Genomic DNA, 53,388 nt, shown 5'->3' on the forward strand with positions numbered 1-53,388 from the left:
AAAAGAGGGGTTGGGGCGGGGGCACAAAATGCAAATAATCCAGGTAGCCATTTGATTACCTGTTCAGGAGTCTTATGGCTTGGGGGTAAAAACTGTTGAGAAGCCTTTTTGTCATAGACTTGGCACTCCGGTACCACTTGCCATGCGGTAGTAGAGAGAACAGTCTATGGCTGGGTTCTTTGACAATTTTTAGGGCCTTCCTCTGACACCGCCTGGTGTAGAGGTCCTGGATGGTAGGCAGCTTAGCCCCAGTGATGTTCTGGGCCATACGCACTACCCTTTGTAGTGCCTTGCGGTCGGAGGCCGAGCAGTTGCCGTACCAGGCAGTGATGCAACCAGTCAGGATGCTCTCGATGTTGCAGCTGTAGAACGTTTTGAGGATCTGAGGACCCATGCCAAATATTTTTAGTTTCCTGAGGGGGTATAGGCTTTGTCGTGCCCTCTTCACGACTGTCTTGGTGTGTTTGGGCCATTCTAGTTTGTTGGTGATGTGGACACCAAGGAACTTGAAGCTCTCGACCCGCTCCACTACAGCCTTTCCACAAGACTTTCCACTAGATTTTAGAACATTGCTGCACTTATGCTTTATATACCTGTCAGCAACGGGTGTGGCTGAAGTAGCCGAATCCACTTATTTGAACTCGTGTCCACATACTTTTGTGTGTGTGTGTCACACACACACACACACACACACACACACACACACACACACACACACAACAAATCAGATTATTTCGGAGTAGAAAGGAGTGGGAGCAATCAAAAAAAAAGCAGGATTTGATTTCATTTAGCTCTCTCTAATCCATTGTACAGGATGTGAACAGGTGACTGACGTTTTGAGGTCAAGCTGACGTCTTCCTCAGAGTGACCTGACCATTGCGCTTAGCTCCTATTTATAGCCTAGTGGCCCATTGAGACACAAGACTTCAACTTGACCTCAATGTCAGTCACCTGTTTGCGTCCTGTACAATGGATTAAAGAGAGCTAAAATAAATAAATCTTGTGCTCCAACTAATTTCTACCTAGAATTTTGGAAGTTTTTCTTGGTAAGAACGTCTCATGATTTTCATCATTGTTGAGCACCCCTCCTTTCCTTTGATTGCTGAAGCGTGAAGGCCCACCTGAACTCATTTTTGCCTGAATTCCCCCCTTTTGTTTCTCTTTTTGGTGGGGGTCAAGGTAAATCAATTGCGGGCCAGGTTTTGATGACTTCTGCTGTAGATTATTTAGGAGATTATGCCATTTTGCTAATCAGCAGTGAATTTCACTGGGGTGTTAAACTACTAAGAGTTCTGAGCTGACAAGGTAAAGATCTGTCGTTCTGCCCCTGAGCGACGCAGTTAACCCTGGGGTTGGGTTAAATGCCGGAGACACATTTCAGTTGAATGCATTCAGTTGTACAACTGTCTAGGTATCCCCCTTCCCTTTCTATAGCTGTACAGTGGCCAGTGTGCATGTCTGACTCTCACTGTGTGTTTCAGGAGGCAGCCTCTCTGATCTCCCAGCGCTCTATGAACCCCAGAGAGATGTTCAAGCAGAGAGAGAAGGGCATGGACACCCCTGCTGCTGCTGCCCACGCCCCTGCCAGCCCCCAGCCAGGTAGGCTACTAATTCAATACAACTGTTTGCTATTAATATGACAAGTGTAGTTCCTAATGAGGACTTTAGATTATTCTGTAAAATGTTTCTGCCATGGGTGTTTCCTAAATGGACTTGCTAGCTGTGTGTCAGGTGTGGATAAGATCAGGGGATTGTCTGGCCCATGTTGAAACATGCAGGAGGAGATTCTTATTGCATTACTCTGCCTTCATCAGCTTTAACTCATTGTCAGACACAGACTGTCTCGTATCACATCTTGTCTCTAGACCACATCTGCTTTGTGTTGTCTGCTCTGCTGGGTAACCTCTCCGGCCAATGTGTATGTCCGTCTGTCTGCTCTGGTGTGTGTTTCTCAGGGCGTTTGAAAAGCCCTTTTCTCTCTAAGCAACCATGTGAGCCTGAGCCGTCCCGCTCGCCCCTGCGCCAAGCCTCCCCACTCTCTGCAGGCTCTGCCTCTCCTGTCCCTGCTGCAGGTCTGAGCTCACTCATACCACTGACACAAACTGACCCTTTCCTATCTGACACACACACAGAGAGAAATACTTCACATGTGGGTGACTGTGTGACATACAAGAGATGTTTATGTGTGACATACAAGAGATGTTTATGTTTCGGTCCAATCTCTACCAGATGCTGCTCCCTTTCAATCAATCAGTCCAAATTATTGACCTAATGCTACTCCATTTGCTCTCTTGTTACTGCAATTTAACGTCACCCTGAGGCTCATGCCCATGATTAGACCACTGTACATCATCATGCCCACATTAAATCACTGTAACCAAGGCCTTCCGAGTGGCGCAGTGGTCTAAGGCACTGCATCGCATTGCTAGCTGTGCCACTAGAGATTCTGGGTTTGAGTCCAGGCTCTGTCGCAGCCAGCCGCGACCGGGAGCCCCATGGGGTGGCGCACAATTGGCCCAGCGTCATCCGGGTTAGGGAAGGGTTTGGCTGGCAGGGAAGTCCTTGTCCCATCGCACTAGCGACTCCTGTGGCGGCCCGGGCGCAGTGCACGCTGACACGGTCGCCAGGTGTGCCAGACTCATATTAAACATCTCCAATCCAAAATAAAATCTAGAATAGGCTTCCTATTTCGCAACAAAGCCTCCTTCGCTCACGCAGCCAAACATACCCTCGTAAAACTGGCTATCCTACCGATCTTCGACTTCGGCGATGTCATTTGCAAAATAGCCTCCAACAGTCTACTCAGCAAACTGGATGCAGTCTATCACAGTGCCATCCGTTTTGTCACCAAAGCCCCTTATACCACCCACCACTGCGACCTGTATGCTCTAGTCGGCTGGCCCTCGCTACATATTCGTCGCCAGACCCACTGGCTCCAGGTCATCTATAAGTCCATGCTAGGTAAAGCTCCGCCTTATCTCAGCTCACTGGTCATGATAACAACACCCACCCGTACTTTTCTGATCTTTTGCACACCAGTATTTCTACTTCCACATCATCATCTGCACAGCTATCACTCCAGTGTTCATTTGCTAAATTGTAATTACTTCGCTACTATGGCCTATTTATTGCCTTACCACCTCACGCCATTTGCACACACTGTATATTGACTTTCTATTTTTCTATGGTGTTATTGACTGTGCGCTTCTTCACTCCATGTGTAACTCTGTGTTATTGTTTGTGTCGCACTGCTTTGCTTTATCTTGGCCAGGTCGCAGTTGTAAATGAGAACTTGTTCTCAACTAGCCTACCTGGTTAAATAAAGGTGAAATAAAATGAACACCGAATGTTTATGGTAAGGGTTAAGGTTTAGAATAGGCTTAAAACAAAAATCTTAAACAACTTTGTCGCTGGATTCGAACATGCAGCCATTGAAATCAGAGGCAGATGCTTTGGCAGATGCACCCTAGCAAAACCCAAACCTACTTGAAGGTATCAGTGCTCACTGTTGCCCCTAGTGGCCGGTTTCCACGTCATCTCCTGACGTCCTCAGCCATGGATGAACGTTGACTACTGACTTATATCACGGGTGACCTGGCTGATATATTCAGTTTCTGAATATTTCTGAGTGCATGCCTTAGTATGTGTGTACATTTGTGGCCATCTGTGTGTATCTGTGCTCCTATATCATGTGTACGTGTGTGTATGTCGTAATAAGAGCCCGTTGTGGATGAGTCATCCCAGTCTGAGTGCTTGGATGAGCAGGATGCAACCCCTGTTCAGGATGCAGTCCCTGAGGAACAGTGGCAAGATGAAGGTGGGCCCTACTCCACATGCACCTCAGTCTGAACACAGAACAGTCATTCATCTCATCTGTGAATCATCATGACCATTTCCCTGGACACATTTCTAAGTTACTTTGTATTCTGGATCCCTGCTGCAGCTACCACCTGTTGGTGGAGGGAGATAGTCTTTAAAAAAAAATACAATTGACCTTTTCCCCTTTCAGTGAAGGCACCAGCTCCTCCCACTCAGCACAACCATCCCACAGAGCCAGCCCAAAATGATCTCTATGAGGAGCCCCCACAGGTGAATATTTGTCATGGCACATGTGAGAATCATTCCGCAAGGGTGAAGATTTAATTATAAATGGCGATAACATACGTTTTGTAATCTGAAAATACCTTCTCATTATTCAAATGCCATTCATGTAAAAAGATGATGTAACGGGTAATATTTGCAGTTGAACTTAACACTTGAAGGGCATTCTAAGGTACAGCACCCCTTGTTGTTCCCTCAGGTGGAAGAGAACACATTTGAGGTGCCTGCAGGGGAGAAGACGGACCAAGGTGTCTGTGCCAGGGCTCTATACGACTACCAGGCTGGTAAGCATCATCACAGCCTACTGACAATTTACAGCTGACACTCGGTCCACTGAACTGGTTCTCTGTGAAAAATGTGTAACTGTGACGTTTTGCCCCAATACGGAGAATCAATATGAGTGGAACTGCTAGTAGGAAACTGGCAGTCTGTGAGGGAGTAGACACAGTCAAATAATACCATAAAGGATATCTGAATGGGCATGGTGATCTGAGGTATTGCTCCTCTTTTCATTCCACAGCTGATGACACAGAGATATCCTTCGATCCTGATGACATCATCACTGGCATCGAGATGATTGACGAGGGCTGGTGGCGGGGCTACAGCCCAGACGGGCATTTTGGAATGTTCCCAGCCAATTACGTTGAGGTTATTTAGGTCCATACCTCGCCCACTCACTAGATCAGCATATTGGAGGCAGAGTAGAAAAGACCCCCCCAGAAGAATTTGGCAGTAGGAAAACTGCTAGGTCCAGAACACAGCAGGTCAGAAGTAACTCAACAGTGAACCCTTTAGAATAGTTTGCTGAACTGTATCTGCCACATTATGGACCAATATATGAACAATAACCATGGGACCAGGGGTCACGCAAATCTATCCCTGTTGAAGGAAGCAATTCAATTATGTTGTTGATGTTGTGAGCCGTTAGATGGCATAGTTTAGGTTTTGATGAAAACCCATATACTGGCCAACCCCAAACTGAATCTCTCACCTTTTAATGTGATGCAGTAAATTGTCAGGCTTTTTAGATTTTTCAATTCAAGTTTCCATTGTGAACATTAATAGCACTTGTAGATCACATTCCTTAAAAAGTGAATCCAGTTTTGTTCCAGATATACTATTTTTGTTATTTGTAGCATTCACTCCTGTTGGGTTCAGGATAATATTTCATAGCTCACATAATGGTACCAACTATGATCTTTGGCCTTTTTTGCCTTTTCCTCAGACTAATATTTTATGTGAGTATTTCTTTGTCAGAAATGAGTTTGCTTGAAAGGAATCCTGTGTGAATTTCCAACAGTAGTTTGGTATTGCAGTGGAATTGAATATTAGAAAACCAAAAGGTTCTATATTTGCTATGCTCTCTGGGTGGCTGAACTCGAGGGAAAATAGGGGTGTAAATAATGACACAATCATATTCTTGTGAAATACTTTTTTTATATATTTTTTAAATACAGCTGAAGTCCGGAAGTTTACATACACTTAGGTTGGAGTCATTAAAACTTGTTTTTCAACATCTCCACAAATTTCTTGTTAACAAAATATAGTTTTGGCAAGTCGGTTAGGATATCTACTTTGTGCATGAGACAAGTCATTTTTCCAACAATTGTTTACAGACAGATTATTTCACTTATTTCACTTATAATTCACTGTATCACAATTCCAGTGGGTCAGAAGTTTACATACACTAAGTTGACTGCCTTTAAACATCTTGGAAAATTCAGAAAATTATGTCATGGCTTTAGAAGCTTCTGATAGGCTAATTGACATAATTTGAGTCAATTGGAGGTGTGCCTGTGGATGTATTTCAAGGCCTACCTTCAAACTCAGTGCCTCTTTGCTTGACATCATGGGAAAATCAAAAGAAATCAGCCAAGACCTCAGAAAAAAGATTGTAGACCTCCACAAGTCTGGTTCATCCTTGGGAGCAATTTCCAAATGCCTGGAGGTACCACGTTCATCTGTACAAACAATAGTACGCAAGTATAAACACCATGGGACCACGCAGCCGTCATACCGCTCAGGAAGGAGACGTGTTCTGTCTCATAGAGATGAACGTACTTTGGTGCAAAAAGTGCAAATCAATCCCAGAACAACAGCAAAGGACCTTGTGAAGATGCTGGAGGAAACGGGTACAAAAGTATCTATATCCACAGTAAAATGAGTCCTATATCGACATAACCTGAAAGGCCGCTCAGCAACGAAGAAGCCACTCCTCCAAAACCGCCATAAAAAAGCCAGACTACGGTTTGCAACTACACATGGGGACAAAGATCATACTTTTTTGAGAAATGTCCTGTGGTCTGATGAAACAAAAATGGAACTGTTTGGCCATAATGACCATCATTATGTTTGGAGGAATAAGGGGGATGCTTGCAAGCCGAAGAACACCATCCCAACCGTGAAGCACGGGGGTGGCAGCATCATGTTGTGGGGGTGCTTTGCTGCAGGAGGGACTGGTGCACTTCACAAAATAGATGGCATCATGAGAATTATGTGGATATATTAAAGCAACATCTCAAGACATCAGTCAAGAAGTTAAAGCTTGGTTGCAAATGGGTCTTCCAAATGGACAATGACCCCAAGCGTACTTCCAAAGTTGTGGCAAAATGGCTTAAGGACAACAAAGTCAAGGTATTGGAGTGGCCATCAGAAAGCCCTGACCTCAATCCTATAGAACATTTGTGGGCAGAACTGAAAAAGTGTGTGCGAGCAAGGAGGCCTACAAACCTGACTCCGTTACACCAACTCTGTCAGGAGGAATGGGCCAAAATTCACCCAACTTATTGTGGGAAGCTTGTGAAAGGCTACCCAAAACGTTTGACCCAAGTTAAACACTTTAATGGCAATGCTACCAAATACTAATTGAGTGTATGTAAACTTCTGACCCACAGGGAATGTGATGAAAGAAATACAAGCTGAAATAAATCATTCTCTACTATTATTCTGACATTTCACAATCTTAAAATAAAGTGGTGATCCTAACTGACCTAAGACAGGGAATTCTAACCAGGATTATATGTCAGGAATTGTAAAACTGAGTTTAAATGTATTTGGGTAAGGTGTATGTAAACTTCCGACTTCAACTGTATATAATGGTTATGCTAAAGAGCTCATCACCCTAACCTCCCTGTTCTCTTCAGCCCCTGTTGAATTTTAATGATGGACTATTTCAGGGACCAGTTACACAAAACAAAGCATAAGTCATATTTCCTCTCTCGTGCTGTTGCCGTTTTCATATGTATCCTGGGTAGGGTTGCAAAATTCTGTGAACTTCCAATAAATTCCCTGGTTTTCATGAAATCCCGTTTGGAGGAATCCTGAAATCAGGAAGGGCATAAACAGGAAATATGGAATCTGGGAATTTATTGAAAGTTCCCAGAATTTTGCAACCCTAGTCCTGGGTACAACTAGTCTCTGCTTAACCAGTCTTTCACAGCCAGGTCCAGCTTCCATCAAAATACAGGTCTGTGATTGGCTTAACCTAGCAGAAGAGCCTTGATCAGATGCTGTTATCATGTGACAGTGCCAAAGGAGGGTAACAGGATGATGTCGTCCTCTGGAAAGTGTTTTCTCTCATTTTAATCTGTGTTGAAACTCCATAACCATTAGGCTATGCAACGTCACTGCTTTTTAATTTATAATGAAATCATTGTGAAGAAAAAGTTTGTGAGACATTGTCACTTTAATTAATGATAAAGGAATTTAAGAATGATTTAAAACGGGTCATGGTCATTTCAAGGTGTGATGTATCCATGTTTTTGTTTTTCAAGAGTATATTGTAATGCAAATACGTTCGTCATAATTAAAAGAGTTAAAGTAAAATGTGTTCCTGTCTTATAACATCTTTTGTAAATGTTGGTTGTTGAGGCAGCAGTAAGTTGATTTAAACATACGAGGGCGGTATGAGCTAGCTGATAGAATAGGAACAGAATTGTGTAAGGTGGCATATTGATTATTCTGAAATCTGTTTTGAATGAAAGCTTTGGAGACTTTCAAAGAGCAGTAACTGTTTGATATTGATGGCACAGTTAGGAGTATCACTTTGTCTCGTACAGTGCATTTGGAGAGTATTCAGCCCCCTTCACTTTTTCCACATTGTTACATTAGACTTATTCTAAAATAGATCAAATTGTCCCCCCCTCAATCTACACACAATACCACATAATGACAAATCAAATAACTTTTTAGACATTTTTTGAGGAAAAAACAGATTTACGTACGTTTTCAGACCCTTTACTCAGTACTTTGTTGAAGCACCTTTGGCAGCAAATACAGCCTTGAATCTTCTTGGGTATGATGCTACAAGCTTGGCACACCTGTATTTGGGGAGTTTCTCCCATTCTTCTCTGCAGATCCTCTCAAGCTCTCTCAGGTTGGATGGGGAGTGTCGCTGCACAGCTATTGTCAGGTCTCTTCTGAGATGTTTGATCGGGTTCAAGTCCGGGCTCTGGCTGGGCCACTCAAGAAAATTGAGACTTGTCCCGAAGCCACTCCTTCGTTGTCTTGGCTGTGTGCTTAGGGTTGTTTTACTATTGGAAGTTGAACATTCGCCTCAGTCTGAGGTTCTGAGCGCTCTGGAGCAGGTTTTCATCAGGAATCTCTCTCTACTTTTCTCTGTTCATCTTTCCCTCAATCCTGACTAGTCTCCCAGTCCCTGCTGCTGAAAAACATCCCCACAGCATGATGTTGCCACCACCATGCTTCACTGTAGAAATGCTGCCAGGTTTCCTCCAGATGTGATGCTTGGCATTCAGGTCAAAGAGTTGAATCTTGGTTTCATCAGATCAGAGAATCTTGTTGTGCATGGTCAGAGTCTTTTAAGTGCCTTTTGGCAAACTCTAAGCGGGATGCCATGTCTTACTAAGGAGTTGCTTCCGTCTGACCACTCTACCGTAAAGACCTAATTGGTGGAGTGCTGCAGAGATGGTTGTCCTTCTGGGAGGTTCTCTCATCTCCACAAAGGAACTTTGGAGCTCAGTCAGAGTGACCATCGAGTTCCCTGACCAAAGCCCTTCACCCCCGATTGCTCAGTTTGGCTGGGTGACCAGCTCTAGGAAGAGTCTTGGTGGTTCCAAACTTCTTCCATTTAAGAATGATCGAGGCCACTGTGTTGTTAGGGTCCTTCAATGCTGCAGACATTTTTTGGTACCCTTCTCCAGATGTGTACCTCGACGCAATCCTGTTTTGGAGATCTACGGACAATTTCTTCGACCTCATGGATTTTGCTCTGCCATGGGACCTTGTATAGACAGGTGTGTGTCTTTCCAAATCATCTCCAATCAATTGAATTTACCACAGGTGGACTGCAATCAAGTTGTAGAAACATCTAGGATGATCAAACAGGATGCACCTGAGCTCAATTTCGAGTCTCATAGCAAAGGGTCTGAATACTTATGTAAATAAGGTATTTCTGTTTTTTATTTGTTTTTAATACATTTACAAATTGGTCTAAACCTGTTTGCTTTTTAAAAATCAATTTTAGAATAAGGCTAATGTAACAAAATGTGGAAAAAGTGAAGGGGTCTGAATACTTTCCGAATGCACTGTTCATGAACCTCAGCTGTGATGTGTTCTATAAGCAGTTTCCTGGAATGAGAGCATAAAGGTAACGGCTGGGGATTTTTATTGTTATTACCTCTGTTTCAGTTTCACAAGAACAGCAAGATTTAACATTTCCCCCATCCTGTAAGATAAGATCTCACTTAATTTTCCCTCAACTAAAAAAACATGCCTAAAAGCCTTCCATAGTCCCCTTCTTAAAAAGTAATTTAATCGTATTACTGAAAATGGTTGAAACTTACAAGAAACCCAAAGTCACAAAAAATGACAAAGAAATAGAAAAGATGTAGGCCTATAGTGGTTTTCTAATGGTAGTATGCAAAGTGTGACTAGAAGGCCATTAGATGATACGTTCCCAGGATTGTGAGTCAAACCTGTTCTGATTGGAATGAGAACATTTCTTCTGAACTGGTTCAGTTTACAGTCTGCTGACCTCATCACAACCCCCTCTGTCACTGGAAGACTGAGATGAATAGCAGGGGGTTTTCTTTACACCGCATTTCTCATCTATTCTCAATGCTCAGTTTATCTTGGTATTAATTTATAGGTGCCATGAATTATAGATCTTTGATATTTACATATACCTATTTGAATTAACTCCATAAGTTTCCAATTTCAGGGATAGATTGACAAATACAATAATGTTGCGTTTATATTTTTGTTCAGTATACATTGGACCTCGCAGGAGGGTTCTTTTCACACTTAGTCATAGTGAATCTTTACAGAATGCAAAATGATTCTACAAACCACCAGATTAACTGTTTTTTTTACAAAACATATACATACATGTAAAGTGTTGGTCCTGTCTTTCATGAGCTGAAATTAAAGTTCCCAAAGTTGATTTTTTTCAAATTTTGTGCACAAATTTGTTTACATCCCTGTTAGTGAACATTTCTCTTTTGCAAAGGTAATCCATCCACCTGACAGGTGTGGCATATCAAGAAGCTGATTAAACAGCATGATCATAACACAGGTGCACATTGTGCTGGGGACAATAAAAGGCCACTCTAAAATGTGCAGTTCTGTCACACAACACAATGCCACAGATGTCTCACGTTTTGAGGGAGCATGCACTTGGCACGTGGACTGCAGGAATGTCCACCAGAGATGTTGCCAGATAATTTTATGTTCATTTCTTTACAATATGCCTCCAACGACGTTTTAGACAATTTGTCAGTACGTCCAATCGGCCTCACAACCGCAGACCAAGTGTATGGCGTGGTTTGGGCTAGGGGTTTGCTGATGTCAACGTTGAGAACAGAGTGCCCCATGGTGGTGGTGGGGTTATGGTATCGACAATGAACACAATTGCATTTTATCGATGGCAATTTGAATGTACAGAGATACCGTGACTAGATCCTGAGACCCATTGTGTCATTCATCCGCCGCCATCACCTCATGTTTCAGCAAATGTTTCATGTCGCAAAGATCTATACACAATTCCTGGAAACTGAAAATGTCCCAGTAATTTCATGACTTGCATACTCACCAGACATGTCACCCATTGAGCATGTTTGGGATGCTCTGGATTGACATTTATGACAGCGTGTTCCAGTTCCTGCCAATATCAACCAACTTCGTACAGCCATTGAAGAGAAGTGGGACAACATTTCACAGGCCACAATCAACAGCCTGATCAACTCTATGCGAAGGAGATGTGTCGCGCCGCATGATGCAAATGTTGGTCACACCAGATACTGACTGCTTTTCTGATCCACGCCCCTACCTTTTTTTAAGGTATCTGTGACCAACAGATGCATATATCTATTCCCAGTAATGTGATATCCATAGACTAGGGCCTAATGAATGTATTTAGACTGATTTCCTTATATGAACTGTCATTCAGTAAAATTGTTGCGTTTATATTTTTGTTCAGTATATATTCTTGATCTAACAAATACTTTTACATTGAGCTAAAAGGGCATGTTTTCATCAGCTTAATACAAGTAAATTGTGAATTCAAGTTGTGATCACAATCTGAGTCAAATGAAATATTTTATCAACTCATATCAATATCACAATTGCACAGACCAAGAAGAACAGTAATATAGTTATGACATGTTTTTAACCAATGCATGTGACAAACTGTAAGTTCTGTGAAATTGCTCAACACCTGCCCAAGTCATTAGTATATAAAATGTAATTCTATTTCACCAATCCTTATTTCAAACAGCAGTGAAACGGGTGTTTTGTCTTTAAAAAAAATCCCTGTGAGATCCGGCCAGCCAACTGATAGTTTTGTTATTTTGACATTTAAAGGTTAAACATATAGCTAAATGTCATACTCTATCTGCAAAAAGTGGAAGAATTTCACAGACTTTTGAAACTTCTAAAGCAAAGCTGGATAAAATAGTTTGCTGCACCAATATTGACAGTTGCATTTGATTTGATAGGTTTTTGTTAAATACCTCCTTATTTTCCAAATTCAAAGTGTATGTATAGATTATGATTGGCCAAATTATTCCCATGGATGAAATGCAAATATATGGTTTTGTTGAAAAGATCAGAATGACAGATAATCATATTGTTATGACTATCCAGACAAGATGTTTCTATTGCTATTAGTTCAACATCTGCACTTATATAACGATAAAATATATAATTCGTTTTTGTTTTTACATCTTTGTAGCCTAGTCTAGTGAACTCATTACAAATTGCCTCAGGTCATCAATTTGAGAAAGGCTACATGAGAGTAATCAATTATTAAAACTGATTCAATGTGCCTTGAGACTACTATTGTGTGTTCAGAGAGATGCAACTCCCAGAGTCAAAAACTTCAACTCCCAGACTCACTTGCTGTAGTGGAGACATGACCAACCAATAATAATCCATTGACAACGTTTTATTTCGAGGTGTGCTAAATTAGAGAAGCTTCTTCAGTAAAGTGGTGCTGAAACAAAGTAAACGTTCTTCAAGTCGCGAGTCAAAGGATTATTTTGCAAATGGGTAAGTTGTTTTTCTTAACAGTTTGGAAGTGTATTAATCCTGTTAAGCACCATCAGCTTTTATTATTTTAGCTGGAGAGGAATCAACATGTCTTGTCAAAAGCACACACTTAGTTATAATGATGACGTAGGCTGCAAATTGTGGCACTGTTTAATCATTTATTTCAACGTTTGCAGTTAGACAACAGCCTATTGTTTTTTGTAACGTCGATCACACATTTACTTTTTTCATTATACGAAATAAAATGTGATGGGAAGTTGTGAAATAGCACTTACATTGGGTGGGCTATTGTAATTCATGCATGATGCAAGTTAACCGACAGAACGTTTTTAATAGAGGCAATAAAACATAAATGTACATATAAACATGACATCGTTTTCTATGCAAAGGGTACGATTCTTAATGTTTTGTATTTTAAATAAATGTTATAAAACTTAAAATATTTACAGTACCAGTTAAAAGTTTGGACACACCTATTCATTCAAGGGTTTTTCTTTATTTGTACTATTTTCTACGTTGTAGAATAATAGTGAAGACCTCTTTGGTAGGCCGTCATTGTCCCCGAGTGGCGCAGCGGTCTAAGGCACAGCATCTCAGCGCTTGAGGCGTCACTACAGACACTCTGGTTCGAATCCAGGCTGTATCACAATCGGCTGTGATTGGGAGTCCCATACGGCAGCGCACGATTGGCCCAGCGTTGTCTGGGTTTGGTCGGTGTAGGTCGCCATTTCTAAATAAGAATTTGTTCTTAACTAACTTGCCTAGTTAAATAAAGGTTCAATATTTTTTTTAAATAAAAATCTAAACTATGAAATAACACATGGAATCATGTAGTAACCAAAAAAGTGTTAAACAAATCAAAATATATTTGAGATTCTTCAAAGTAGCCACCCTTTGCACACTCTTGGAATACCCTCAGCCAGCTTCATGAGGTAGTCACCTGGAATGCATTTCAATTAACAGGTCTGCCTTGTTCATTTGTGGAATTTCTTTCCTCCTTAATGCGTTTGAGCCAATCAGTTGTGTAGTGACAAGGTAGGGGTGGTATACAGAAGATAGCCCTATTTGGTAAAGACCAAGTCCATTATGGCAAGAACAGCTCAAATAAGCAAAGAGAAATGATAGTCCATCATTACTTTAAGACATGAATGTCAGTCAATCCAGAACATTTCAAGAACTTTGAATGTTTCTTCAAGTGCAATCGCAAAACCATTAAGCGCTATGATGAAATTGGCTCTCATGAGGACCACCACAGCAAGGAAGACCCAGAGTTAACTGCACCTCAGATTTCAGCCCAAATCAATGCTTCACAGAGTTCAAGTAACAGACACATCTCAACATCAACTGTTCAGAGGAGACTGCATGAATCAGGCCTTCAGGGTCGAATTGCTGCAAAGAAACCACTACTAAAGGACACCAATAAGAAGAAGAGACTTGCTTGGGCCAAGAAACACGAGAAATTGACATTAGACTGGTGGAAATCTGTCCTTTAGTCTGATGAGTCCACATTTGAGATTTTTGGTTCCAACCGTCGTGTCTTTGTGAGATGCAGAGTAGGTGGGCGGATGATCTCTGCATGTGTGGTTCCCACCGTGAAGCATGGAGGAGGAGGTGTGATGGTGTGGGGGTGCTTTTCTGGTGACACTGTCAGTGATTTATTCAGAATTCAAGGCACACTTAACCAGCATGGCTACCACAGCATTCTGCAACGATACGCCATCCCATCTGGTTTGCGCTTAGTGGGGCTATCATTTTTTTTCTCACCAGGACAATATCCCAACACACCTCCAGGCTGTGTAAGGGCTATTTGACCAAGAAGGAGAGTGATGGGGTGCTGCATCAGATGACCTGGCCTCCACAATCACCCGACCTCAACCCAATTGAGATAATTTGGGATGGGTTGGACCGCAGAGTGAAGGAAAAGCAGCCAACAAGTGCTCCGCATATGTGGGAACTCCTTCAAGACTGTTGGAAAAGCATTCCAGGTGAAGCTAGTTGAGAGAATGCCAAGAGTGTGCAAAGCTGTCATCAAGGCATAGGGTGGCTACTTTGAAGAATCTGAAATATAAAATATATTTTGATTTGTTTAACACTTTTTTTCCATATGTGTTATTTCATAGTTTTGATGTCTTCACTATTATTCTACAATGTAGAAAATAGTAAAAATAAAGAAAACCCCTTGAATGATTTGGTGTGTCCAAACTTTTGACTTGTACTGTAATTCGTCACTAAGCAGAAACACTTGACATACATATTTCAAGCCAATATAGAAATATAAGGAGCATTCCTAATTAATGGCTTGGAGAAAGTAAGTAATGAAATAACTGATGGGCTGATAAAACTGGAACACTGGTCAATTGCAATGTATCCTGACTTAAAGCTGGAATCCTTAGTTGCTACATCCATTTTTGGACATATACATTAATGATATATACCCATTGATTCTTGAAGAGTACAAACTTCTAAATTGCTCATGATCTTAGTTCATCTTTTGTACCACATCAGAATCAGAACCCAAAATTCAAGTTATACCCCAATGTTTGTAAACAATGTAAATATAAACTCACACTGTATAGCCTCAAAACATGATTAAAACTAAGGTTAATATCATGGATGGTCAGTCCTTGTATCCGTAGCTCTGCCTATGAATTTGAGTGGCTACATTTCTCCAAGGCTATCCCCCAGCTTTTTACCAAAACGTAGATGGAGTGACCACTGTTATTGTTTCAATTAAGGATTCAAGCTTTAAGCAGGTCGGTATAAACTGTAGATTAATTTGCATGAGGTATACTAAGTACTTCAATTTACTGTGTACACAATCACAATTTACTCTGCCACAATAACATTCCTTTTCCTTCCAAAAATGTCCTTTATACATTGACTAATGTACATATTTCAACAAATGAAATGGGGAAGTCGAGAGCTTGGGAATATACATTTCTATCTGCAAAAAGATTATTCTGAGATAATTGGCTTTAAAGTTCTGAACCCTCATTGGTTTGAATGGTGTCAGCAATTTTTGTCTTGTATTATTTTGAAAATAACAACATGAATTTAGGTATTTAGAGTACTATATAGGTGGAGAACATTGAAAAGAACAAGGCTATGTCAACTAAATTATGACAAATTCAGATATAACCTTATAGTCCAAGGTCTCAAAGTTCTATGGAAAGCATGATTCATGCTGATTTAAAAAGAAAATTATATATTGGGTTTGCAGACAAGTGATATCAATTATGTTTGGTTGGCTATTGAAGAGACTGCTACTCTCCTTGAGGAAGAGGTTAGAATGTGGGTGTTCAATGACAAATACATTTGACTTTCAGTTGTCATGGCTGAACATGGATCCATTTGCTTTCAACTTCAGCCTTTAAGTCTTTTAAATTTGTATCAGTACTAAGGCTATTCTCAGGCACTTAACATGTTATGCCTGAAAATGATGTGTGTGTGTGTTTGGGGGGGGGGAGCATAATTTGTATTGCCTTGAGACTGGTGTATGATCATTTGATTATCAAAGTATGCTAATTAAATACTGGAAATAAAACTGCCTTTTACATTACATTTTGCATTTTCATTCACATGTTGTAATGCTTTCATATCAGGCAGGGTACCACATAACTGCGGTTTGACTCATAAGCAGGAAGTGGTGTTGTAACCATGTGGCTTTATATTAAAACTGCATTTTCTTTCGTTGTTACTGGAGTGTGTGTTAGCTTAACAGAATATTCAGTGATAGAGCACACGTATACTTGTTCTTGCTGCTGGCACAGGACTGGAAATACAATCATAGGTGAACCAAGATATCAGCGTTTCACATAGGTAGGGTTTTATTTCATCTTGTTCTGGATCACCTGGCCTGACTGAGGATGCATGGGACATACACCATTCTTTGCTTATGGTAAACAAATTGCCCATATGGAGTGGAGGGTGTGTGCTCTGGCCTAGTTGTGACTGTCTTTTCTCTGTGCCTTGTGGCAGTATTTGATCCTGAAGGGGACCGAGACACCAGTCAGAGACCAGTCATGGAGGAGGGCAGAGGTGTGGAGGGGACACTGAACCAGGTAAGACAGGACAGGTCATGTATGACTCATATTGACTCCAGGCAGCTTGAGACACTTGGCGGTCTTTTTCTGCATGAATTTAGAATTTACATCCACATTGGAAAGAGAGAGTTCAATTTTGATGTGCGTCTGCAAGAACACATTCACTTCCAGTATGTTTACATCCTTCATTTCTTGTGTTGTGTGTTTCATTTCCCCTTGCTTTCAGTTCTCTATTTCTTCAAACGTCAAATTAGCATGTAAAGTATTAGGCTCCTATAAAGGGATTAATTTTCTCAGAAGAATTGTGTGTTTCTTCTTCATTACATACAGTAAGTTGGAAAAGAACAAAACATGTAACCTCAAGTGACATTCTCTACTTTTCTCTGATATGTCTGACTTCATGGGTGGGCATACAATATGATAACAGAAATATATGGAAAAGGGAACGAGGTACATTATACAAATAACACATTTAATTGAAGTTGTTGTTATTGAAGAGTGTATTTCTATGTTTACCTTTTGCAGATGTCCATTGTTGCATACACTCCTCAAAAAACCCTTATCATATGAAATAATATTGCTAACCCACTGGGCACACACTGGTTGAATAAACATTGTTTCCACATCATTTCAATGAAATTACATCGAACCAATGTGGAATAGATGTTGAATTGACGTTTGTGCCCATTGGGAAGTGACGCCATGCAATATCACATCTGATCGTTTTATCTTATTTCTCAGATCAGTAATCAGTAAAGTAATTATTTAATGTTATAGTAAGTAGGCGGTGTCTCAGAGCGTGAAAGAATATTCATTTCCCTCTATTTGCACTATCTACACAAACAGAAACTGGAGTTCCACTAGACACAGTTCTGGTAATTGAAGATGAGAAAATAAAAGTTAGTGCAGAGATGCATCAAATTTCCAAGACATTGCTGTGAGATGAAAGCCCAGTGGTTTCTGTGGTGACAAGTGGCCTGTCGATAGCATCAACCCGGCACGCCACCAACAATCATAGTGAGAGTCTTATCAACACATTGACGACAACATTTCCTACACCCTTTTCCAAAATGTGAATGTGGTGGAAATGTAGATGCTGTTTACTGACAGTCTTTCACAACGATATTCATGCCTTATTTTCGTGTGTGGTTAACTATGATGAATATTGTATGGTGGGCTTTATGACTCGGACTGCAGTCGTTTCCTGTATGAAACCTATGTCGCGTAGAGCTGACTGACATCTCTCTGTCTATATTGAATACATTTATTCAATATAGTATACAAATAAAACAATAGGCTTATCTTCTAATATGTACTGCTTACTGTAAAAATTGTTTCATCACATAGTTCAGTAGTCATGCAACACATGGATTAAGTTTTCAGAAAAATACTATTTCTGCTTTTCTGGAAATGTGTTGCCCTCTATGACTAATCCATATTCCAGTCATACATGCTTTTGCTTTGTTCATAAGAACGTTGCATTGTATCTTTCCTCTCATTGATTAGATTAAATGTGAAGATGGCTGTGTATGGAACGATTATTCTACAAATTTGTAAAGCACTTAACCTACTACCCAACGTAAGTCATGAAAATGTATCCATAGCAAGAGAGAGAGAGCTGGCGAGAGAGTAGCAGCTGGCCAGTCAAGGCAGGAAGAAGACGAAAGCGAGAGAACATTGCATGGTACTGGAGGAGGCTCATTGATAAAAGATAGGGTGTTATAGCTGGGAACCGTGTCTATGGGACAGCTGTATAGAGCTGTGAGTCAGTCAGGGCTATCCCAAATAGGGGCCTACATCTTCACTATTACTCACCACTGAGTCCTGCTTCTCGGAACCAGTAACCACAGAGAGGAACCTGATTCAATATGAAACTCTGCTTGACAGTTGACTACAGCTCAGCATACGCCACAGAAACAAAATAGTCTCTGTATTCAGTCATTTGGATTGGGATATTGTATTGACATACAGTTTCATTTTCTGCTCTTGTAATATAATTGTAATAAAAAATATCTAACTTCTACACTATCAGTCCATAGCTCTGTGCAAATTCAACCTGTATGCTTGTGCACAAAACTGATATAATCAGACATTGTCCCTTTGAGAATTTTGACTGTTGCCAAAAATAGTTTTACTTTTCTAATATTTATAGTACAAATTATGATGACACGGTGTCTGCAGTTTTGTGAATATCAGCTTCCTATACTTTGATCATTTTAGTGTCAGTTTGACCAGTTTGAAGAGTCATAGACACTTCTCATCCCAATGAATGCATTGATTGTAAGGACATTAATCTGTTCAGGGCTTAATTTCTGCATGCCTCTACTGTTTCATTTCTCATTTGGTATTCACCGCATTTTGTGACTTTTCCCTTTTCTACTCGTTTGTGTTTGGTTTGTGTTTGCTTGCGCATCGTTTTTACAGAGTAAGCTCCAAGTTCAACATAATAATCAAATCCTGAAATATGCCTCTGAAAACTACTGTGTATGCTGGACCAAGACCTCTACTGATCATTTAAAACAGAAATTTCATTTTAACCTCACTCTTTTTGCATTCTCATGGAACATATTCTAATCGTGTGAACTACTTGCTAGGCTACTCAGTCTTTTGTCATTTCTAAATTAACATTCATGACGTTCACTTTCATGTCAGTGGAAAATAAATGTATAACAAATGGCTTGTGAGTAAAGGCTTTGGTGGGAAAGAGACCTTTTCATACTGTATAAACAGCTCTTCATATCTTCATATTTGTTATTCAACTAGACATCCTTGTCACCAGGCTGATAATCAGGTCTAGACCGAAAACCCCATATGTGTGTTGGTTTCCCTTTATACAGGATGTATGGTTACTTATTGAAAGTGGTGAAGCCAACTCTGTCATGTTCTGAATGCTTCACTTGAAATTCTAGTTGCCCAAGAAAAGACATTGAGACTTTGTTGAGATCATTAAAAAAATAAGGTTTCCTAATGTATGATTGGTTTATTTTCTTCTTGCAGTTCTGTTTTGAAGACTTATATGTTCAGTAATAGTATGCATCCATAGAATTTGGATTTACATCTATCTGATGGTCTCTACCGTAGAATTCTGCAGCAATGGAGATTTCTGACTCAGCCAGTGAATGTGAGGAGCCTCCCAGGTCTAGCCCAATGGAGACAGAGGAGAGGTCCTTCATAGCCAGTTTGCACTGTTTCATGAAAGACAGAGGCACACCCATAGAGAGGATACCACACCTGGGCTTTAAGCAGAGTGAGTCCATGTTCAAAGGATATAGCCATAGCTTTATTACTCAATCTCTCTCTATATAGATACGTTTTCCCTGCTCCCCAGATCACCTCAATCTTTGGGGTAGTTTGTAAATGCATGTGTTAATACAATTCATAGGTAATGATACAACATAATATTAATTATAGAACTGTGCAATGTCCCCAATGTTCAAATGCATATGGTTTCTACTCACAGTTAACCTGTGGAAAATCTACAAAGCTGTTGAGAAGCTTGGCAGTTACGACTCTGTGAGTACACCCATATAGTACAGTTGTATATTTTTTTTTTTACACTTGACCTGGTTGTTGATCACACAGAGATGGCAGTGGCAGCTACTCACATTTTTTTTATGTTGCGAAAGAGACTGTGCAGCTTAGCTTCTTGTGTGGAACATTATCTTTAGTTGACAGGATGTAAACATGACCATACCCACCACATTAAGAGCAGAGTCCACACTGACTGCTAAATGAAGTTTCCACCCTGTGGCATGTGTACGCACTCAATGCGCTGAGAGAGGAAGGGTTTCTATGAAATTCAGTTCACAGGAGCTTAGCCTATTGTAAGACCTTGTTCTCTATTTTAGTAATGGGCCAATCATCTCCCTCCATATAATCTATTCTTTATTTTTTTTGGTGGTACTTTTTACCCCTTTTTCTCTCCAATTATGTGATATCCAATTGGTAGTTCTTGTCCCATCGCTGCAACTCCCATACGGACTCCGGAGAGGCGAAGGTCAAGAGCCATACGTCCTCAGAAACATGACCCTGCCAAGCCGCACTGCTTCTTGATACACTGCTCGCTTAACCCGGAAGCCAGCCACACCTATGTGTCGGAGGAAACACCGTACAACTGACAACCGAAGTCAGCATGCATGCGCCCAGCCTGCCACAAGGAGTCGCTAGAGCACGATGGGACAAGTACATCCCTGCCGACCCGGGTTGTAGTGACGCCTCTAGCGATGCAGTGCCTTAGACCGCTGCGTCACTCGGGAGGCCCCCTCCATATATTCTTAATATAAAAAGACAAATTAGACACTCTTATACAATATACTTTACCTCAAATGAATGCATAATGGTTCTGAATGAGGGACTTAGAGGGGTGTGTTTGCTCACTATGGTGTGTTTTCCAACAGGTGACAGCACGACGGCTGTGGAAGAATGTGTATGATGAGCTGGGGGGCAGCCCAGGCAGCACCAGCGCCGCTACCTGTACCCGCAGACATTATGAGAGGTGAACACTGCTCCAGATAACCTGTCTTCAACTCACTCCATCTCTGCCTGTTTTCATTGTGTCATTTCTTTGTGTTCAATACAGGCTTGTTTTACCCTTTGAGAGACAGTTGAGGGGAGAAGAGGACAAACCTCTACCTCCAAGCAAACCACGCAAGCAGTACAAGAGGAGCCCTGAGGGCAGCAAGTCTGAGGGCAAGAGGAAGAGGCCCCATCTGGAAAAGGAGACAGACTCTGAGGTACTTCACTTTTCACCTGTTCGTGACTATTGTCATAACAAAGTCACTGGCTGTTTTCTATTACTCCAGCCTATGATTGTCATACAGTTACTGTACCCCAAACTGTACAACTGGAAGTGACCTCTCCATGTTGTATTATTTCAGGGCAAGCTACACTCTACTCCATCGTCTCCATGGACCACTCCAGCTGAAAGGCTTCTCCCAGACCGTCCTCCACCAAACAATGAGACTACCGTCAGTGACGACCTCTCTTCCTCAGCGTACTCCCTATCCCAGCCAGCTCAGGTTCAGTCTGCTGCTTCAGACATCATCTCCCCTCTGGAGATGAAGAAGCGCATGGCCCAGGCCAGCCTGAGTCAGTCCCAGGACTGTCAGAGCCCCAGACAGGAGGACCGTAAGGGCAGGCCCTCTGTGATCCACTGCTCCCAGTCCCCAGGGCTGGTCCGTTCTAGCCGGACACGCACTACCTCTGAGGGCTCTCCTCTCCCTCCATCCTCCTCCTCTTCCCGTAGCCCATCCCCCTACTCCATCTCCTCTGAGGACTGTCCTGCACTAACTGAAGAGAGGCCCCCAGTTCCAAAACCAGAAGTACCTCTTCATTTTTCCAGCAACCCTATATCTGCCTGCAGTGGGGTCCACAAGCCTCAGAGCTGCAGCCCTGATGTCAAGAAATACATTGGCTTCCCTGGAGGACAAAGAGATTTCCCTCAGGTCAGCCCTCTACCGGGTGACACAGTTTCTATCAAAGGTCAGAGTAAAAACTCTGTATGGAGCCCTGTCTGCAATGTGAGTAACAGACGTCCAGCTCACCAAATATCCCCACCAACGTCCTGCACGTATACTGTTAGATCTTGCTTGGTTCCATCCACCTCCAGTTTCACTAAAGTTTATCCCAAATCTATGGAGCCTTTGCGGCCTATACCCTTTCGACCAGGTTACACATTCCATCAGAACCCAAATAGGCCCATGTTGCATGATAATGATCTGATCTATACTAAGAAACTACATATGGTCCCTCGACATTATCAGACAGAGAAAAAGGAGAAGTCCACGACAATGTTGCCCAAGCCACTTCCAACGCAACAACCTGTATTCCACTCTAATGTCAGCATACCAGTGTCCTACCTCGTCCCAGCCTATGACAGGACAAGGGGAGACTCTGGACAGAAGCCACCTGTACACCCATTCTTTCTATCCACCAACAGACTGCCTCAGTCCCAGATCAACCCTATGTACCGTCATGCCCCAACGGGACACACCCATGCTTCCCCTTATGAGCCTGCTCTCTATTCCTATCCCTATTCCATTCCTATGTTGAATCCCCATACTGGATACAGCATCACTGGCGTGCATTATCCTCAAACTAGGCTGTGATAGCACAGCCTAACTCTCGAAGAAGCTTATAGACAATGTGACAAGTCAAATGGAGATAATGACAGTACCTGCTTCGTTCTAGACATTTTCTAAACTTGACTCGAACACTGCTGCATTCTATGTGAGTGATCAACAGAGAAACGTTGTGTTGTGATTATTATGCCGAGATGGGCTCCCCTCTGTGGCAACTGACAGAATTGCACTAATACAAAGGACAAGTCTTTCTGTATTTGTAACAATAGCCTTCGGGTTTACTGCTATGTACCTTTTTTTATGGTATGATAAAATAATTTTACATGGAAATAATATATGAAACAACACAGATGTAATTGTTTATTATTTCTGAATAAAATCTAAAATAATTCCTGTCTGATCCTAGTCTGCATTCTTTGGTAAATAAATAACCATGGTCATTTGTAATTTTCTACATTTATTTTAATTAATTGAGGGGACATGCAGCACTTAATCCATGGACAGTAGACCACTGTATTTCAATAATGCCAATAAACACATACCCTTTTTGCAAATAATAATAATAAAACATTATTTTGTAAACCAAACACTAGGCCAGAGATTATGGAGGAATTTATTGACGTCTCTGGCTGCGCATTTCTTGCGCATGTTTGAACCTCTACAGACGTCATCACGCACTGCTTTCGTTTGGCGCGAACTTTAACCGGAAGTGTGTGATTCTTGTTTCGGAGGAGGTTAATGAGCTGTCGACGTCATTTACAGTGTTGTCTGGATATAATGTAAAAAAGTAACATTCTGCGTAGTTAGTTTAATAGAGTACCACATTTTGTGTAGGCTAAGCAAGTATAGGATGTCGGATACGTTATCTGATGATGCCAGCGGAGGAGATGACGGCCAAGAAGATGTGATGACTCCAGCGGAGCTGATTGGGAAACTGGAAGAGGTAACGTTAGCTAGCTAGCTAACTAACCATGTTCACTAAAATACTGTAGCCAGACCGATACGTTTTGCAATGCACGGATCCTGTCAAAACAAAAAAACGTATCCTCTATGTAAAGTTGACTTTGTGTATTCCTCTGTCCCCCAGGCCTGGCTGAATGAGAAGTTCTCTCCTGAACTTCTGGAGAACAAGTCAGAGATGGGAGAGTGTGTGATGGAGCAGCTGACTCACATGGTAAATGGTGGTGGGATTCCTCAAATAACTAAGGGGTGCAGCAGCTGTCTCAGTAAGCAGTGAGGTACCAGTAATAACAGGATTTCTATGTTGTGTTGTCTCCATTGACAGGAGGCCAACCTGCAGCGGGTTAGGAGGGGTGATGTGAAGGCAAGTGTCCACCGCATGGAGATTGACAGGATCCGATTTGTCCTCAGCAGCTACCTCCGCTCTCGCCTCCAAAAGGTAATGCCAACAACAACCCAGCATGATATGATCATCTTCTAGTGAGAGGGACTATAAATCAGTGCTCAGACTGACACACCTTTCTCTCTGGTCCTCTGTTGCCTGTGTAGATTGAGAAGTTTTTCCCACATGTGTTGGAGAAAGAGAAGTCTCGAGTGGAGGGAGATCCTTCGTTCCTGTCTCCAGAGGAGTTTGCTTTCGCCAAAGAGTGAGTGTTATGGTGACATGTTGTGGCTTGCAGTTACAATGACCATCCCTGGAGGAAGGTCATTGAGTTGTTTGGATGTCATATTTACTTCTATTATTATAATAATAATATGTTTGCAACATTGGTGATGTGTTCCCTCTCTTCCATTTAGATATCTGGCCAACACAGAGACCTATCTGAAGGCTGTAGCTCTTAAACACATGCCCCCCAATCTACAGACAGTGGATATGCTGAAAGCAGGTGAGTCCTGGCAAGATTTTTAGATGAGCTATTCCAATATTCAAATGACTGCTTGTAAAAACTATCAGTGGTATAATGTTCATGGATGGAAGCATTGTATTCTCTTGTCACGTGATTAACTTCCATGTCAAATGAAATGTTCCCAGTACCAGAGCCCTGTCTGGACTCCTTTGTGTTCCTACGTGTGAGGGAGAGACAGGAAAACATCTTGGTGGAACCTGAGACAGATGACCAGAGGTACACTATCACATATGATCATTGGACTGATTGATTGGTGCTACAGCTTGGAATAGGCTTACTACCTATCTCACTTTGATGATAATGTGTCAAGAATATAAGTTTTCTTGATTCCTGTTGTGAAGAGGAGCGCATTGGAAGTTATTTTGCAGTATTCTGTAGATCCAGAAGGTGGCAGCATGTGTCTGTATATAACATGTTTTTTATTGACTGTTAATATCCTCAAGAATATTATACAAGCTTACTCCACGGACAGTGTATTCTTATTGATTGAAATGCCCGGTCGTTTGCTAAGAACTCCATTGAATTTTCTGGTCCAATATTTTCTTTCAGAGAGTATGTTGTGGATCTTGATGTGGATTCTCAGCATCTGATGCGGTATCGCGCTATAGCACCCCTGGTTTCAAGTGGAGCAGTACAGCTAATTTAACTGTCAAGGTACTCAATTTCTAGGCCACACTGATTTCCCTCATATCTTTATCTATGACACACACACACACTAATCCATACTATGTTTTTGAATATGTTGAAGTGTGCATGATTCAAATCCAAATCTTTCATAATAGACTGCTTTGTACTGTCATCAATTAAATTTTTTGCCATCAGTTTTTGCCCTAAACATGGTCTCTTGAACTAACTAAGCTGGAAATTCTCTCTCTTAGAACGTTTGCTTGAACAGCATATTACCTGTTCAACAATGAGGCAGTTTGCCAGTGAACTGCAAGAAAATCGGCACTTAGGCTGTATATTATGTTAACACGTTTGCACAGATCGATCTCTGTAATAACATATACCTACTCTATTTGGGCAATGTTTTTAGGAGCCTCCTGTCCTTGGTTCAGATGGGGTTATTAGTCTCCAACTGTGATGGTGGATGACCGGAGGAACACTGACTCCCTTCATTGAACATTAACTACACTGATTGCAGTACATTGAGGAAGGAGATATGGACATTATTTGTGGACTACCAACTCGTCAAGAGCGGGGCATTAACTAGAATGTCTGCAAATATTTTACTGACTTGTTGAAATGTTGTGTACCTGAGGACACATCTCTCTCACATGAAGCCTGCTTATAATTGTAATGATGATCATTGGATCACTTAGGCTATAAGTGAGAGATACGTTTGGTGTGAGGATGACACAGGAATACATGAATGGCACTTCATGGTGTCTACATGTACATAATAAGGTTGAGGGGTACATGCATGCCATTGCCAAGCATACATTTGTATTTTGCATGCTGTTGCTGCCTTGGCCATATATGATTTCAATTCTGGGTTTGTAAACCACATCAATTGTTGATACCAATAGAAATAAATGTAGATTTTTGTTTAAAGATTGGTATTAATATTTTTGACACCATGGTATTTAAGTCTAAGAAATACCTTGTCCCATATTGCCCCTAGTTAAGTTATGGTTAGTTAAGATATAAACTGTGCACCAATGGTCCACAAAGACACCAGCTGTTGAGGAACACGCCTGCATCATTACATGCATTACTTTTACACACATCCAATGACCCCTAGTATACCTCTTTCTTTTCAAGCACATCGGTAAAAACATAGTGACCATTCATGTTAAGACATACATTTTTATATTTTAACCAATTCTGATGGAAGAATGTTGAATCATAAGTTGTCATTGTTTCCGATAATGAAGGGCTTGTGATTGAGAACTGTACTTGATGCAAGATAGAATGGATTTAATAGCCCCTTTTTTAGTTGTCATGGTTCTTTCCCTTATTAGGCTACATCCGGTTGAGTCAATGTCAGGGTTGGTTCTTTATGGCTCATTGAAAACAACCAACCATGGGCAGTAATTGCATCAGCGTCACAGTATGGGGAACTGCAGCTCATCCTCTTCTAAATAACTAGGTCATTGAGTCATACTGTGTACGTAAGAGAGTGCATTTATTTTGGTGGGAAAATTTGCTGCATCACTTTGCTTTTCTCTGAAGCAATTCAAAAGTGATAGCTGTACATCACATCCTTAGTTGAACTATTCACCTTACTATATGCCATAGCTGGTGAGAATGGTTATGGCATGGTCTGAATGATTCCATCATAATAATGATAGGATGGCTTACACTTGGCTTACCAAGTTTAACAGCTGAAACAAGTGCTCGCACGCACACACACACACACACACACACACACACTGCCATATCAGTGAGCTCATGGTCTTTGAGACATTTAGCTACATGCTGTAGTACCTGCCACAGCGTCTCATCTGGAAACCTGATCTGTGCAGTTGTTTATGTACTGAACAAAAATATACTGAACAAAGATATAAAACGCAACATGTAACAATTTCAAAGATTTTCCTTTTCATATAAAGGAAATCAGTCAATTGAAATACATTCATTAGGTCCTAATATATGGATTTTACATGACTGGGAATACAGATATGAATGTGTTGGATCAGAAAACCAGTCAGTATCTGGTGTGACCACCATTTGCCTCATGCAGTGTAACATCTTCGCATGGAGTTATCAGGCTGTTGATTGTGGCCCGTGGAATGTTGTCCCACTCATCTTCAATGGCTGTGTGAAGTTGCTGGAAATTGGCGGGAACTGGAACATGCTATCGTACACGTCCATCCAGAGCATACCAAACATGCTCAATGGGTGACATGTCTGGTGAGTTTGCAGGCCCATGGAAGAACTGGGGCATTTTCAGGTTTGCTGTTTGGGGTTTTAGGCTGGTTTCTGTACAGCACTTTGTGACATCGGCTGATGTAAAAAGGGCTTTATAAATGCATTTGATTGATTGATTGACTTGCGTCATGGTGCCATGCATTATCATGCTGAAACGTGATGACAGCGGATGAATTACCATGACAATGGGCCTCATGATCTCGTCACGGTATCTGCGTTCAAATTTCCATCAATAAAATGTGTTCGATGTCTGTAGCTTATGCCAGCGCTACCATGGGGCACTCTGTTCACAATGTTGACATCAGCAAACTGCTTGCCCACACCACACCATACATGTGGTCTGTGGTTGTGAGGCCGGTTGGACAGACTTCCAAATCCTCTAAAACAACGTTGGAGGCAGTTTATGGTAGATAAATGAACGTTCCGTATTCTGGCAACATCTCTGGTGGACATTCCTGCGCTCCCTCAAAACTTGAGACATCTGTGTCATTGTGTTGTGTGACAAAACTGCACATTTTATTATCCCCAGCACAATGTGCACCTGTGATCATGCTGTTTAATCAGCTTCTTGATTTGCCACACCTGTTAGGTGGACGGATTATCTTGGCAAAGGAGAAATGCTCAATAACAGGGATGTAAGCTTTTTGTGCAAATGGAAAAGGTTTAGGGTATTTTATTTCAACTCATGAAACATGGGACCAACACTTTACATGTTGTGCTTATATTTTTGTTCAGTATATATTGGCAGAAGCACTTCCTTGATTAATAGCTACGTTTTGATACATCATGTGGATTTGTGTCACACTATATTGATACATTATGGAACCTCTATGCATGAGGAATGAGTTATGATTCCTGAAGGGAAAATGTATTCATTGATTTTACTAGCCACCTAGCTAATGTTAGACACAACAAATTGTAATTTGTAACATATCATACGACTTGCAAATTTGTACCATATTGTACTGATTGCAATTTGGAACATTTTGTACGAATTGCATTTCGTAGCATATCATACGAAATGGAAAGAGACAGATGTACCTTTACTATGTTAGGTCTAAGCAGTGGTGTAGTGGAGGGTATATGCAGGTATATGCCATATACCCACTTATTTTTCAATGAGCGTTGCTTATACTAATTTCTTAATCCCCACGATGAGTATCAAAGTTGTGTTGTGGAGGTATATGCTGTATCAATGAATAAGGCTGATGGAACAGATCAGAATGTTTAGCTTAACATTTTTATTAAGAATTATTTTTCACATTTTAGGCACAGCAATACGCACAGAGCGAAAGGCCTACACGCAAAATTTCCAAAATGCACTTTGCGGAAAACAGCTTTCTAAAATATGCACCACTCATGCTAGGGGAGGAATAAAGATGCAACAACTATCATGTTGCTAATATGAATAGGATAATGCCTTTCGCAGCTAGATAATGAAAGAACGAACCAGGAGAACGCACATGAGGAAGTATTTATAAAATAATTGCCCCCACGCTTCTATGGTGGGATTTTGGCTATAGGCTAGTTTGAAGCAAGGTACAAACAATTAAGGAACAGGAAAAATATAGCGATGCTAATGATAGGCCATACTCTGGTACTGTAGATGGAAAGGCTTTCCCAGAAACCTTCTCAATTAAATGTTAACTAGCTACAAAGTAGCCTATGCCTACCTGGCAGAATGATATCATGATTATTTGCATCAATCCAGTGGCCATTTGTTTTGCAAACTCCATCTCACGTGCTACAGAAACACCTCTAACCAAACAACAGTGCTAGGTGCCTGTGCACTTTAATTAAAGGTTAACTACACAAAACAAATTCCCAGTGGTCTCCTGAGGTGGTTTAAGCATTGTTATGGACTTACAACATCCAATTTTGTTGTTGTACTATTAACAAAGTATGACTTCAAGAGCAAAAACCTGAGGTAAAAAAAGGAACAAATCAGAAACTTGTCAATTTCTGACCCAGTTGACAGCCTGTTTCAATAGTAGAACTACTAAACTCGGCAAAAAAAGAAAAGTCCTCTCATTGCTGAAAATAAACGCAGTTGACAAACTTAACATGTGTAAATATTTGTAGGAACATAAGATTCAACAACTGAGAAACAAACTGAACAAGTTCCACAGACATGTGACTAACATAAATGGAATAATGTGTCCCTGAACAAATGGGGGGGGGTTCAAAATCTAAAGTAACAGTCAGTATCTGGTGTGGACACCAGCTGCATTAAGTACTGCAGTGCATATCCTCCTCATGGACTGCACCAGATTTGCCAGTTCTTTCTGTGAGATGTTACCCCACACTTCCACCAAGGCACCTGCAAGTTCCCAGACATTTCTAGGGGTGAATGGCACTAGCCCTCACCCTCCGATCCAACAGGTCCCAGACGTGCTCAATGGGATTGAGATCCGGGCTCTACGCTGGCCATGGCAGAACACTGACATTCCTGTCTTGCAGGGAATCACGCACAGAACGAGCAGTATGGCTGGTGGCATTGTCATGCTGGAGGGTCATGTCAGGATGAGCCTGCAGGAAGGGTACCACATGAGGGAAGAGGATGTCTTCTCTGTAACGCAGAGCGTTGAGATTGCCTGCAATGACAACAAGCTCAGTCCTATGATGCTGTGACACACCACCCCAGACCATGGCGGACCCTCCACCTCCAAATCGATCCCGCTCCAGAGTACAGGCCTCGGTGTAACGCTCATTCCTTCGACGATAAATGCGAATCCGATCAAAAACGTGACTCGTCAGTGAAGAGCACTTTTGGCCAGTCCTGTCTGGTCCAGCGATGGTGGGTTGTGCCATAGGCAACGTAGTTGCCGGTGATGTCTGGTGAGGACCTGCCTTACAGGCCTACAAGCCCTCAGTCCAGCCTCTCTCAGCCTTTTGCGGGCAGTCTGAGCACTGAAGGAGGGATTGTGCGTTCCTGGTGTAACTCGGGCAGTTGTTGTTGCCATCCTGTCCCACAGGTGTGATGTTTGGATGTACCGATCCTGTGCAGGTGTTGTTACACATGGTCTGCCACTGCGAGGACGATCAGCTGTCCGTCCTGTCTCCCTATAGCGCCGTCTTAGGCGTCTCACAGTACAGACATTGCAATTTATTGCCCTGGCCACATCTGCAGTCCTCATGCCTCCTTGCAGCATGCCTAAGGAACGTTCACGCAGATGAGCAGGGACCCTGGGCATCTTCCTTTTGGTGTTTTTCAGAGTCAGTAGAAAGTCCTCTTCAGTGTCCTACATTTTCATAACTGTGACCTTAATTGCCTACCGTCTGTAAGCTGTTAGTCTCTTAACAACCGTTCCACAGGTTCATGATCATTTATTGTTTATGGTTCATTGAACAAGCATGGGAAACAGTATTTAAACCCTTTACAATGAAAATCTGTGAAGTTATTTGGATTTTTACAAATAATCTTTGAAAGACAGGGTCCTGAAAAAGGGACGTTTTTTTTTTCTGAGTTTATTAGCCTAATGCGCAGCACAGCTTTTAGGTCATTCATGTTGTGTCACTGGGAGCCTTTTTTTATTTATCTTATTTAACTAGGCAAGTCAGTTAAGAACAAATACTTATTTAGAATGACGGCCTACCAAAAGGCAAAAGGCTTCCTACGGGTACTGGGATTAAAAAAAAAAAACACAACATGACAACAACACGGTAGCAACACAACATGGCAGAAGCACAAAACATGGTAAAAAAACAAACATTATTGGGCACAGACAACAGCACAAAGGGCAAGAAGGTAGAGACAACAGTACATCACGTGAATCAGCCACAACTGTCAGTAAGAGTGTCCATGATTGAGTCTTTGAATGAAGAGATGGATATAAAACGGTCCAGTTTGAGTGTTTTTTTTGCAGCTCGTGCCCAGGGATGTGTGTGCTTTGGGGACCTTTAACAATGTGACTGGCAGAATGGGTGTTGTATGTAGAGGATGAGGGCTGCAGTAGGTATCTCAGATAGGGGGGAGTGAGGCCTAAGAGGATTTTATAAATAAGCATCAACCAGTGGGTCTTGCAACAGGTATACAGAGATGACCAGTTTACTGAGGAGTATAGAGTGTAGTGATGTGTCCTATAAGGAGCATTGGTGCCAAATCTGATGGCCAAATGGTAAAGAACATCTAGCTGTTCTAGAGCACCCTTTCCTGCCGATCTATAAATTACGTTTCCGTAATCTAGCATGGGTAGGATGGTCATCTGAAGCAGGGTTCGTTCGGCAGCTGGAGTGAAAGAGGAGCGATTACAATAGAGGAAACCAAGTCTAGATTAACCTTAGCATGAATAGAATGACAGTGTACCGTCTAGCCATACTCCCAAGTACTTGTATGAGGTGGCTACCTCAAGCTCTAAACCCTCAGAGGTAGTAATCACACTGGTGGGGAGAGGGTTAATTCTTCTTCCCGAACCACAAGACCTTTGTTTTGGAAGTGCTCAGAACAAGGATAAGGGCAGAGGAAGCTTGTTCGACACCAAAAAAGCTTTGTTGTAGTCATTTAACACAAAATCCGGGAAGGGGCCAGCTGAGTATAAGACTATCATCTGCATATAAATGGATGAGAGAGCTTCCTACTTCCTGAGCTATGTTGTTGACATAAATTGAGAAGAGCGTAGGGCCTAGGATCGAGCCTTGGGGTGCTCCGTGGGTGACAGGCAGTGGCTGAGACAGCAGATGTTCTGACTTTATACGCTGGACTCTTTGAGAGAGATAGTTAGCAAACCAGACCAAAGACCCATCAGAGACACCAATACTCCTTAGCCGGCCCACAAGAATGGAATGCGCTACCATATCAAAAGCTCCGGCCAAGTCAATAAAAATAGCAGCACAACATTGCTTAGAATAAATGGCAATGGTGAGATAATTTAGGACCTTTAAGGTTGAAATGCCACATCCATAACCTGAGTGGAAACCAGAATGCATACCAGAGAAAATACTATAGACGTCAAGACAATAATCAACTGACTGGCTTTCAAGTTTTTCCAACACTTTTGATAAACAGGGCAAAATAGAATTTGGCCTACAACAGTTAGGATCAGCTTGATCTCCCCCTTTAAATAAAGGACACACTGTGGCTGCCTTTCAAGCAATGGGAACCTCCTCAGAGAGGTGAGACAGGCTCTGCGCTAGGCCTATCCTTCATCGGGACATTTTTAGCAAAATTACAGTATACTCACTTCTCCAGGCACCACTACATCACTGGGTCTAAGTCCAGGTACGGCCCAAGGAAATGGGGTGTTCTCCAGCATTTCTTTGAGACATAAGTGTATTAATTGCATTGTTATTTAAGGCGTTTTAGCACAGGATATTTTTCATGCTTATTGTATTTTTCTTTCATGTAATTGGGAGCACCAGGAATAGATGATTGGAGAAAGTTTACCCTATACACATCTCCTTTAACATTCAATCATCCTACACAGAGTACAAAACATTAGAAACAACATCCTAATATTGAGTTGCACTCCCTTTTTCTCTTAGAACAGCATCAATTCTTCAAGGCATGGACTCTACAAGGTGTCAAAAGTTGGCCCATGTGGACTTCAATTCTTCCCACAGTTGTGTCAAGTTGGCTGGATGCCCTTTTGGTGGTGGACCATTTGTGATACACACGGGAAACTGTTGAGCGTGAAAAACCCAGGAGCGTTGCAGTTCTTAAGCCTTTTGTCTTGCCCATTTACACTCTGAATAATAAATAATGTCTCAAGACATACATATCCTTATTTAACCTGTCTCCTCCCCTTCATCTACACTGATTGAAGTGGATTCAACAGGTGACATCAATAAGGGATCATAGCTTTCACCTGGATTCACCTGGTCAGTCTATGTCATGGAAAGAGCAGGTGTTCCTCATTTTTTGTACACTCAGTGTAGTTCACCACTGATAGCATATGCATTCATACTTTGTTTCCCAGTCAATAATAGATCTAGAACAGTACCCTGTGGATAGTAGAACACTGGTATGTTATGAATGTGCAATAAATTAGAAAAACATACAATGTTATGTTGTCAACATATTGTTGTCTGTTGAACAGAGAAACTGAAGGTGACCTAGTTTTCTTTGACATGTAAATACACTGCTCCAAAAAATAAAGGGAACACTTAAACAACACAATGTAACTCCAAGTCAATCACACTTCTGTGAAATCAAACTGTCCACTTAGGAAGCAACACTGATTGACAATACATTTCACATTTAACATTTTATTGCTCTTTAAGTTCATTCACATGCTGTTGTGCAAATGGAATAGACAACAGGTGGAAATTATAGGCAATTAGCAAGACACCCCCAATAAAGGATTGGTTCTGCAGGTGGGGACCACAGACCACTTCTCAGTTCCTATGCTTCCTGGCTGATGTTTTGGTCACTTTTGAATGCTGGCGGTGCTTTCACTCTAGTGGTAGCATGAGACGGAGTCTACAACCCACACAAGTGGCTCAGGTAGTGCAGCTCATCCAGGATGGCACATCAATGCGAGCTGTGGCAAGAAGGTTTGCTGTGTCTGTCAGCGTAGTGTCCAGAGCATGGAGGAGACAGGCCAGTACATCAGGAGACGTGGAGGAGGTCGTAGGAGGGCAACAACCCAGCAGCAGTACCGCTACCTCCACCTTTGTGCAAGGAGGAGCAGGAGGAGCACTGCCAGAGCTCTGCAAAATTACCTCCAGCAGGCCACAAATGTGCATGTGTCTGCTCAAACGGTCAGAAACAGACTCCATGAGGGTGGTATGAGGGCCCGACGTCCACAGGTGGGGGTTGTGCTTACAGCCCAACACCGTGCAGGACGTTTGGCATTTGCCAGAGAACACCAAGATTGGCAAATTCGCCACTGGCAGATTATAAGATTATGTGCTCTTCACAGATGAAAGCAGGTTCACACTGAGCACGTGACAGACGTGACAGAGTCTGGAGACGCCGTGGAGAACGTTCTGCTGCCTGCAACATCCTCCAGCATGACCGGTTTGGCGGTGGGTCAGTCATGGTGTGGGGTGGCATTTCTTTGGGGGGCCGCACAGCCCTCCATGTGCTCGCCAGAGGTAGCCTGACTGCCATTAGGTACCGAGATGAGATCCTCAGACCCCTTGTGAGACCATATGCTGGTGCGGTTGGCCCTGGGTTCCTCCTAATGCAAGACAATGCTAGACCTCATGTGGCTGGAGTGTGTCAGCAGTTCCTGCAAGAGGAAGGCATTGATGCTATGGACTGGCCCGCCAGTTCCCCAGACCTGAATCCAATTGACCACATCTGGGACATCATGTCTCGCTCCATCCACCAATGCCACGTTGCACCACAGACTGTCCAGGAGTTGGCGGATGCTTTAGTCCAGGTCTGGGAGGAGATCCCTCAGGAGACCATCCGCCACCTCATCAGGAGCATGCCCAGGCATTGTAGGGAGGTCATACAGGCACGTGGAGGCCACACACACTACTGAGCCTCATTTTGACTTGTTTTAAGGACATTACATCAAAGTTGGATCAGCCTGTAGTGTGGTTTTCCACTTTAATTTTGAGTGTGACTCCAAATCCAGACCTTCATGGGTTGATAAATTGGATTTCCATTGATTATTTTTGTGTGATTTTGTTGTCAGCACATTCAACTATGTAAAGAAAAAAGTATTTAATAAGATTATTTCTTTCATTCAGATCTAGGATGTGTTGTTTAAGTGTTCCCTTTATTTTTTTGAGCAGTATATGTTCTGAAAATAAGGTGTGGAAAGTGTTATGTGACATGATATGTCTCAGCTGGTCCCTGCTGACTACTGGCATCCTAGAGGAGGAGGGACAGTGGGGGGGTTAGTTTGAAGAGTTCACTGGCAGAGGAAAGCTTGGACCTGGGCCCACTGGCCCAGGTCTTGGTGGAACAACGGGTCGATCATCATGGCCAGGAATAGAGGCCAGGATTATTGGAACTGTTTCCACAATATCAGTGGAGGTTTGAATTTCTGAAAGCTGCTCGAGCTTCAACACCCCATCAGCAACAATCAATATCTCTCTGCAGCCTCATACTCAGACTGACTTTTATTCATGACTCATAGTCTGTGCTTGACCATTTTTGTATTTGTATGCTTTTATGTGTTTCTATTGTTAGGTTTTGGGCTGAGTAATGACTCCTAAGACTTGTTCCAATTTAGGTCTGAGTAGAAAAGGTGATTGGTGTTAATAACATCCAGTGTTATGAATAGTAGTAAGGACCAAATTAAGTAACTCCTCACACAAAATAAAATGTGCCTGTTATTGACAGGCTTAGAGTGCTACCATGTAGAAATTGTAGGCTACCTATGGAATGAGGAAGGAAATGTCATAAAACCCATCACTATTGGCTAAGAATGATGAGTAAGGTTAACTTCATTGGTCAGGAGAGTAGGGAAGCCGGGATACACCAGATGTCAGGATGATTAAGGAGGTATATAACGCAGACACTACTGATACTAGGTGCGTACTAGTTCAGCACCAGTAAAGAGAGAAGGAAAAGTTAACAACAACAGGATGATTTCAAGTTTTTCAAATAAACTGTAAGTTAGTGTTTTTAAGTTGACTGTTGCAGTTACTGGTCAAATGTTATTTTGATAGCGAGACAAGTCTTGTTGTAACTCACCATATAGAGGTCCAAGGCTGTTCCATAAAACAGTTTTTCTAATTGCATTGTTGTCTTGACATACTGTATATGTTAGCAAATACTAGAACCGATATGTCCATGCAGATCAATGTCTTAGGCTATGCATCTCTGAGACTCAATGCAGTGTTTCCCCTATTTTCTAGAGTGTCATTCAAGCTGAAGTCTATGCCTTTATGATCTTCTTACTACAGAAGATATCCCCAAACAACAGATGATGGCCTGTACAACGTAAGAATGGCTATATGGTCATGATGCATATGATTTATCAGTAAGCTGTAGAAGATTGTTCTTTGCTTATTGACCTTCATCTTTATCCTTCAAAGGGTATTACAGATGTTGGGTCCTCTGGACATGGCCGTAAGGCTGTGCTGGAGCCAGTGTCCACCACTGTGCCAGCTGTTCTGTGCATCCTCTCTGAAGCACCTGAGACCCTACATCAGAGCCCCCGTGCCAGAGCAGCTCTCCCAGAGCAGGCTAAGACCTACAGCACTTACCCCAGACAGACCTGTGCCTCTGAATGTAGAGTGGTGAGGATGAAGTCAAGGCTAAGAGAAAGCTTGTGATTTTCACTGACTCTAAGGGGTGTCCCTAACAGCAGCCAACATATTCTATTAAATGGTGGAGTGGATGTACCCACGGTCATCACGCCCAGAGAGGCGGTGCAACACGACACAGGGTGGTTCTAGCTGCACTGTCAGCAAATCTATTGAGGAGAGCAGGCTGCGACTGGGCTTCCCACAGCCCTCTGCAGACTTCCAGTGTTTCCGTGCCAGGCTGAGGGAGGACATGGTTCTCCTGGGGAGCTGCAGTGTGAAGAACCAGAGCTTCCAGAAGGCTGTGGGAATCCGCATCACCTTTGACTCTTGGCACAGCCAACAAGACGTGTCCTGTGCTTTCCTGAAGGAGCGCTATGGTGGACCTGACACAGACATCTTTGAATTTGACATCACCCTGCCCATGCTCGATGAGAAGTTCAAATTCTTTGTTTTATCGACCTGATGAGTACAGCACCCCATTCTGGGACAATAGCAATGGACAGAACTACAGCATGTTTGTCTCTGACAAGCCTGAGGCACGCTGTGGGGCATAATCTGGACAACAGAAAGACTGCACTAGGCTACACTGAACTTCACCGTAACATTTTATGCTTAGACCCTCATCTTCACTAAGTTAATCTGAGGCGAACTGTAATATGATAAAATGTGAAAGACCTGTTCTCATCAGCTAAAATAAACTATTGTCATATTTTTCATTGGTTGCACTGCTTGCTCTGTAAATTGCGTTCTGGAAGAAGAGTAATTAGGATAGAATAGTCATTAGGAAATTGTAGATGTGTCTGGTTATTCAGTTTCAAACATGCTCACCGAAAGCTAAAAGGATTTGTAATATTTACAATATGGCTGGAGGGAAAGCCTGAGATTCTCTACAGTCTTCTATACTTCTGTCAGTGTGCAGTGCACTTCCTCTCTGACCAAGTGTTGAGTAACAGTGTTGAGTAACTGCCAGGTTTTAACCAAGAAATAGTGCCTCATAAACACTTACTTACGGTTGTCTGACAGCCAATTTCAGTGTCCATGTGACAGCTGTAGACAGGATATCCCAGAAATCTTTGATATCCTGAGTACATCATGGAATACTGAAGTGAAAAAATTATACCGAACAAAAATATAAACGCAACATGTAAAGTGTTGGTCCCATGTTTCCTGAAGGGAAATAAAAGATCCCAGAAATTAGTTTACATCCCTGTTAGTGAGCATTTCCCCTTTGCCAAGATAATCCATCCACCTGACAGGTGTGGCATGTCAAGAAACTTATTAAACAGCGTGATCATTATTACACAGGTGCACCTTGTGCTGGGGACAATAAAAGGCCACTCTAAAATGTGCAGTTTTGTCACACAACACAATGCCACAGATGTCTCAAGTTTTTAGGGAGTGTGCAATTGGTATGCTGACTGCAGGAATGTCTACCAGAGCTGTTGCCAGATAATTCAATGTTAATTTCTCTACCATATACCACCTCCAAAGTCATTTTAGAGAATTTGGCATTACGTCCAATCGGCCTCAGAACCGCAGACCACGCCAGCACAGGACCTTCACATCCAGCTTCTTCACCTGTGGGATCGTCTGAGACCAGCCACCCTGACAGCTGATGAAACGTGAGGAGTATTTATATCTGTAATAAAGCCCTTTTGTGGGGAAAAACTAATTCTGATTGGCTGGGCCTTGCTCTCCAGTAGGTAGGCCAGTCTCCCAAGTGGGTGGGCCTATGCCCATGGCTGCGCCCCTGCCCAGTCATGTGAAATCCATAGATTAGGGCCTAATGAATTTATTTCAGTTGACTGATTTTCTTATATGAACTGTAACTCAGTAAAATCGTTGGAATTGTTGTGTCTATATTTTTGTTCAGTGTAGATCCCTCAAAGGAGAGTGAGTGTGAGCTAATCTTATCCCAGTATTGTATTCTCTGGTGCCCACATGACTAAAGCCTGTTATCAGACACTATAGGGAGCAGGCATTGTTTCTAATGAGTTATGCTTCCATTGATCTCGACAGCCAGAGACATATCATTACTTATCGACTATAAGACAAAAGGAAAGATGACAGAGGCAAGCTGTGACTGGACATCCTGACCACTGAGAATGGGTCCCTGTGTACATGATTCACAGCTACTGTGTGACTATCACAGGAATCATGACACATTCGTTGAGGGCATTGGTTTACCAAATGACATCCTACAGTCAATTCAAATCTTTATTATTCACTTATCATGAGATTTAACATCATGTTTGAAAGTTTTCAAATAGAAATGAAATTGACAGTGTGTTTTTAGGTATGAGACATCTTGGAAACCTCTAAGACCAACAGGTACTGTAAGGAGAAGACAGAAATGTATATCTTACGTAATGTTATTTGACAAATACAACGTGTACATCTCGGCTTTCTCCAGCAGTGGAGGAGCTAATACAGGTGGCCCTTTTAGTCCACTTGTCCTAAAGACATATTTACATGTGGTGATTGATGATACATGGAGATTTGCAATTCTAGTAGTGACGGGGAGGGATGGGGGAAGCAGCATGCACATACCCCAAGAGATGGGCTGTCCCAGTTGTGTTACTGTCCTTACACTACTAGATGGATTAAATCACTCAGCCCATTTCTCTAGTAATTTTTTGTTGTTGCAACGATGGCGATATACATCCTCACTGTTCTCTAAACCCTGTCAGTCCAGTCAGTTCTCTCAGCGGCCCACACTGATGTTGCACACCTTGCAGCTGGGGTCCTTCTTGGCGTTGGCCGTGGTCTGGCTCATCTGGTGGTGGCCACTGATCTCCAGCACACTGCCCTGCTCCAGATACAGCGGGTCTGTGTAGAGCACCTCCAGGATGACATCACTGGCGTGGCAGAACAGAGAGTCTTCTCCCTGCCTCTGGGGGGGGATGTATGTCAGGAAGGGGTTGGCAGTCAGGTCCAGCAGGGGGAGACTACTACGGCAGAAGTTATCCCCCTCTGAGCCAGAAGGGGCCAGTACCAACACCACATAGTGATAGGCTGTGTACATACAGTAGAAGTCAGCAAAGTAAAGATTGGTGTTGGGATTCAGCAGGTTCCCGGCCGGGATCTGGAAACGAAGGGGGCCGTAGGGGGAGTCGTTTGGAGGAAGACCTGTGTCAAACTCAGTGTTGCAGCTGAGGAAGACTCCCTGCAGTTTGCTGTTGATAGGGGAGCCGTGACTTCCACTATTGTCTTTCAGGGCTGGGCGCATCAGCCCCCCACACTCAGTTCTAACAGAAAAGGAGAAACATTTTGTTATTGAACTTCACAAGTACATCCCTATACGTGTATTTACAGAGTATAGTACTGACCTGACATAGTGGAAGTAGTCAGGGTGCTGGTTGCGATAGAACACAGAGAACCGCAGCAATCTTCCAGCAGAACCCTGTGCTTTACCAAGGAGCTGTTTGAGGTGGTCCATGGCATAATCTGTTTCATACAAAAACAGTCAGTTATGAAGTTCCTGGTTCAAATCCTTTGTAGGCATATTCAATTGAATCAATACTCTACAGCAGGTCATAAGGCCTGCATTACATTGGTAAATGTCCTGCTATAGAAATCGATGTACTTCTATGACATACCCCCTGTGCAGAACTCGACCACCTGGCTCCATTCAGACACCATGTACTCTCCGTCTGCCTGTCTCACTGCAGTCTGCACAGCAACACAGTACTCTGTCCGTGGGCTCAGGAACCAATGACCTCTCACTGCCATGGGTAAAGGCACTGCCTTGGCCACCAGTTTGGTGGGCACATCCTGATGGGTGAAACAGGGATACATGTTAATTCAAGTGACTCATCAGTTGAATTGCTAGAATACAGCGTTTCAGAGGTAAAAATAGGATTGGCAGTATGTCTAAATGTTTTATGTAAACACACTCATGGATTATACATTTCTTTAGCATATTCTGGTACAAACTGGTCTAGTTAAGCTACTGTAGATCTAACCAAATTAGTGGCTTTGTTTTGGCCAGGGCCTCTAAGAAGCACAGCTAATTAAAACAAGCTCACAGGGCCCACATAACCATGGCAACCACCCTGGTGCAAGTTTGTTTGTGTTGCTTTGATTTCCGAGTGATAGAAACACACTTCCAATCAAGTGCAGCACAACCCTGAACAGCTCTGTAGAACATCAGTCAGGGGCTTTTATAAAGGCATTGGAAGATTCTATTAATGTGTGGATAGAGTAGGGTTGATGTAAGAAAGGTTTAGAAACACCCATCAGGAATGACTGAGCATGACATCTTTCATTTCAATTATTCAAATTCTCCCTCTGTCATAACTTTCTATTTCATGGGTATTACGATAAGAGCCAACCTCAAGTAATAGCCCAAGGTCCTTCCAACAGTAAACAGATTGAATCTGTTTTAGTAGCAGATTGAATCTGTTGTAGTCCCATGTAGCTCAGTTGGCAGAGTATGGTGCCAGGGTTGTGGGTTCGATTCCCACGGGGGACCAGTACGAAAAAAGTATTCAAATGTATGCACTCACTATTGTAAGTCACTCTGGATAAGAGCGTCTGCTAAATGACTAAACAGTAAATGTTGTAGTGCATAATTGCAGTCTGTTTGGAAGGATCCCATTTGTAAATAACAAATGGCCACTTAATTTTCTATTTTAATCGTTCTAGTATTTCAAATACTGATTGCAATTAGCTAGGTCTATATTTTTGGACTCACAACATGATCCTGAGAGAAAGAAAATGAAGAAACAAATGGGTAGTATACAGAAAATCAGTTCAGTGACTGGTCTGGAATAAAATCACAGTTCATAGTAAAGAGAACAGAGCTGTAGTTTTTAGGCTTTGTCTGTTTTTTGGCCATTCAAAAGGAAACGAATGTGCCCATGAGTCACTTGCCCAAAGCTGTTTTGCAGCACAAGATTCTCATTCTCCTCCACTGGAAGTGACTTAAAGGGCACTAACACTGCTCTCTGGGTTGTAACTGCTGCAGAGTCAGATACACTCATTACCAGGCTTTTATCTATTGTTCTGCATAGACACTGTCTCATGCTTGGCTATCTTGGGTTATATCAAAACATATTACATCACGTTGCAGTGAAATGTCTATTATTGGAGAACAGGACATGGAGGAATTAGAACACAAGCGGTTGGTGGCACCTTAATTGGGGAGGACAGGCTCATAGTAATGGCTTGAACGGCGTGAATGGTAACAAAAACATCACACATGTGATTTGTTTGATACCATTCCATTCACTCCATTCCAGCCATTATTATGAGCCGTTCTCCCCAGCCTCCTGTGATGAGAAGTAAAGAACATGGATCTAGACAGCGGGAGTCAGAGTCACTATCGGTGGAAAGAGTAATAGTCATTGAGTCAAGGGGGACGGCTGGGGGGCCTGGGGAGGTTTATGAGGGGGAAAAGCAGTGACAGTCTGTCAGACACACCCTGTGTTTGAAGCGGTTGGGATCCCCGCCCTCTTTGCGGCTCAGGTCTATGAAGAAGTGTGTGGCCCTGGCAGTATCCTCAGGGGTCATGTCCCAGGCGATGCGGAAGGAATCGCAGGTCACCTCACATATCTGGATATTATTGGGGGTGGAAAGGGCTGTCTCCATTGTTGTTAGCTGCTGAACAACAAGAGAAAGGAGGGTCATATGATGGGATCAGATTGGATTTTTTTTTATTTTATTGAATTTATTTTGGGTAACAGACATATACAACAAAATGTACAATGTGGACCCAGAGGATATCACTTAAAAGTTGTAATTAAATTGCTTGTTTCCAAAGTGGTCCTCGGTGGTAAAAACAATACCACATATAATGATTAAAAGGCAGGACAAAATTACAAACAACCATAAATACATGAATTTATATTGACATCCTAAAAAGTGGCACTAATCAACCATGTTTATTTGGCATTTCGACCTAAAAAACAATCTATTCATTGCACGTCATACCTATCATTCTAATGAATACATCTGACCAGCAGTAGGGGGGGGGCACAAGGGGCAGTGCAGTGGTTTCTCTTACTTAGACAACCTTGTCCAAATGAAAACCTTTTCCTTTTTCTTTGCTTGATCTCCAAGGGACTTTTAGTACTAATGGATGAAACAAGATGTCACACAGCTTGGCTGTATCGACTGTTGGATTAGTTACAATTTGTCAAGTCCCTGTTCATGCCTGGGAAAGTGTAAAGCATTGAGACTTATTTCATAATCCACCAACGGCAGTCTCCTGGCAACCAGGCAGATTTGACTCCTGTGTTCACTCTATCCTCTAGCTTCACATCACCTAATTTTCCTATTCTGCAAATCTGAGGAAATGCTCCTACAGTCATAGAGTTTTCCTTAAGGAAAGTTCAATTAAATCTGACTCATAAGTTCTGTTAAAGAGCTTTGATTTAATTTATTTCCAATGGTCTTCAGAGCACTATGAAAGCTGAGTAAGCAGAAAGAGTGCAGCTCAGGGAAAATCTCTAGCCAGTTTCATGGCATCTGAAGTGTCGGGATAAATAGAAAAAGTGAGACGTAACACCATAAGGTTATCTATGGTCTTATTTATTTGCCACACATAGCCTTGAAGACTGGAGTGTGTGTAATCTGTGGGTCAGCCCATTGTGTTTGATTAGCTGTCACTTTCCCTTTCCTGAATTGATGATGCCATGGATGTGCCTTCCAGGGGGAAAGAATGCATCTTCCTCTCCGTTCCTGCCTCCTGTGAGTATGAAAGACAGGCATGGGAGGCATCAACTTGTCTACTCTTGCTGTTTTTACTCTGTCATTCCTGAGAGGAATTATCGTTGTATAATTATTATAATTTTTTTATTGCCAATATTGCTTATAATACAATATAGCTCTTTTTAATATCCCTCTCATCCTTCATGACCTTCCATGTACTATTTGTCTCCCAGTTCATAATGCCAACAGCTTTGCACCACACATCATATGGCCCATTCCCCGATTATAAACGCAAACACACATAACATATGGCCCATTCCCCGATTATAAACCCAAACACACATAACATATGGCCCATTCCCCGATTATAAACGCAAACACACATAACATATGGCCCATTCCCCGATTATAAACCCAAACACACATAACATATGGCCCATTCCCCGATTATAAACGCAAACACACATAATATATGGCCCATTTCCCTGATTATAAACCCAAACACACACAACATATGGCCCATTCCCCGATTATAAACCCAAACACACATAACATATTGCCCATTCCCCGATTATAAGCCCAAACACACACAACATATGGCCCATTCCCCGATTATAAGCCCAAACACACATAACATATGGCCCATTCCCCGATTATAAGCCCAAACACACATAACATATGCTGTAACAGTTAGATGCTCAGCAGTATGCTGCTAGCAATAAACAGTAAGTTGTACAGCCAGTATCTCTGCTATATTGTGTGCTGCTTGTGTATTAGTGAGAGTGGATGTTACAGTGAGTGGATGGTGGAGAGATGGAGTGTGTGGTTTGTGTTAGGTTGGCTGTGTCACACATGGGTGAACATGATGGGTGGTGCTGTACTGCATCTGCGTACTGTATGCGGCCTGGAGAGATGTTATGTTCTGGTCCACCTCATGATGGACATGCTGCAGCGCGGCAGCTCATTAAAGCCACAGAGCTGTGAAACGTCTGAGCTATCTCGTTTACACGGGGCTGGGGAAGCTGGTTGGGGCACCACACACATTCCCTCCCTGGGTCTCCTGTGTTACCCAGCTGCTGCCTGCTCCTCTCCTTCCACACACAGCATTTAGGGCAAAAACAGATTCTCATAGGACAACCGTCAAAGCCTCATAATCTCGAGTCGTGCTTGTACCACTTTCTGACTGAATATATCTGAACACAGTTCAAACACAAGTTCCCCACATAATTTAAATTGTCCTCCATGCACTCTTAATTATTTATCAGTATGCAAACAGTGAGAGAGCATTCATGGCACTGTGAGTCCACTACAAATCTAATTGGCCATAAATCAGCTAATTAGATTTGTAAGAAGAAAACAGACTATTGAGCTTTACGTAGATCAACTGCATTATGGGGTAAAGCAATTGAATGTGAAAATTCATATTTTGGCCTCTGATCTTTGATAGTAACACATTTTACAGTTTTGCTCACTTTGTTATGTAAAGCTGTAATGTGTTCACAGAGGGAACTGCAAAGGGCATATTACTCATTCTCCATTGATATAGAACCCTGATACATACATTACACTCGCAAAAAAGGGTTCCAAAAGGGTTCTTTGACTGTCCCCATTGGAGAACCCTTTTTGGTTCCAGGTAGACCTCTTTTGGGTTCCATGTAGAACTCTCTGGGGAAAGGGTTCTACATGGACCCAAAAAGGGTTCTTCAAAGGGTTCTCCCTTGGGGACAGCCAAATAACCCTTTTACCACTGTGCTATGACAGTGTTATGATGAATGCTGCTGCATATAGGGGTGGCAGGTAGCCTAGTGGTTAGAGCGTTGGGTCAGTAACCGAAAGGTTGGTGGATCGAATCCCCGAGCTGACAAGGTAAAAATCTGTTGTTTTGCCCCTGAACAAGGCAGTTAACTCACTGTTCCTAGGCCGTCATTGTAAATAAGAATTTGTTCTTAACTGACTTGCCTAGTTAAATAAAGGTTAAATATAAAAATACACTGAATAGTGTATGCACAGAAAGCAGCTCCATGCCTGCGAGACATTTTTCTACTAGATAAAAGTCAGATAATGCGTCCTATAAGGGGGAGTGTCATACATAAGTGACAGTCAGTTGACTGAGGTTGAGGAAGTGAAGCGATGGACTGGCAAGTGAAGCGTGCGTTCTGTTCTGGATCAGATCATATGGAAGAGGGAACGTATGATCTCAAATGAATTGTATCCTCTGTCTACACCATATGATCTACTCTACACTGAATCCCTGTGTGTTAATCACTGTGTGGTAATCATCGTGTGGTAATTGTGGTAATGATTTTCCTATCAACAAAAAGGATCGTATTTACGCAGTGGATCTTGTAATCTCTCAAAGCATGTTCGTGATTGTGATTGACTGTTTAATCCAAATTTCAGGCAGGTTATTAATGACACTGGCAGTCATAGTCAGATCTTCACTAATGGGCTGATGATAATCACACCTGCATTGCGAACAGAACTACATTTTCTCAAATAGGATCCTATTTACACAGTGGTTCTTGTAATCTCTCAAAGCTTTGTCGCGATTGACTGTTTAATCCAAATTTCAGGCAGGTTATTAATGACACTGGCAGTCATAGTCAGGTCTCCACTAATGGGCTGATGATAATCACACCTGCAATGCGAACAGAACAACATTTTCTTAAATTCTAAATACCTGTACCACAGCTGAGTTCATTGACTAGACATTATAACGCTGACAAATAGCCATTTCCAAGATATGCCTGATAGCATAATATGAGGACTCCTTACACCTCAATAATAAGAAATTCAAACAAGCATTCTAGTACTAACCTCACTCACATTATCAGTGGATCAATGAATCTACATAGTGCCAAACAGTACCTGGAGAATGCCCTGGTAATAAGCATGGAAAAATAGACTATGCAATTTCCATTATATAAACAAACATACTGTAATTCTGCTTACGATGGCTCAACAATAGCTGTTGTTTAACTTCTGAATGCTTGATGCACGAGGAGACTGACTCAAAAATAGTTAGAGGGAAATATATAGCCTTACCTCTGTGTGGTGAATAAGTGTCTTTGTAAAAAATGCAATAGGTCCTTAACCAGAGAAGATATGTGGAGAAATCTATTCTATCATACCTCTTTCTTTTCTTCTGCAGTCGATGATAGATCCCCAGGAAAACCGATTAGGAAGTGAAATGAACACTCTCACTCTCTTTCCTTCTCCTTCTCTTCTCTTTCTCTCCTCGTGCTCGCTCTTCCTCTCTGTCTCCTTTCTCTACCTCACTCTCTCTTTACCTCACATGCTCCCCCTCTCTCTCTATTCTCCTCCTTCCCTAGCTGGGTTCTGAGAAGGATGTTTACTTGCCTGCTGTACAGCTGCATCGCCTAAAGTGGAGCAACTGCTGGTGCTGAGAACACAAACAAGAGATTTGTAACTGAGGTGCTTGAGCTATTGTTACTCACCCACATTAGCAGGAACTTGCTGACAAATGGTAACAGAACTACACATCACTGACCAGCATGCTCCTAATCATGGGACAGCAGCATTATGTAGCAGACAGTATTAGCTGACAGTCGGAGAAATCATCCTACATCCTACTACACTGATACAGCTACGACCGGAAGTTACTTTTTTGTAGCAGGTTAGGAGAACTTATGCAGCAGGTTAGGGGAATTAACGTAGCAGGTTAGGAGAATTAGGTTAAGGTTAGGAAAAGGTTTAGGGTTAGCGAAAATGCTCTCTTAACCTGCTACGAAAATCAGGTACGGTCGTAGCTGTATCAAAGTGCTGTGAAAAGAGTGTCTCCTGACTCGTACTGGATATCAGAGGATTCCAATGCTCCCATTGCCATACTTTCAGGAGATGGTGCTGAGGATGCATGTAGCTCACAATATGCTACACCATATGGGCATCCTCCACAGGACATCCACCCTTGTCCATCGATGGGACAGGAAGAGACTGGTACTGGATGCCTGCAAATCAAATGATTATTGATGATAGCAATGTGCCTGCGCACAATAAAAAATGTTTGTCGGTCCTGATGTAAGTGAAAAGAGCAACCTAATTGTTTGATTAAATAAAATGAATAGACTCATATCGCTGCAGGCGCTGGCCTATATTTTCTGGTAATCTAAGGCTTAAATAACACATGTAGTCATTGAATCATAAAGACAACATAGGACAAAAGGGCATGTGGAAAAAGCTGTGTAGACAGCCTTGGGTGAGGTGATCTAGTGCATGTTGTACATTCATAAAATCTGTTCATCCTCTCTAGGGCATTGGTGACTGAATACTCTGTTTGCTGGAGCATTGTCTTCAGAGATACCCCCTGAGTTATTACCTAGCACCAGGGTTTTTTATAGGGCGAGCCAGCCACAGTTCACTGATTCCATCAAAATGTAATTAAAATACAATCATCCATCATTAGACATGCCAGGCAGCCATGCAAGGGCAAGATGGAGGTGACAGGGACAGCAGGTACACCTAACAACTAATTCAGCTGAGCCAAGAACATTTTATTTGTTCATTTTGTAGCTACATCCCCCGCTAAGGATTATAGGGAAAGAAAATGTTACCTGGAATATTCCCTTAATGTTTGAGTGTCCAGTTTATTTGTTGTACATGTTTTGGTGTTAAAGTTAGGAGGACATTCCCTTAATGTCAAGCAGGACTTATCTAGAACATGGTGACACTGTTCTTAGAATATACAACATTAATGTTCTAGATGTGTTTTATGGGATTGCAAGAACATTAACGTGTGCAGTTTTCTGAGGGTTTGGAGAATGTTGCCAAGCCTATCAAGGCCCTGAATGGTGATCCGCTGATCCATTCACAACTCTTTTTGTCTGTTGACAATGTTAGGGATACTCACACACAGTGCTATTAACATTTGGGTGTGTAATTTTAGGCGGAAATAAAGGGTCCTATCCTTCAGATCCATACAGTGTTTTCAACTTAAATATTTGCATTGAGTGTGTTCATTTATACAGTAATTATTATTCAACATGTTCTCACCTGGGATTTGAATGCCCACGCTCTTGGTTCACGTCACTCAGATCTTCCTGCTACGCCACCATGTCTGTGTTAGTTATCAGTTCGTTTGAACTTTTCTCTCATCATTGATTTGATTGACTTATTTCAGCAATTGAAGAGCTTTCTGTATAGTTGTCTGATGTTGGAGTGTATTAACCTGTTTAAAAATCAAAGGAAATAAAAGTTTATTGGTTGCGTAGTCAGATTTGCAGATGTTATCGCAGGTGCAGTGAAATGCTTGTGTTTCTATCGCCAACAGTGCAGTAATACCTACCAATACATTTTTTTAAACAATACACACATAATCCAGAAATACACACACACACAATCTAGAAAAATGAAGATTTTTTTAATGATACTTCTGAATCCCTATGATCAATAAAAGTGTTTCTTGAGTGTACTTTTAACAGAGCTGAGATTTACTTCAAAGATCATTCACCCTATTGCTTACACCTATCAAGTTGTTTCAAGTCTTCACAAGTGCCTAGAGCAAAGTGACTCCCCTAGCGGGTCTCAAACCCAGGCCATCAGCACCAATGAACAACACCCAACCACTGTCGCAATAACTGATATATTTAGGGCATGTGCTTATTGGGTTAGTATAGTTAGGGCCTTGTTCAGAAGAAACCATAAACCCTCCTCCCTAGGCACTTTATAGGTGAAGCAGTAGGGTGAATGCACTTTGAAGTAAATCTCAGCTCTGTTAAAATCAAATATTTGATCGATCATAGTGAGTCAGGAGTATCATTGAAACAGGTTAATATGCCACACCAACATTAGACAAATAGAGAAATCCCTTCATTTACTGAAATAAGTCAATAAAATCAATGATGAGAACAGTCAGATAAACTGATACCTGATATGGCCTTGGTGGCGTAGCAGGAAGATTGGTGGACAGTGAACCAAAAAGTTTGTGAGTTCAAATCCCAGGTGATGACATGCTGAATAATAATTACTGTATACATGCACAATGTAATGATCTATGTCAAATACAGTGTATATAGGTTGAAAACACAGTATGTTGAAAGCACTGTATGAGTATCCTTAACCTTGCCAACAGACAAAGAGCTATGAATGTATCAGTGGTTCACCAATCAGAGCCTTGCTTGGCAACCATAACAAGACCTGATGTGTAATGAATTTGTCTTTGGACATATAAATGTTCTTGCAATGTTCCCAGGAAATGTGTCTAGAATGTTATTATGTTTGGTGATATGTTGATGGAATATTCTCTTAACCCACAAAAAACTGGACATGAATGTTCTTGCAACATTCCCATGAAACGTGTCTAGAACATTAATATCTTAAGTTCTGAGAACATGGTCCCACGTTCTGGGTAAGTTCTATTTGACATTAAGGGAATGGTCTCCTGGAAATGATAGTTAATGACCAAATGAGACTCGAAAAGGAATGTTCTCTAAAGTTGTGGGAATGTTTGTTGTCAGCTGGGAAAAGCCGACTGCAAATTTAGTAGTATGCTTGTCAGGTTATTATTATGTTTTCATGCAATTCATAAACAATATAAAAATAACACACCAAATAAAAAACAAATAGTTTGTTTATAAATAGTATATTGATCTATGGCTGTGTAAATGTATATAGCCATGTTGTATCCATTGAATTAGGCTTACCAGATGATTGTACAGTAGGCTACACACACCTCTATGCAAAACACAAAAGGTGCAGCACAAGGAAATCCAGCGCACGGCCGGATCCTGTTGATCATGTGAAATAAAAAGACTGCTCAGAAGTGAGTGATATACTGCAGGAGGACTGGTTGACAATTACATTGGTACAGTCGTGGCCAAAAGTTTTGAAAATGACACAAATATAAATTTTCACCAAGTTTGCTGCTTCAGTGTCTTTAGATATTTTTGTCAGATGTTACTATGGAATACTGAAGTATAATTACAAGCATTTCATAAGTGTCAAAGGCTTTTATTGACAATTACATGAAGTTGATGCAAAGAGTCAATATTTGCAGTGTTGACCCTTCTTTTTCAAGACCTCTGCAATCTGCGCTGGCATGCTGTCAATTAACTTCTGGGCCACATCCTGACTAATGGCAGCCCATTCTTGCATAATCAATGCTTGGAATTTGTCAGAATTTGTGGGGTTTTGTTTGTCCACCCGCCTCTTGAGGCTTGACCACAAGTTCTCAATGGGATTAAGGTCTGGGGAGTTTCTTGGCCATGGACCCAAAATATCGATGTTTTGTTCCCCGAGCCACTTAGTTATCACTTTTGCCTTATGGCAAGGTGCTCCATCATGCTGGAAAAGGCATTGTTCGTCACCAAACTGTTCCTGGATGGTTGGGAGAAGTTGCTCTCGGAGGATGTGTTGGTACCATTCTTTATTCATGGCTGTGTTCTTAGGCAAAATTGTGAGTGAGCCCACTCCCTTAGCTGAGAAGCAACCTCACACATGAATGGTCTCAGGATACTTTACTGTTGGCATGACACAGGACTGATGGTAGCGCTCACCTTGTCTTCTCCAGACAAGCTTTTTTCCGGATGCCCCAAACAATCGGAAAGGGGATTCATCAGAGAAAATGACTTTACCCCAGTCCTCAGCAGTCCAATCCCTGTACCTTTTGCAGAATATCAGTCTGTCCCTGATGTTTTTCCTGGAGAGGAGTGGCTTCTTTGCTGCCCTTCTTGACACCAGGCCATCCTCCAAAAGTCTTCGCCTCACTGTGCGTGCAGATGCACTCACACCTGCCTGCTGCCATTCCTGAGCAAGCTCTGTACTGGTGGTGCCCCGATCCCGCAGCTGAATCAACTTTAGGAGATGGCCCTGGCACTTGCTGGACTTTCTTAGACGCCCTGAAGCCTTCTTCACAACAATTGAACCGCTCTCCTTGAAGTTCGTGATGATCCGATAAATGGTTGATTTAGGTGCAATCTTACTGGCAGCAATATCCTTGCCTGTGAAGCACTTTTTGTGCAAAGCAATGATGACGGCATGTGTTTCCTTCCAGGTAACCATAGTTGACAGAGGAACAACAATGATTCCAAGTGCCACCCTCCTTTTGAAGCTTCCAGTCTGTTATTCGAACTCAATCAGCATGACAGAGTGATCTCCAGCTTTGTCCTCGTCAACACTCACACCTGTGTTAACGAGAAAATCACTGACATGATGTCAGCTGGTCCTTTTGTGGCAGGGCTGAAATGCAGTGGAAATGTTTTTTGGGGGGATTCAGTTCATTTGCATGGCAAAGAGGGACTTTGCAATTAATTGCAATTCATCTGATCACTCTTCATAACATTCTGGAGTATATGCAAATTGCCATAATACAAACTGTGGCAGACTTTGTGAAAATTAAGATTTGTGTCATTCTCAAAACTTTTGGCGACGACTGACGAAGCTTTGAGCGTTTTTTTACAGATTTTTACAGATGGCTCCAAGCACCCAGATAGTTGTCGTACAGGAGCGAGCGTTTGCATTCCTAAACTTGATGTGGAGATAGATAGGCCTATGTTGAAGACTAACAGATTAACTGTCTGTATACTCAGTTCAACTGTTGACAATAGTAGCTACCCTCAACCTGTCAGAATTGTAGGATGCTCAGATTCCCTGTCTGTATTGAATAGAATCTAATAGGAATGACCTACTATTGGAGGCATTAGTGTTATTATGGAGAATTGAGAGACTGGGTGTATTAGTGTGATTCTGCTGGGTCCCAGCCCACTTGGGAGTGGGTGTAACAGATGTCCAGCAAAGACTGGTCTCGGCACCAGCGTAACAGATGTGATCGTACTTCATACGATCACGAAATAACTGAATAGGGCAGGGAGTTAATGTGACCATTACAATAAGAGCATGCAAGCTAACTCCATCTTACAGCAATAACATGCAAAAGCACATCCCACAAAGCCCCCAATATCTAACAGGTATCATATACAACATACTGTATATATATCAAATCAATTCAAATTGTAGTTGTCACATGCGCTGAATACAACATGTGTAGACCTTACATTGAAATGCTTACTTACAAGCCTTTAACCAACAATGCGGTTTAAAGAAAAATACGTGTTAAGTAAAGTATTTACAAAAAATAAACTGAAGTAAAAAATAAATAACAGATCAACGTTAAAATAACAGTAATGAGGCTATATACAGGGGGTGCCGGTACAGAGTTAGTCGAGGTAATATGTACATGTAGGTAAAGTGACTATGCATAGCTTATAAACAGGGGGGGGTCAAATGCGCCTCTTCACTGCTGACATTGAGACTGGTGTTTTGCAGGTACTATTTAATGAAGTTGCCAGTTGAGGACATGTGAGGTGTCTGTTTCTCAAACTAGACACTCTAATGTACTTGTCCTCTTGCTCAGTTGTGCAACGGGGCCTCCCACTCCTCTTTCTATTCTGGTTAGAGCCAGTTTGCGCTGTTCTGTGAAGGGAGTAGTACACAGTTTTGTATGACTTCTTCAGTTTCTGGGCAATTTCTCACATGGAATAGCCTTCATTTCTCAGAACAAGAATAGACTAACGAGTTTCAGAACAAAGTTCTTTGTTTCTAGCCATTTTGAGTCTTTAATCGAACCCACACCCGCACGCGGTAAAATGGCGCTGGAAGAAATAGCAGCTGTTTTACGGGCGCACAACCAATTGTGCTATTATGTGTTTTTTTTCATGTTATTTGTAACTTATTTTGTACATAATGCTTCTGCAACCGTATCTTACGGCAAAAAATAGCTTCTAGATATCAGGACAGCGATCACTCACCTCGGATTAGACAAAGATTTTTTCTTCAACAAGCAAGACGCACAGGACATTCTCCAAACACCCGACAGGGCCAACATCCCCGTTATTTGCAAGAGGAAGAAACGCAGGTAAAGGGGACACAGAGCAGGATGCCTCGTGAGGCCCCGCAGAAGGCGAGTGGGAAAGCTGCCGTTACCGTCATTATTACTCGCCAACGTGCAATCATTGGACAATAAATTAGACGAGGTACGATCACAAATATCCTACCAACGGTACATCAAAAACTGTAATATCCTATGTTTCACGGAATCGTGGCTGAATGACAACATGAATATTCAGCTAGCGGGACATACGCTGCACCGGTAAGATA

The 53,388-nt window shown here is 42.0% G+C and overlaps 5 protein-coding genes across 10 annotated transcripts in view; 4 read left to right on the plus strand and 1 right to left on the minus strand.

Moving 5' to 3' along the window:
- Window positions 1-5,459, plus strand: part of dbnlb (drebrin-like b) — a 16,384-nt gene extending 10,925 nt beyond the window's left edge. Inside the window, exons 10-15 of one of the 2 annotated variants that reach the window (XM_014172026.2) lie at window positions 1,482-1,599; window positions 1,956-2,072; window positions 3,719-3,817; window positions 4,010-4,089; window positions 4,301-4,385; window positions 4,622-5,459. In XM_014172026.2, coding sequence (XP_014027501.1) covers window positions 1,482-1,599; window positions 1,956-2,072; window positions 3,719-3,817; window positions 4,010-4,089; window positions 4,301-4,385; window positions 4,622-4,758 — 636 coding nt within the window. In that variant the 3' untranslated portion in view covers window positions 4,759-5,459. The remainder of the gene's footprint in view (window positions 1-1,481; window positions 1,600-1,955; window positions 2,073-3,718; window positions 3,818-4,009; window positions 4,090-4,300; window positions 4,386-4,621) is intronic. The other variant, XM_014172028.2, reaches the window with a different exon arrangement.
- Window positions 5,460-12,481: 7,022 nt separating this feature from the next.
- Window positions 12,482-23,122, plus strand: LOC106585613 (AT-rich interactive domain-containing protein 5A). Of its 4 annotated transcripts, none has more exons than XM_014172025.2 (7): window positions 12,482-12,609; window positions 16,588-16,670; window positions 19,734-19,899; window positions 20,113-20,165; window positions 21,050-21,147; window positions 21,232-21,385; window positions 21,530-23,122. In XM_014172025.2, exons 1-7 carry the CDS (start codon window positions 12,606-12,608, stop codon window positions 22,757-22,759), a joined length of 1,788 nt encoding a protein of 595 aa, XP_014027500.1. In that variant the 5' UTR covers window positions 12,482-12,605; the 3' UTR covers window positions 22,760-23,122. The 4 variants fall into 4 exon arrangements, with proteins under 4 accessions (XP_014027500.1, XP_045562970.1, XP_014027499.1 ...); XM_045707014.1 differs by lacking the exon at window positions 12,482-12,609 and adding an exon at window positions 16,228-16,428; XM_014172024.2 differs by lacking the exon at window positions 12,482-12,609 and adding an exon at window positions 16,283-16,507.
- Window positions 23,123-23,454: 332 nt separating this feature from the next.
- On the plus strand, window positions 23,455-26,150 carry gins4 (GINS complex subunit 4 (Sld5 homolog)). Its single transcript, NM_001141540.1, is given in 8 exon segments — window positions 23,455-23,675; window positions 23,820-23,906; window positions 24,018-24,131; window positions 24,242-24,339; window positions 24,491-24,579; window positions 24,726-24,816; window positions 25,150-25,254; window positions 25,637-26,150. Coding segments are annotated over 7 exon segments (669 nt in total). The 5' UTR covers window positions 23,455-23,582; the 3' UTR covers window positions 25,247-25,254; window positions 25,637-26,150.
- A 9,687-nt stretch (window positions 26,151-35,837) lies between these two features.
- Window positions 35,838-37,338, plus strand: LOC106585347 (protein phosphatase 1 regulatory subunit 3C-like). Its single transcript, XM_014171437.2, has 3 exons — window positions 35,838-35,984; window positions 36,232-36,316; window positions 36,412-37,338. The coding sequence occupies exon 3, from the start codon at window positions 36,704-36,706 to the stop codon at window positions 37,085-37,087; it is 384 nt and encodes a 127-aa protein (XP_014026912.1). The 5' UTR covers window positions 35,838-35,984; window positions 36,232-36,316; window positions 36,412-36,703; the 3' UTR covers window positions 37,088-37,338.
- Window positions 37,339-38,828: 1,490 nt separating this feature from the next.
- Window positions 38,829-46,641, minus strand: LOC106585612 (phytanoyl-CoA hydroxylase-interacting protein). 2 transcript variants are annotated; one of them, XM_014172023.2, is made up of 5 exons: window positions 46,410-46,641; window positions 42,049-42,228; window positions 40,224-40,398; window positions 39,954-40,071; window positions 38,829-39,872 (listed from the first exon to the last, which is right to left on the minus strand). In XM_014172023.2, exons 2-5 carry the CDS (start codon window positions 42,214-42,216, stop codon window positions 39,329-39,331), a joined length of 1,005 nt encoding a protein of 334 aa, XP_014027498.1. In that variant the 5' UTR covers window positions 42,217-42,228; window positions 46,410-46,641; the 3' UTR covers window positions 38,829-39,328. The 2 variants fall into 2 exon arrangements, with proteins under 2 accessions (XP_014027498.1, XP_014027497.1); XM_014172022.2 differs by having other exon boundaries at window positions 42,049-42,225; window positions 46,410-46,639.
- Between the last annotated feature and the right edge of the window lie 6,747 nt (window positions 46,642-53,388).

This window comes from Salmo salar, chromosome ssa24, assembly GCF_905237065.1.
Source record: "Salmo salar chromosome ssa24, Ssal_v3.1, whole genome shotgun sequence".
NCBI lineage: Eukaryota > Metazoa > Chordata > Actinopteri > Salmoniformes > Salmonidae > Salmo > Salmo salar.

Bases quoted from the DNA above. Each gene is read 5' to 3' on its own strand.
- LOC106585347 (XM_014171437.2), top strand. From the start codon at position 36,704: ATGGTGGAGTGGATGTACCCACGGTCATCACGCCCAGAGAGGCGGTGC.
- LOC106585613 (XM_014172024.2), top strand. From the start codon at position 16,480: ATGGGACATACACCATTCTTTGCTTATG. The intron at 19,900-20,112 runs GTGAGTCCATGT...TTCTACTCACAG, and splicing joins ACACCTGGGCTTTAAGCAGA to TTAACCTGTGGAAAATCTAC. The intron at 21,148-21,231 runs GTGAACACTGCT...TGTTCAATACAG, and splicing joins ACCCGCAGACATTATGAGAG to GCTTGTTTTACCCTTTGAGA.
- LOC106585612 (XM_014172023.2), bottom strand. From the start codon at position 42,216: ATGGAGACAGCCCTTTCCACCCCCAATAATATCCAGATATGTGAGGTG. The intron at 40,399-42,048 runs GTGTGTCTGACA...TTCACCCATCAG, and splicing joins CCAACCGCTTCAAACACAGG to GATGTGCCCACCAAACTGGT. The intron at 40,072-40,223 runs GTATGTCATAGA...TGTATGAAACAG, and splicing joins GGTCGAGTTCTGCACAGGGG to ATTATGCCATGGACCACCTC.